A 72,089-nucleotide genomic window follows, 5' to 3' on the forward strand; every position below is an offset into this window, starting at 1 on the left:
ATAAATTTCACACTTCGTTGTATCATGACCCTTTCTATTACATTTAGTACATGTTGCTGGACAAAAAGTAGTTGGATGGTACCCTTCACATCTCAGACACTGAATTTTCTGATTTTGATTACCAGTGTTGTTATTGAGATTATTGTTGGGATTTTTGTTGTTGCGGTTGGTATTATTGTTGGGATGATTGTTGTTGTGGTTGTTATTAGAATGGTTTTTGTTGCGTTTGTTGTTGCGAAAAATGGTTCGATTGTGGTTGTGATTGTGGTGTTGATTGTTGAAATTGTGACTCTTGTCACTGGGTTCTTCCCACTTTCTCTTGACTTGTTTCATTTTGACCTCCTCGACCGCCTGCTCTTTAATCCTTCCCTCGATCTGGTTTATAAGTTTGTGAGCCATTTGGCTTACCTTTTGCATTGAAGTGGGCGGGCTTGAACTCACATCCTCCTGAATTCTCTATGATAACCCCTTTACAAATGCATCGATCTGCTCTTCTTCATCTTCGAACACTCTTGGGCACAATAAACACAACTTGGTAAATCGTTGTTCGTATGTGGTGATATCGAATCCCTTCGTTCGTAATTCTTTAAGCTCTGTCTTGAGCTTATTGACTTCGTTTCTGGGACGGTACTGCTCGTTCATCAAGTGTTTAAATGCTGACCACGGTAGTGCGTAAGCAGCATCTTGTCCCACTTGTTCGAGATAGGTATTTCACCATGTTAACGCAGTACCTGTGAAGGTATGTGTGGCGTACTTTACCTTATCTTCCTCAGCACATTTGCTTATAGAAAACACAGATTCGACCTTTTCGGTCCATCATTTCAGTCCGACTGGTCCTTCAGTTCCATCGAATTCCAGAGGTTTACAGGCAGTGAAAGCCTTGTAGGAGCATCCTACACGGTTTCCTATGGAGTTAACTCCACTGCTAGACCCTGAGTTATTGTTGTTTCGCATTGCAGCCTGTACTGCGGCTATATTTGATGCAAGGAAAGCAGGGAAGTCTTCCTCACTCATGTTCAAGTTCTGACGAGTAGTCGGTGCCATTTCCTTCAAAAATAGCCAAAAGAATTAAGTTAATCATATAGAATATTAAGAGTAGTCAATAGTATTCCGTAGCATAATATGAACTCATATATAAAAGGTTTTTCTTCATATTATCATTTTATAAGTTTTAATTCAGGTAATACCTAACCGTTAAGTTCATACTTAGTAGCTAACATACAATTCAACTACTACAATTCTATATGAAAAACTGATTATAATAATATTTCACATTCAAACTTTTATACAATATTTTGCAAACTTACAATACCGCTATTTTACATATAGCATGAAATATAGCACATAAAAACTCTGATACAAAACAGTTGCGAAGACAATTCTAGTTAATACGCAAGTCGTTCAACAAAGGCAATAAAGACACGTAATTCATACGTCCAGAAACAAGTCATGCATTCTGGTTTTACTAAGACTACTTCCCATCCTTGGTCTTGTGGAACATAACCATTGTGACCATTGATAAGACAGCATGTTGTAATGTCGTCAAAAGGACGAGGGTTTTGTAATGTCCAACAGCCCCGTAATAATCTAAAAACCTTGTTTCTCACCCCAACTACTGAATCCGTCACTTGTGGGAAGGTTTTATTTAAAAGTTGCAATCCGATGTTCTTTTTCTCACTTTGATAAGAAGCGAACATCACTAACCCGTAAGCATAACATGCTTCTTTATGTTGCATGTTAGAAGCTCTTTCTAATTCACGAAATCCTATGTTGGGATTTGTTGAGTCAAAATAGGTTCTTAACCCGTAGCGTAAAATTGCATTTGGGTTCCCCGCATTTAACGCTTTAAATAAAACACGGCGTAACTTATGGTCTCCCCAATGTGATATACCCCACCTATCAAAGGAAAGCCTTTTATAAACTAAGACATTTCTGGAAAGTCTTTCAAATGTTTGACAAGTTAATTTTGCCGTAACTAATTGTGCTGATGAATTTTGACCGACTCTAGACAAGATTTCATCAATCATATCCTCTGGTAGGTCTTCTAAAATATTCGGTTATCTACCCTTAATGTCCATTTTGTGTTTTTATACTGTAAAAATAGACGGGGGTTAGATTCATAAAAGATAATTAACAAACAATACAAACAATTTTTACATAGAACATAAAAGTACAAGCACACTACAATACATATAATACACAACATGATTACAACCCTCTAATCTGAATCACTGGTTTCTTCTTCTTCGGACTTGGTTCATTTTCCTAATTTCCTAGGAATATATGGTGTTCCTCTAATACGAGCCGTCGTTTTCCACAATGGTTTAGAAAAACTTGGTGGTTTAGAGGTTCCCGGGTCATTGTTACATTTTAGGAAATACGGATGTTGGCGATACATATAAAGTTCATCGGGGTTGGAATCGGATTTCTCTATTTTTATACCTTTTCCCTTATTATTTTCTTTCTCTTTATTCAATTGGGTCGATGTAATTTCTATAACATCATCAGAATCCTCATCAGGATCCGATTCATCGGAAAATTGGTAATCTTCCCAATATTTTGCTTCCTCGGCGGAAACACCACTGACCATTATTAACTTTGGTCCGTTGGTTGAGGATTTTCTTTTATTTAATCGATTTACTATGGGTATCAATATTTCTTCCTCCGGAACCTCTTCTTCTTCCGGTTCCTCCTCTTCCGGTTCCTCTTCTTCCGGTTCCTCTTCGGGAATTTGTGTATCTTCCTAAAATATATTCGACTCTTCATTATTATTAGGTGAATCGATGGGATTTGTACTAGTGGTAGACATCTATCACACAATATCAAACACATTATGAGGTTAATATATCACATAATATTTACATGTTAATAATATATAGTTTCCAACAAAAGTGTTAAGCAATCGTTTTTAAAGAAAACACGGTCGAAGTCCAGACTCACTAATGTATCCTAACAAACTCGATAAGATACACTAATGCAAATTTTTGGTTCTCTAAGACCAACGCTCAGATACCAACTGAAATGTCCCGTTCATATTGATTATAAACGTTCCATATTAATTGATTTCGTTGCGAGGTTTTGACCTCTATATAAGACGTTTTTCAAAGACTGCATTCGATTTTAGAACAAACCATAACCTTTAAAATATTACGATGATTATCAAATAATGATAATCTAAAATATAGCATTTTTCACACGACCATTACATAATGGTTTATAATAATATTACACATCAACATAAGTATTCGAATGCAGTTTTTAAACAATATTATACAAGCATGGACTCCAAATCTTGTCCTTAATTTAGTATGAAACAGTGGAAGCTCTTAATAATCACCTGAGAATAAACATGCTTAAAACGTCAATAAAATTGTTGGTGAGTTATAGGTTTAACCTACATATTATCAAATCATAATAATAGACCACAAGATTTCATTTTTATAACACATCTCATATCAGGCATTTCGCAAACTGCATAGAGATAAAAATCATTCATATGTTGAACACCTGGTAACCGACCTTAACAAGATGCATATAGAATATCCCCATCATTCCGGGACTCTCATCGGATATGATAAATAGAAGTACTAAAGCATCCGTAACTCGGATGAGGCTTGTTGGGCCAAATAGATCTATCTTTAAGATTCGCGTCAATTAGGGGCCATTTCCCTAATTCTTAGGCTACCAGGCTAAAAAGGGGCATATTCGGTTCGATAATCCAACATAGAAATTATTTTTGATTACTTGTGTCTATTTTGTAAAACATTTATAAAATTGCATGTATTCTCATCCAAAAAAAAATATTAGATTTTAAAAGTGGGACTATAACTTACTTTCACAAAATTTTACTTCGTCGGGAAGTAAGACTTGGCCACTGGTCGATTCACGAACCTATAATAAATATGTACATATATATATGAAAGTATGTTCAAAATATATTTACAACACTTTTAATACATTTTGATGTTTTAAGTTTATTAAGTCGGCTGTCCTCGTTAGTAACCTACAACTAGTTGTCCAAAGTTAGATGTACAGAAATAAATTGATATATATTATCTTGAATCAATCCACGACCCAGTGTATACACGTCTCAGGCTAGATCACAACTCAAATTATATATATTTTTGGAATCAACCTCAACCCTGTATAGCTAACTCCAACATTACTGCATATAGAGTGTCTATGGTTGTTCCAAATAATATATATACATGGGTGGATATGATATGTCAAAACATTTGCATATGTGTCTATGGTATCCCAAGATTACATAATATATTAGAATACATGTATAATACAATATAAGTTAGCTAGGATATGATTAATATAGATTTGTTACCAATTTTCACGTAGTTACAACAAGAAAAATTATCCAATCTTGTTTTACCCATAACTTCTTCGTTTTAAATCCGTTTTGAGTGTTTCAAGTTGCTATGGTTTCATATTGAACTTAAGTTTATGAATCTAAACAGAAAAATTATAATTTTATTGTCAGAAATATAGGTTAAAAGTAATTTTTGTAAAGGTAGTCATTTCAGTCGAAAGAACGACGTCTAGATGACCATTTTGGAAAACATACTTCTACTCTGAGTTTAACCATGATTTTTGGATATAGTTTCATGTTCATAAGAAAAATAATTTTCCCAGAAGAACAACTTTTAAATCAAAGTTTATCATAGTTATTAATTAACTAAGCCAAAACAGCCCGCGGTGTTACTACGACTGCGTATATCCGGTTTTACGGTCTTTTTTGTGTTTCCCGGTTTTAAATCATTAAGTTAGCATATCATATAGATATAGAACATGTGTTTAGTTGATTTTAAAAGTCAAGTTAGAAGGATTAAATTTTTTTTTGCGAACAAGTTTAGAATTAACCAAACTATGTTCTAGTGATTACATGTTCAAATCTTCGAATAAGATAGTTTTCTATGTATGAATCGAATGATGTTATGAACATCATTACTACCTCAAGTTTAGTAGGTAAACCTACTGGAAGTGACAAGAAATGATCTAGCTTCAAAGAATCTTGGATAGCTTGAAAGTTCTTGAAGTAGAATCATGACACAAAAACAAGTTCAAGTAAGATTATTACTCGAATTAAGATTGTTATAGTTATAGGAATTGAATCAAAGTTTGTATATGAGTATTACCTTAATTTAGAATGATATCTTACTATAAACAACAAGGATTTCTTAAGGTTGGATGATCACTTTACAAGATTGGAAGTGAGCTAGTAAACTTGGAAGTATTCTTGATTTTATGAAACTAGAACTTGTAGAATTTATGAAGAACACTTAGAACTTGAAGATAGAACTTGAGAGAGATCACTTAGATGAATAAAATTGAAGAATGAAAGTGTTTGTAGGTGTTTTTGGTCGTTGGTATATGGATTAGATATAAAGGATGTGTAATTTTGTTTACATGTAAATAAGTCATGAATGATTACTAATATTTTTGTAATTTTATGAGATATTTCATGCTTGTTGCCAAATGATGGTTCCCACATGTGTTAGGTGACTCACATGGGCTACTAAGATCTGATCATTGGAGTGTATATACTAATAGTAAATACATCTAAAAGTCGTGTATTGTACGAGTACGAATACGGGTGCATACGAGTAGAATTGTTGATGAAAATAAACGAGGATGTAATTGTAAGCATTTTTGTTAGGTAGAAGTATTTTGATAAGTGTCTTGAAGTCTTCCAAAAGTGTATGAATACATATTAAAATACTACATGTATATACATTTTAACTAAGTCGTTAAGTCATCGTTAGTCGTTACATGTAAATGTTGTTTTGAAACCTTTAGGTTAACTATCTTGTTAAATGTTGTTAACCCATTGTTTATTATATCTAAAGAGATGTTAAATTATTACATTATCATGATATTATGATATATTAATATATCTTAGTATGATATATATACAGTTAAATGTTGTTACAACGATAATCGTTACATATATGCCTCGTTTCGAAATTCTTAAGTTAGTAGTCTTGTTTTACATATGTAGTTCATTGTTAACACACTTAATGATATACTTAATTATCATTTTATCATGTTAAACATAGTGTATCAATATCTTAATATGATTCATATGTATTTAGTAAGACGCTGTTATAACGATAATCATTATACATATCGTTTCGAGTTTCTTAATTCAATAAACTCATTTTTATGTATATCACTCATTGTTAATATACTTAGTGAGATACTTACTTATCATAATCTCATGTTAACCATATATATATATATATATATATATATATATATATATATATATATATATATATATATATATATATATATATATATATATATATCATGTAGTTTTTACAAATTTTTAACGTTCATGAATCACCGGTCAACTTGGGTGGTCAATTGTCTATATGAAGCACATTTCAAATAATCAAGTCTTAACAAGTTTGATTGCTTAACATGTTGAAAATATTTAATCATGTAAATATACCAATTTCATTTAATATATATAAACATGGAAAAGTTCGGGTCACTATAGTTGTGATCAGGACTTGTCCACCTATATAAACTTAGCTACTTCATAGGATTAAGACCCCTGGTTATACTGTATCTGAAGATTTTATGAACTCGGTATGGCCGGAGTTCCCAAGAGGCATCTAATGCTCTTTTAGGACACAGAACTTAGGAATTGAGACATGAATGACCTAGTATGCCTATTGACTATTTCAAAGAGACCTCTTAGGAGCTGTTAAGATCTAGCTAGTGCCTTGACTGTATGATCCAAACCTATTGCATGTTCTTGTTTGATTGTTGCCCTAGGATTAAGTCATAACAACTGTTTAGGTATCTGCTAGGTTTCTATCTGCTTTACTTTCAGTATATCAACTGTAATGCTGTATAATGTTTAATTTGGTATGATCTCATTAGTATGATGAGTGTTCAATCAACATGGCACGTTGTTATTCAGTTTACTAAACTGATAACGAGGGCTAGGATTAGAGCTTAACTCACTAATAAACCTAGTGCTTTACTGAGGATAACCTCCGAGGTATAGATACCTTTCAATTATACAACCAAGTGACATACTTTTTACTACTCAACGAGAAGTCTAAGAGTTTGGAGATAAGTAGGTCTGTGTAATTGGCTCATCCAACCAGATCTATACCATTCTAATCATAGCTTTAACATCAACACGATTACCTTCTCCAAACCCAAACTAATATCTTGGTCAACATTTCCTTGATCTGCATAATACAGATATCTTTCCACTTTATTTACTTTTCCACATTTAGGACTATTAGCTTAAAACAAACTACTATCCTTTACTCGGGTAATTTAAACAAAGATAATTATCCACTTGATCTTCAATTCATTAAACCATTCAAAAACACGATCCTAGGTTAAATTACATATCACAACCCCAGTTAGGGCCTGGATGAATGTGACCTTAATATAAAAAATACCAACATATTATATAAATGAGAACGACACTATATGATAAAAACAAACTTTATTGAGAACGCATCGGAATGAAATAGAATGTCGTTACAATAATTGAAATTACAAGAATGTAAATGTTCATAAATGCATAAATAATAAATGTGACTCTTTCTTCAAGTCCTAGAGTCCAAGTAGCATCACATAGATAAGAGCAAGATGATCAATCTTAACATGAGACAAAACATGCTAAAGTGTCAACCAAAAAGGTTGAGTGAAGTTCATAGGTTTAACAATATAGTTGAACATTGTTTAGACCACAAGATTTTTATTTATAAAGGTAGATCTCACAGGAATCTAAAAGTAGTGCCAAGTTTGTGATATTTAGACTAAACAGTTTCAAAGTTTGCCCCGTGACAAGTTGTACTGTCCTTGTCGGTTTGAATCATTATTAAGTAATACAATGACTTGGTCAAATGTATCGAGAACGTGACTCCAGATAGGCCTACCCCCAATAACTAAACATGCGTTATGTAAAAGAAATTAAGAATATCACAGTGGGGACTTGCAGGACATAGCCAGGTATAGCGCAGTTTAGTAGTTGGTACTTGTGTCTAAGTTGTAAATATTAAAAGAAGCATGTGTCTCAAAGCAATAAGTTTAAATAAATTGCGCAATAGTAAGTGGGGCTATGAAGTTCACCTTAGTAAGTAGGAGAAGAGTTGTTATTCCTCAGAATAGAAGATTTGGATGAATGTGAGCAGAAAGTCAACCTAATGGCATTTAAGAGTAGTTAAATGTTTGCCCAAGATTAAGTTTAAGTATGCAAGTGTTTAAGTGTAGTTCATTTTACTAAGTTCCCATTTTTAGTAAGTTCCACTTTTAGTAAGTTTCCATGTTTAGTAAGTTAGTGTTGAACTGTAACGACCCGCACTTTTTCGATCGTTCTATACTTATAAGATTAATATTTACATAAATTAAACCTTACCAACATGATAAGCAATCCAAATTGTTGAGACTTATGTTTTCGAAAAGAGTTTTACACAACGTTTGACCGTCTAGTTTGACCGATGATATCACGAACTATACAATATATGATAATTATACGTTTGTGTATATATATGTATATATACATATTTAACATGATCTAAGAATGTTTTAATATCTCATTTTGTATTAATAACAATAAGTTATAAGTATATTTTGAAACTACTAACTTAAGTTTTCAAAACGATAACCATACGTAACGTTATTTGACTTAAATACTTATAACCTATAATGTTTATACATATATCGTATAAGTAATGTATTTAATCACTTTTAAAGGGCTTACATACATAAAACAATATAAGTATATTTACAAAAGATAGCTATATTTGAATCCTCGTTCCGTTTTCTTAAAGATTTCTATACGTATACCTAGGGTATATGTACCCGTATCATACGCAGCTTCTAGATGTATTTACTATTGGTATATACCAATAAAAATCTGCTCCTTAGCAGCCTTAAATGATTAAGAAACATGTGGAACCAACCATTTGTCAAGTAGCATGAATTATTTAGCAAGAAAACAAAGTTAGGTATCTTTTTTTTCCTTTATAACCTAAAAACGTTTTTATGCATGCACACCATTTCTTCACCCCATTTTCTCATACTTACACTTCCATTTCTCTCTCAAAATACTCTTAACTTCATACTTGATCATCTCCAAGCATTTTCCCCATCATTTAGCTTCAAAAACAACACTTAAACCTCATAAGAAAACCTTACAAAAATACTTCAAGAAATCCTTCCAAGAACACCAACTTACTTCCAATCTTTCATCCACTTCCATCACCCTTTTGGTTCTAGGTTCTTACTCCTCTTTTACAGCAACCTTGTCCAAGGAACTTGAGGTAGAATCTATGTTCATAACCTTATTCGATTCATATATATATAGCTATCTTATTTTGTGGTATAAAAGTTTAACAACAAGAACATAGTTTGAAAGTTTTCAAACTTGTTTGCAAACTAAATAGATCCTTCTAACTTAACTTTTAAAATACTTCAAGACCTGTAATATATCTTAAATATATGCTAATTTAACAAGGTATAACTTGGTTTTTCAAAGAACACCTTAAAAACTGAATTTACGACATCGGAGTGCAACCGGGGGCTGTTTTGGGTTGGATAATTAAAAACCATCTTAAACTTTGAATTGGAGGTTTATTTTCTGGAAAAATGATTTTTACTATAAATATGATAACACATAAAAATTTCATGATTTAACTCAAAGTATAAGTATTTTTAGAAAAATAATCATTTAAGGTTGTTTACATGATGGAAAATGATTAACTTCATAAGTTTCACTAAAGTTTGACCTATGACCTGGGATTTCGAATACAAACTAAGGTATTTACAGTTCATAGTCTTAAAGAGGGACTCGATCCAAGGAAGTGGCAAGTTGAATCAACGAAAACGGAGTTGTAACGAAGAAACTATGACCAAAACGAGATCGGATATCTAAGACTAGTTTAGCTACGAAAATAATTGGAGAAAATTTAAATAAATCACATCTTTTTAAAATAACATGATATTTTATATATATGTACTCATAAATTAATTTTATATGGTTCAGGATCACCCGTAAACAATACGAGAAGATTAATCATAAGATCCCATGATTGTACGCAACATGTCATTTGACAACACCGGTACTTTATGTACGCAACACGTCATTTGACAACACCGGTACCATGGGTCAAGATTAATCTCGACCAATACATATACGATGGGGTTTTATTTATTTCGTTGGGGGTTTTATTTATTTCATTGCGGGTATATTAAACATCTAAAAATGAACCATTAAAATTGAATTACTAACAACGAACTGCTAACTACGGACTAAGGAATTATTAAAAGTATTAAAAGTATAACAAGTATATATATGTGACGTTTATTTAAAAAGAAAAGGTATTGATATATTATATATGGATAGGTTCGTGATATCAACCGGAGACCAAGTCAAATTATATATATCTTCAAGACGAAAGTGAGTATATAGTCCCACTTTTAAACTCTAAATATTTCGGGATGAGAATACATGTATTTTATGTTTTACGTTATGGACACAAGTAACTGAAAAATATATTCTACGTTGAGTTGTACCACTGGCATACTTCCCTGTAGCTTGGTAACTGTTATTTACAGCGGTATTGTAAACGCGAATCCTGTTGATAGATCTATCGGGCCTGACAACCCCAACCGGACTGGACGACCAGTATTCAACGGTTGCACAGTACTTCATTTCGTGACTACACTTGGTACGGTGTAGTAAGATTTCATAATAAAGGGAATATGCGACGTGATTAAATGTTAAGTATGGTTACCAAGTGCTCAACCACTTAGAATATTTTTATTAAACTGTTTATATACGAAATCTTGTGGTCTATATATATATATATTGCTGCCGGCATTAAACCTATATCTCACCAACTTTATGTTGACCTTTTAAAACATGTCTATTCTCAGGTGATTACTAAAGCTTCCGCTGCATTATGTTGAATTTGAGCAGGATCTTGCGTACGCATATTTGTGTCAAAAATAAAACTGCATACCCAAGGATTTGTGTTGTAAAATATGCTCGAAATCGTGTTGTTATCATTATATGTAAAGTTTGTAAGTCGAAGATTATCGCTAAACGATAATCATCTTTTTATTGTCTAAAGCTTGTAACAAAAATAATGGTTATGGTTTGTAATGTATAATATATGCAGTTTCTCTTTTAAAAATGTCGCATATAGAGGTCAATACCTCGCAATGAAATCATACGTTATCTAACACGTTCTTATGGTTAAGGACGGGTTATGACATGTGGTATCAGAGCGGTGGTCTTAGCGAACCAGGTTTGCATTAGTGTGTCTAACCGATAAGTCGTTAGGATACATTAGTAAGTCTGGACTTTGACCGGGTCTGATTTAAAAACCATTGCTTATCATTGTTGGTTAAAATTTATATGTAAATATTATGTAGTACTAATGGGTTAGTTGTTGTATGATAGATGTCGGGCTCAAAACTTGTTATCACATTCAGCGACTCCGAACCAGAATCTTCAGATGGTGTTCCAGTCATTAACCTATCCGATGACGAAAATAATATCTTTGGGGAAGACTCACAAATTCCGGATGAACCGACAATAGAGAACCCGGAAAGTGAACCCGAGGAGGAAAGTGAACCCGAGGAGGAAAGTGAACCCGAGGAGGAAAGTGAACCCGAGGAAGAAATACAGGAAATTACAAAAGACGAGTTCGAACTAGGAAAGAAACGAAAGGCTAATGAATTAGAAAATTCAAATCCCGAGTTTAGTAAGGATGATGTGGCACCAACTCCACTAGACACTACCACCCCTATTCCCACTATTCCTATTCGTGCTGTCCCGGCATCCAGTTCTTCAGCCCCACAGCCAAAATATAGGCAGACAGCTAGGATAAGCGTTAGGCCATTCCTTGAACCTAAACGTCCTAGAAAATAGACCAAACGATGCGCTGCCGTATTAAACCATGGGATCATATAATGTTTTGTATAATATTATTAGTGTGGTTTGTTTAATGTTCGATGTAAGATAAGCATATGTAAAATAGTGAAGTGTGAAATGCAATAATTTTCCATGGTTAAGTATTATTTAGATGGTAGTAATTGATTCTGTACTAAGCTATTAAGTATGGACATTAACGGGTAGGTACTACCCTAGATATAATTATAAAACGCTAATAAGAAGAAAAGGCTTTTATAATAATACCTGGTTCATATTATTAATAAGCTATAATGTACTGTAAATATACACTACATCTATAATATTCCATGTGAATAATTATTTTCTTTTCATTCTTATAGAAGAATATGGCGCGATTGAACCGAATGACGGAACAAGAAATCCAGGAACTCATCAATCAGCGAGTGAACGACAGAATGTTATGGGTCGAGGCTGCAAGAGGTGCTGCAGTTAACCCAAATCCTCGTGTGGGGTGCACTTACAAAACTTTTCAAGCTTGCAAGCCCTCATCATTCAGTGGAACAGAAGGACCGATCGGTTTAACCCGGTGGATAGAAAAGATGGAGACTGTGTTTAAAATAAGTGGTTGTGTTGAAAAGGACATGACCAAGTATGCATCGTGCACTTTACAAGATAGTGCACTCACGTGGTGGAAAAATTATGTGAAGGCTGTAGGAGGAGATGTAGCTTATGATACTCCATGGGAAGAATTCAAAACAATGTTAATCAACGAATATTGTCCAAGGAACGAGGTTAGGAAGTTGGAAGATGAATTACGAAGTCTGAAGGTTATTGGTACTGAAATCACCAACTACAATCAGCGATTCATGGAATTAGTTTTGCTATGTCCTGAATTGGTTCCAACCGAAGAACGGAAGATTGAAATGTACAAAGATGGTTTGCCCAAAAAGGTCAAGGCAAATGTTACAGCATCGAAACCTAAGACAATTCATGAAGCTATAACCATGGCAAACGAGCTAATGGATCAGGTCATCATGGATACGAAAGTATCCAATACTGATGTGAAGGTATCAGGTAACAAAAGAAAGTGGAATGGAAATTATGATCGAGGTAACCAACAACAATCTTTTAAGAAACAAGAAAACACGCAAGGTGCGGGTAGTGGTTTAAGCTTTGGTTATAAAGGACAAAATCCTTTATGCAACCGATGCCACAAACATCACTCTGGTTACTGTAATGTGGTATGCAACAAATGTAATCGAAAGGGTCATCTTGCTGAAGATTGTAGGGCTCTCGTTACAAATGGTACCAAGACTCCTGCCACCAATGCAAATAGAACTGCTTTGGCTACCATTACTTGTTTTGGGTGTGGAAAACAAGGTCACTATAAGAGCCAGTGCCCGAATCCAGAGAAGAATATCGGACCTGCACGTGGGAGAGCATTTGTTATTAATGCTAGAGAGGCATGTGAAGACCCGGAGCTTGTTACGGGTACGTTTACCATTAATAACTTATCCGCATCTATTATATTTGATACTGGTGCTGATAGAAGTTACGTGTGTAAAGACTTTCACGCTAAATTGAATTGTTCATCATTACCTCTAGATGCTAAGTACATGATTGAGTTAGCTAATGGTAAACTAATTAAAGCCGATAAAATTTGCCGTGATTGTAAAATAAATTTAGCCGGAGAAACATTTAAAATTGACTTAATACCCGTAGAATTAGGAAGTTTTGATGTAATAGTCAGCATGGACTGGATGTCCAAAATAGGAGCTGAAGTTGTGTGCGCCAAGAAGGCAATTCACATTCCTCGTAAGGATAAAACGCCAGTAATGATTTATGGAGAGAAGGGTAACTCAAAGCTAAAACTCATTAGTTATTTGAAAGCTCAAAAGTGCTTGAAGAAAGGGTGCTATGCTATCTTAGCACATGTTAATAAAGTCGAAAAGAAAGAAAAAGAGAAGTGCATCAACGACGTGCCTGTGGCAAGAGATTTTCCTGAAGTTTTTCCGAAAGAGTTGCCGGGATTACCTCCATTTAGATCTGTAGAATTTCAAATAGATTTAGTACCAGGAGCCGCACCAGTGGCTCGTGCTCCATATAGACTTGCACCGTCCGAGTTAAAAGAACTTCAGAGTCAGTTAAAAGAATTACTGGATCATGGATTCATACGACCAAGTACTTCACCGTGGGGAGCTCCGATTCTATTTGTTAAAAAGAAAGATGGATTTTTTAGGATGTGTATAGATTATCGTGAATTAAATAAGTTAACTATCAAGAATCGGTATCCACTACCGAGAATTGACGACTTATTTGATCAACTCCAAGGATCATGTGTGTACTCAAAAATTGACTTAAGGTCGGGCTATCATCAATTACGTGTCAAAGAAGAGGACATTTCGAAAACTGCTTTTCGGACACGTTATGGTCATTACGAATTTTTGGTCATGCCGTTTGGGTTGACAAATGCGCCAGCTGTATTCATGGACCTCATGAATCGAGTTTGTAGTCCATATTTAGATAAGTTTGTTATCGTTTTCATTGATGATATTCTTATCTATTCCAAGAGTGAGCAAGAGCATGAGCAGCATTTAAGGTTGATATTAGAGTTGTTGAGAAAAGAACAGCTATATGCTAAATTTTCTAAATGTGCTTTGTGGTTGAAAGAAGTGCAATTTCTTGGCCACGTTGTTAGTAGCAAAGGAATTCAGGTTGATCCAGCAAAAATTGAAGCCATTGAAAAATGGGAGACTCCTAAGACACCAACGCAGATACGCCAATTTTTGGGTTTAGCCGGTTATTATAGAAGGTTTATTCAAGATTTTTCCCGAATAGCTAAGCCGTTGACAGCATTAATGCAAAAAGGGAAGAAATACGAATGGACCTCGGAGCAGGAGAACGCATTTCAATTACTGAAGAAGAAGTTAACTACGGCGCCTATTTTATCGTTACCTGAAGGGAACGATGATTTTGAAATATATTGTGACGCTTCGCGACAAGGTTTTGGTTGTGTTCTTATGCAACGAAAGAAAGTTATTGCATACGCATCTCGACAATTGAAGATTCACGAGCGGAATTATACGACGCATGATCTAGAACTGGGAGCAGTCGTGTTTGCGTTAAAGATATGGAGACACTACTTATATGGGGTTAGATGCACTGTGTTTACTGATCATAAAAGTCTTCAACATATTTTTGATCAGAAACAGCTGAACATGAGGCAACGTAGGTGGGTCGAGTTAATAAACGACTATGATTGTGAAATTCGTTATCATCCCGGGAAAGCGAATGTGGTGGCTGACGCACTAAGCAGAAAGGAACGAGAACCAATTCGAGTACGAGCGATGAACATAAAAATTCGCATGAATCTCAACTCACAAATCAAAGAAGTTCAACGAGAAGCACTTACTAAAGAAAATATAGGAAATGAAATAATGAAGAAGTATGAGAAGCAACTCGTTATGCGGGAAGATGGAATTCGATATTTTGCAAATCGTATTTGGGTACCGAAGTTGGGTGGATTAAGGAAGTTGATATTAAATGAGGCACATAAGACAAGATACTCGATACATCCTGGAGTTGGAAAGATGTACCAAGATCTTAAGACACATTATTGGTGGCCTAATTTAAAGACAGACGTTGCAACATATGTTGGGGAATGTTTAACTTGTTCCAAAGTCAAAGCTGAACACCAGAAGCCGTCAGGGTTACTTCAACAACCAGAAATCCCAGAATGGAAATGGGATGGTATTACCATGGATTTCATCATGAAGTTACCAAAGACTGCCTGGGGATACGACACCATTTGGGTGATTGTTGATCATCTCACCAAGTCTGCACACTTCTTGCCTATAAAGGAAACGGATAGAATGGAGAAACTATTACGATTGTATATAAAGGAAGTTGTTTCAAGGCATGGAATACCTATTTCCATTATATCCGATCGTGATAGTAGATTTACATCAAAGTTCTGGCAATCACTACAGGAGGCCCTAGGAACTCGTTTGGATATGAGTACCGCGTATCATCCGCAAACCGACGGGCAGAGTGAAAGAACGATTCAGACTCTTGAAGACATGCTCAGGGCATGTGTGATCGATTTTGGAAACGGATGGGATAAATATCTACCATTAGCAGAATTCTCGTATAATAATAGTTATCATGCGAGCATTAAAGCTGCGCCATTCGAAGCATTGTACGGAAGGAAGTGTAGATCTCCTATTTGTTGGAATGAAGTAGGAGATCGACAATTAACTGGTCCCGAGATCATACACGAAACGACTGAGAAGATAGTACAAATCAAGGAGAGATTGAAAACAGCCCGAAGTCGCCAAAAGAGCTACGCCGATGTCCGAAGGAAACCATTAGAGTTTCAGATTGGGGACATGGTTATGCTAAAGGTGTCACCTTGGAAAGGTGTAATACGTTTCGGTAAAAGAGGTAAACTGAACCCAAGATATGTAGGCCCGTTCAAGATCATCGAACGCATTGGACCGGTAGCTTATCGACTCGAGTTACCGCAACAACTCGCCGGAGTACACAATACCTTTCACGTCTCAAACCTTAAGAAGTGTCTTGCAAAGGAAGACCTCACCATTCCTCTTGAAGAAATCCATGTCGATGAGAAACTACAATTCATCGAAGAACCAATCGAAATCATGGATCGTGAAGTTAAACAGCTCAAGCAGAGCAACATACCGATAGTTAAGGTTCGTTGGAATGCTAGAAGAGGTCCCGAGTTTACGTGGGAACGAGAGGATCAGATGAAACAAAAGTATCCACACTTGTTTCTCGATGACGCAAAATAGGTACAATTTTAAAATTTCGGGACGAAATTTATTTAACGGGGAGGTAATGTAACGACCCGCACTTTTTCGATCGTTCTATACTTATAAGATTAATATTTACATAAATTAAACCTTACCAACATGATAAGCAATCCAAATTGTTGAGACTTATGTTTTCGAAAAGAGTTTTACACAACGTTTGACCGTCTAGTTTGACCGATGATATCACGAACTATACAATATATGATAATTATACGTTTGTGTATATATATGTATATATACATATTTAACATGATCTAAGAATGTTTTAATATCTCATTTTGTATTAATAACAATAAGTTATAAGTATATTTTGAAACTACTAACTTAAGTTTTCAAAACGATAACCATACGTAACGTTATTTGACTTAAATACTTATAACCTATAATGTTTATACATATATCGTATAAGTAATGTATTTAATCACTTTTAAAGGGCTTACATACATAAAACAATATAAGTATATTTACAAAAGATAGCTATATTTGAATCCTCGTTCCGTTTTCTTAAAGATTTCTATACGTATACCTAGGGTATATGTACCCGTATCATACGCAGCTTCTAGATGTATTTACTATTGGTATATACCAATAAAAATCTGCTCCTTAGCAGCCTTAAATGATTAAGAAACATGTGGAACCAACCATTTGTCAAGTAGCATGAATTATTTAGCAAGAAAACAAAGTTAGGTATCTTTTTTTTCCTTTATAACCTAAAAACGTTTTTATGCATGCACACCATTTCTTCACCCCATTTTCTCATACTTACACTTCCATTTCTCTCTCAAAATACTCTTAACTTCATACTTGATCATCTCCAAGCATTTTCCCCATCATTTAGCTTCAAAAACAACACTTAAACCTCATAAGAAAACCTTACAAAAACACTTCAAGAAATCCTTCCAAGAACACCAACTTACTTCCAATCTTTCATCCACTTCCATCACCCTTTTGGTTCTAGGTTCTTACTCCTCTTTTACAGCAACCTTGTCCAAGGAACTTGAGGTAGAATCTATGTTCATAACCTTATTCGATTCATATATATATAGCTATCTTATTTTGTGGTATAAAAGTTTAACAACAAGAACATAGTTTGAAAGTTTTCAAACTTGTTTGCAAACTAAATAGATCCTTCTAACTTAACTTTTAAAATACTTCAAGACCTGTAATATATCTTAAATATATGCTAATTTAACAAGGTATAACTTGGTTTTTCAAAGAACACCTTAAAAACTGAATTTACGACATCGGAGTGCAACCGGGGGCTGTTTTGGGTTGGATAATTAAAAACCATCTTAAACTTTGAATTGGAGGTTTATTTTCTGGAAAAATGATTTTTACTATAAATATGATAACACATAAAAATTTCATGATTTAACTCAAAGTATAAGTATTTTTAGAAAAATAATCATTTAAGGTTGTTTACATGATGGAAAATGATTAACTTCATAAGTTTCACTAAAGTTTGACCTATGACCTGTGATTTCGAATACAAACTAAGGTATTTACAGTTCATAGTCTTAAAGAGGGACTCGATCCAAGGAAGTGGCAAGTTGAATCAACGAAAACGGAGTTGTAACGAAGAAACTATGACCAAAACGAGATCGGATATCTAAGACTAGTTTAGCTACGAAAATAATTGGAGAAAATTTAAATAAATCACATCTTTTTAAAATAACATGATATTTTATATATATGTACTCATAAATTAATTTTATATGGTTCAGGATCACCCGTAAACAATACGAGAAGATTAATCATAAGATCCCATGATTGTACGCAACATGTCATTTGACAACACCGGTACTTTATGTACGCAACACGTCATTTGACAACACCGGTACCATGGGTCAAGATTAATCTCGACCAATACATATACGATGGGGTTTTATTTATTTCGTTGGGGGTTTTATTTATTTCATTGCGGGTATATTAAACATCTAAAAATGAACCATTAAAATTGAATTACTAACAACGAACTGCTAACTACGGACTAAGGAATTATTAAAAGTATTAAAAGTATAACAAGTATATATATGTGACGTTTGTTTAAAAAGAAAAGGTATTGATATATTATATATGGATAGGTTCGTGATATCAACCGGAGACCAAGTCAAATTATATATATCTTCAAGACGAAAGTGAGTATATAGTCCCACTTTTAAACTCTAAATATTTCGGGATGAGAATACATGTATTTTATGTTTTACGTTATGGACACAAGTAACTGAAAAATATATTCTACGTTGAGTTGTACCACTGGCATACTTCCCTGTAGCTTGGTAACTGTTATTTACAGCGGTATTGTAAACGCGAATCCTGTTGATAGATCTATCGGGCCTGACAACCCCAACCGGACTGGACGACCAGTATTCAACGGTTGCACAGTACTTCGTTTCGTGACTACACTTGGTACGGTGTAGTAAGATTTCATAATAAAGGGAATATGCGACGTGATTAAATGTTAAGTATGGTTACCAAGTGCTCAACCACTTAGAATATTTTTATTAAACTGTTTATATACGAAATCTTGTGGTCTATATATATATATTGCTGCCGGCATTAAACCTATATTTCACCAACTTTATGTTGACCTTTTAAAACATGTCTATTCTCAGGTGATTACTAAAGCTTCCGCTGCATTATGTTGAATTTGAGCAGGATCTTGCGTACGCATATTTGTGTCAAAAATAAAACTGCATACCCAAGGATTTGTGTTGTAAAATATGCTCGAAATCGTGTTGTTATCATTATATGTAAAGTTTGTAAGTCGAAGATTATCGCTAAACGATAATCATCTTTTTATTGTCTAAAGCTTGTAACAAAAATAATGGTTATGGTTTGTAATGTATAATATATGCAGTTTCTCTTTTAAAAATGTCGCATATAGAGGTCAATACCTCGCAATGAAATCATACGTTATCTAACACGTTCTTATGGTTAAGGACGGGTTATGACATGAACACTAGTGAGTTGTCCTTAATAAATTCCACCACTTATTAAGTGTGTAAGTGACTAAGTGTTGTTCACTTAGTGAGTGTATGATTACTATAGTAGGGTTTGATATTATGCACCATACCCAAACATCTATGTCACCATACCCAAACATCTATGGCCCAGGATCACTTGGCCAAAATCTAAGTTTGGCATTCGAGATCCACAAGCGTCCCATAATGGTACCAAGGATCACCCTAGTAGTTAAGTAGCATTGACGTTCGAGTAATCTCACATTATCGTGTATGTTATAATCTTATAATACGAGTATTATAATCTTATAATACGAGTATTATAATATAAGTAGTACATCATAAGTGTTAGTAGTAGTATAGGTGTATAAGTGTTAGGTAGTAGTATGTAGTATAAATAGTAGTATTAGGGTTTAGTAGTAAGTAGTATTAATTAGGTAGGTTTAAATTAGGGTTTTAATTAATTAGAGTAGTATTAAATATTAGGGTTTAATAATTAATTAATGATTAGGGTTTAGTAGTATTAGTTGTTTAGGGTTTAATAAAGTAATGATTAGATTTAATGATTAAATGATTAGGTAATGATTATTATATAATTAGGGTTATATATTTAATGTTTAGGGTTTATATAAATAAATGTTTATGTATATGTATATGTAGTGTATATGTATGTATGTATATATATATATATATATATATATATATATATATATATATATATATATATATATATATATTTTGTTACCATTTTAAACATTAACAAAATCTTGGTTAATCATTAGGGTTTCTAAGATCTAAACATTTTTTTTAAAACCGTATGTATGTGTATGTATATGTATATTATTTTTTTTTTTGTACATGAACAAGTATGTATATGATCAAGAATGAATATGAATCAAAACAAGAAATGAATGAACAAGTTTAGGTTTATAGTCTTATACCTTGAAGATGGATGAAGATTAACAAAAAGAAAAGAAGAACACTTGAAGATGAAGACCCAAGCACTAGAAAACTCAAGAACACTTTTGAAGATCTTGATGAACACGAAGAACACGTTGAAGATCACTTGAAGATTACCCAGAATCAAGAAGCAATTAACCAAAACTTCAAAAGGTGGTGGTGGGGTTTTGGTTTTGTTAAAAACCGAATGGTGGTGGTGTGGTGGTGAGGGTGGCCGAAATCCACAAAGGAGAGGGAGAGGAGATTGTGATTTTGAGAGAGGATTATAAGAATGTTTTGGTACAAGAAAAGATTTAGCCTAGGTCTCTATTTATAGGTGAGGTTAGAAGGATCTAGAATTAGGGTTTAGTTAGGAGTGCTTAGGGAACAATTTAGGGTTTAAGGTGGTGGTGATTATGGCCGCTTTTTAGAGGGGCAAAAATGGTCATTTCATCATCTCTTTTTTCTAAATTCGGCTAGGGCAACAAGGATGGGTTTGGAACTTTTTAGTTTTAGTCCTTGTATTTTGGTTAGTTAAAATGGCTCCTTAACTGTTCTAGTTTGATTGTTTAAATGCAACAAGTTTTTGAGTATTACATTTTGGCCACCGTGTGTTAATTAGATTATTATTTCCATCTTTTATTAACTTATAAGTTATTACACAAAGTTAATTAATATGTTTTATAATTCTTAATACTTAACAATTGTCGATTAAAATTTAATCATTAAGTTTTATTTATATTGTTTGGGCATTTAATATTGGAATAAATATAGAATAGAAAAATGAGGGTCGTTATAGTACCTCCCCGTTATTAGAAACTTCGTCCCGAAGTTTTAGGAAGACTTCTCGGATGCATCAGCGTTTGAGAAGAGATGGGGATATTTCCTTATCATTTGGTCTTTGCGTTCCCATGTATATTCGGGGCCTCTATGCGAATTTCAACGGACTTTAACGATAGGTATGTTGTTTTTACGTGTTTGTTTGACCTCTTCATTCATGATTTCTAGAGGTTCTTCAACAAAGTGCATTTGCTCATCAATGCGGATATCATCCAAAGGAATAACAAGTGTGTCATCAGCAAGACACCTTTTAAGATTTGAGACATGAAACACATCATGTACTTGGCTATGTTCAGTTGGTAGTTCTAATCGGTACGCCATGGGACCGACTCTTTGAGTGATTGTGAAAGGTCCAACATATCGTGGACTGAGTTTACTTCGTTTACCGAAATGGACGACACCTTTCCAAGGGGATACTTTCAACATGACTTTATCTCTAACTTGGAATTCTATATCCTTCCGATTCTTATCGGCATCGTTCTTTTGTCGGCTGCGGGCAGTTTCTAATCGTTGCTTAATCTGGACGATCTTTTCGGTAGTTTCATGAATAATTTTAGGACCAGTTAAATATCTGTCCTCTAATTCATCCCAGCACAATGGGTGATGGAATACCACATGTAAACAAAGTCACAAAACCCATTTTGTATGTATATAAATTCGGCCATATATATATAAAACAAGCGGAAGCATTTTCAAGTTTGCATGTGTGTTTTAACCTTTTAAAATGTATTCCATTTCATAGATCTAGTCTTGTACAATATACTAAAATGTAAATAGAGCTAGTTTAGGGTTTATACCTTCTCCTAAATGGAGGTTGAAGCAAGATGAAGATGAAGATGAAGAATGGCAAGTTTCTAACTTGAAACCTCAAGACTTTGATACCCACAAACCTTGAATCAACACCCTTCTTCTTGGTTAGGATTTTGTACACTTATTAACTAGCAAAATGAACTTGAAGAACCCTCTTCTTCAACCCAAAATTTCGGCACCCAAGAGGAAGGAGAGAAAAAATTGGCTAGTTATTTTGAAATGCAAGTATTAAGTGTGTATGTTTGATCCACCAATGCATGTAATAAAAGGAAAGAGAGATAGGTAAAAAGCAAGCATGGGGAACCCCATATGGAGTCCCCCAAAACCGTCCACCCTCATACTCCCTCTCTTTTTTTATTTTATTTTTTTGCATTCTTTTATATATAAATTGTCTTGCATCAATATTTGATACTTACACATTTTATATATATATAATTTTATAAACCTTTTATAAAATTAAAACACACATATATAAGTTTAATCATATAGATAATTAAACTCACTTATAATTATCCATATAATTATTTCTTGCATTTTATCTTTAGAAAACCAATTTCTAAAGTCTAAGTGTCAAGTATTTATTTTAAAGATCCACTCATTTAACATAAATACATAAAAGTGTTGACAGTTTGTTATTGGGTATGACCCGACTTGGATCATAACATATTGGCCACAATAATTAATTATGTCTCTCGGGCATATGAAATACCTTCAATCTCCTACTTGCACGAGAAACATAAGGAATTAATGCAAGTGATGGATACCACCTAACGACCGTCCATCACCCCCAATGTGTTATGACTTAGTGCCATTCAATAACATCATCCCTTTAGAGTTCCCATCTCGAATATGATTAGGTGAATCTTTCAATATATCCTTTCATCCTAGATGTCATGTTAGATCCAAGAGACATAGAATGATTACTCTCTTATAGATCTAACTTTATCAGGCCTTAGACATCTGACTCTCAACGAATAAGAGGGACAAATTCCATCTTGACTACATACGTCCTAGACACTACACTTCGTACCATACCTGAAGCCTCCCTTATGTACTACCATGTTTCAGAATAGCGAAGGAAAGAATCAAGGCACAATATTCGGTGAATGTCTGAACCCAATATGTGTCTCAGGTCAGAGGATATAATGATATTCTCCTTTACTCAAGATTACATGTGATCAACCACAAAGGCTCCATATAGTAAATCTTGAGAGCGGGTCTTCCAATATTTGTGTCCCACAAACATCTATGAACCTTGGTTGCAACCTTGCCCCACATTCACCATATGAATGTTAACCAATCCAAGTTCATAATAGTCTAGACCTCACACTTTGTTCCCACAAATGTGATCAACTACGAAATTTTAGAATAATAGTTTATTCATGGATAAAATATGCTAAATTGGAACATGACTCATAATTAAATTAATACCATAATTATATTAATGAGTTTGAACTAATTTGTTCCGATACAATACTTAAACTAGATCAATTCCAATCACTAGAATATCGAAGCCCTAATGCACAAACATGTCCCTCATGTTTTGGCCCATGTAAAAGCTTCGTGAGTGGATCCGCAACATTTTGATCTGTGTGAACTTTGTGAATACATATCTTTCCCTTTTCAACCTCATCCCTAATGTAGTTGAATCTCCGCTCAATGTGACGAGTCTTTTGATGAGCACGAGGTTCCTTGATTTGAGCAATCGCACCCTCGTTGTCACAAAAGATCTCAAGAGGGTCCTGAATGGAAGGGACCACTCCTAAGTCGTCGATGAATTTCTTCATCCATGCAGCTTCCTGAGCTGCCAATGAGGCGGCAATGTACTCCGACTCTGTAGTGGATAACGCAACAACTTCCTGTTTTGAGCTCTTCCAAGAGACCGCACCACCATTCAACATGAAGACATAACCGGATTGTGATCGAGAGTCATCTCGATCAGTTTGGAAACTCGCGTCCACGTAACCTTTTACAGCGAGTTCCTCCTCACCAGACCCATATATTAGAAACATATCCTTAGTCCTTCTAAGGTATTTCAATATACATTTAACTGCAGTCCAATGACTATTTCCTGGGTTATTCTGGTATCTACTTGTCAAGCTTAGAGCGCATGACACATCCGGTCTAGTACATATCATTGCATACATGATAGACCCAATAGCTGATGCGTATGGGACTTTCTTCATTCTCTCTTGCTCATCTTTTGTGGTAGGACACTGAGATGAACTGAGAATGGTTCCCTTTAGAATAGGTACCAAACCTTTCTTAGAGTTTTCCATCTTGAACCTTTTCAAGATTTTATCAATGTATGTACTTTGACTTAAACCTATCAATCTCTTGGATCTATTCCTATAGATCCCAATCCCCAATATGTATTGTGCTTCTCCAAGATCCTTAATGGAGAAGCAACTCTTTAGCCAAGTTTTGACTTCTTGCATTGTGGTTATATCATTCCCAAATAATAATATATCATCCACATATAGCACAAGGAACATTATAGAGCTCCCACTAGCCTTCTTGTACACACAAGCTTCATCACCATTTTTAATGAAGCCAAATTTCTTTGCCTCTTCATTAAAACGATGATTCCACATTCTAGATGCTTGTTTCAATCCGTAGATTGACTTCTTTAACTTGCATACCTTCTTAGGATTTTTCGGATCAACAAAACCTTCGGGCTGTACCATATAGACATCTTCCTCAAGATATCCATTTAGGAAAGCGGTTTTGACATCCATTTGCCATATTTCATAGTCATAGTGAGCAGCAATGGCAAATAATATCCTAATAGACTTTAGCATTGCCACTGGCAAGAAAGTTTCATCATAATCAACCCCTTGAGTTTGAGTGAAACCTTTTGCTACAAGTCTAGCTTTGTATGTATCCAAGTTTCCATGTATGTCGGTTTTCTTCTTGAAAAGCCATTTGCAATCAACTAGCTTAGAGCTAGGAGGTTGCTCAACAAGTTCCCATACTTGGTTTTCATACATGGATTGCATCTCGGCGTTCATGGCTTCCTGCCATTTATCTTTATCAATCCTTGATAAAGCATCTTTGTAGTTTGTCGGTTCATCCAAATCAACCGTATAGCAACCATCCACGAGGAACCCATATCTCTCGGGAGGATTACTAATCCTACTAGATCTTCGAACGTCTTATGTATCTTGATCATCCACTTGATCATTTTCAACATCCTCATGTTGAGTACTAGTGCCAACCAATTGTGTTTCATCGGCTTGATCTTGTACCTCTACAAGATCTATCTTCCTTTCACCATCACCTTCCATAAGGAATTTGGTTTCAAGGAATTTTGCTTTTCGAGCAACAAATACTGTTTGCTCGGATGGATCATAGAAGTAATATCCCATGTCATCTTTGGGATATCCTATGAAGATACACTTTGTGGATCGAGCATGTAGCTTATTTGCTATATAACGCTTAGGATAAGCTTCACATCCCCATACTTTCAAGTATGAAAGAGAAGGAGGTTTTTCAAACCACATCTCATGAGGAGTTCGTTCCACTTTCTTGGTTGGGGCCATATTTAAAATACGTGCCGCGGAGCTTAGACAATAACCCCAAAATGATAGAGGTAACGAGCTTCTTGCCATCATAGATCGAACCATATCCATTAGGGTTCGGTTCCTCCTTTCGGAAACTCCATTAAGTTGGGGTGTTCCGGGTGGAGTAAGTTGTGAGATAATCCCACAACTCCTAAGATGATCTTGGAAGGCATCGCTTTGGTATTCACCTCCTCTATCGGTACGAAGTACCTTAATTGTCCTATTGAGTTGATTTTGTACTTCGTTTTGATATTCCTTGAATACTTCAAACGTTTCGTCCTTATGTCTTAATAAGTAGACATATCCGAAACGACTAAAGTCATCAATGAAAGTTACAAAGTATCTTTCACCATTCCTAGTCATGGGTTTAAAGGGTCCACATACATCCGAATGTATTAATCCCAATAAATCCTTAGCCCTTTCATAAGTCCCTTTGAAAGGTGCTTTAGTCATCTTGCCTTGTAAACAAGATTCACATACATCAAACGAATCCATTTCATTTGATTTCAAAAGTCCATTCCTTTGAAGTGTGTGCATTCGGTTCTTGTTTATGTGACCAAGGCGACAATGCCATAAATAGGAATCACTCAAATCCCTTTTGAGTTTCTTGGTGCTTGTATGGTATATAGAGCTCGATGATGCGTCATCATGAACCAATTCATAAATTCCATTTGAAGGCGAAGCCTTGAAATAGAATACATTATCTTTAGAAACATGAATATCATCATCAATAAAATTAACAACGTAACCACATTGTTTTAAACGAGAAATAGAAATAATGTTTCTACACAAATCCGGAGCATACAAAACATTTTCTTAAATAAGCTCCAATCCACTTGGAAGCTTCAAAACAAATTCTCCTTGAGCTTTAACATGCACCTTTGCACCATTGCCCATATAGAGACTTGATGTTCCCGCCTTATGATCACTTCTTTTGAACCCCTGCAAAGAATTGCAAATATGAGTTCCACATCCCGTGTCTAATACCCATGTATTAGAAGAAGTAATACTAAGCTCTATATATACCATTTATATATTACCTGAGGTTTGCCCTGCATCCCTCTTGTCCTTCAACTCCTTAAGATAGACCGGACAGTTTCATTTCCAATGACCCATTTCACCGCAACCGAAACATGGGTCTTCCTTGGGGTTTTCCTTCTCGGCTACCTTTTGCTTCTTAGCCTTGTTGATGGTTGGGGTAACCATCTTCCCTTTCCCTTTGCCTTGATGGGCGGGTCCTTTTCTCTTAGCCACCTTTGGCTTAGAGGTGTTACCTTTGGATCCACCTTGATCGATTGCTAACACGGGTAAAGCCCTTTTACCCATGCTAGTTTCCGCCGTTCTAAGCATACCGTGAAGCTCACCTATGCTCTTATCCATCCCATTCATATTGTAATTAATTACAAATTGATCAAACCTTTTTGATAGGGAGTTAAGGATAAGATCGGTGGCTAACTCATTGGATATGTTTAGGTTAAGTCGGTTAGCACGATTGATGAGGCTTTTCATCTTGAGTACATAAGATGAAACCGATTGGGTATCGTCCATACGACAACCATGTAGCGCCCGAACCGTTTCGAAGCGCTCGACACGCGCTTGTTGGAGGAACATCTCCTTCAATTGCGTTATCATGTCGTATGCACTATGGTGCTCGAAATCCTTTTGGAGTTCGGGTATCATAGTCCCAAGCATTAAGCATGAGACTTGAAGGGAGTCGTGGCAATACTTATCGTAAGAGGCCATTGCCTCCACATCATTCTCATCCGGTTGATCGGGAATGGGGTCCTCAAGCACATACATTTTATCCTCTTGTTTGAGGACAATCCGAAGATTGCGGAACCAATCCATAAAGTTTGTATGGTTGAGTTTGTCTTTCTCTAAGAGAGACCTTAATGATAGGTTGTTCATGTTAAGTGGTGCGTTTTGCATGTTGTTGTTGTTATTAGCGGCCATCTACAAAATTCAACAAAGTCTTTTTAAGTATCGATTTTAAATTTAACAAACAATACCCTTTTAATTTATTTTATTAAATATTAGAATCCAACGGTAAATCAAATTTCGGTTAGGTGACCTTTATCCCGTCATTTGATTTAGCTAGGTAGTCATAATGACAATTGCAATCCTTTTGCAACTTCTAAGTTATGGGATCATGCAATCCTTTTGCATGGCATATTAATCCCATCAACGCCTATTTGTTCCTCATGCTTCGGTGACCCTAAGTTCATGATTCCCAAATCAAGTCGTCCTACTTGTGTAAACATGTAGACTTAACATACAAGTGGTTAGGTGACCTTTATCCCACATGTATGCGAAGTGTACCTTATTCATATTAGTTCACTCATGACGGTTAGGTGACCTTTATCCCATCAAGAGATTCCTAATATGTCTAAGTGTTTCCACAAAAGGATGGCATTTAACTTGTTTACCTTGTATTAGTTAAAGGGATTTTAAGTTTTCTACATTCTAGTTTTAGAAAACAAAAGGCTATACACCAACATGCATTTGGTGTGTAGTGTTTTATGAAAAACCTATTTTCATGTCCTTTTAGTAAACCAATTACTAGTTATAAACCATTTCATTTCCTTTTAAATAAACCATTTTATTTAAGTCTAATAACCAATTATTAGTGTCATTTTGTTATGTTTTATTATAACCATTTATAATGTATTATGCAAGTGTTAACATGTGATAATCTTGTAGCAACCAAACATACAAACATACACAAACATGCATAACAAAGTGTTCACAATCAAGAGCCATTTTGGTGGACATTTGTTTAGCCAAAAAACAAATGTCACCTAAGAGGGTTAACCAAAGTAAGAGATTTTTAAACAAAATCTCCCACTTAATCTTGTAATCTTCAAATGCTCCATCTTGTAATCTTCATCTTGAATCTTCATTTTCATTTTACAAAATTATATCCTAATACAATTTTTCTAGAAAATGAAATAACAACCTATTCTATTTTACAAACCAAATAGAATAAATTACATCAACAAATTACAAGATTACTTACAACTTATTACAAACCAAAATTACAAAATATTACAAACCATATGAATGAATATTACAACCATGAAAATAACCAAATCATCCAAACATTCAACCACACGGTCTAGGCTCGATTGTGAACAACAACATAACAAAAATCTTGGCCAAACTTGAAGTCCAAACCTACTTTTGGAACCCCAAAATTTCGGCCAACCCATCAAACCCACCAAAACTCAAGATTTTTCCATTCTACTTTCATGCATGTTAGTAGATTGTAAAATAAATGAGTTTTCTAGCCAAAAACAAGAAGCATATTAACAAGACTTTGGCTCTAGATACCATTGATGGAATACCACATGTAAACAAAGTCACAAAACCCATTTTGTATGTATATAAATTCGGCCATATATATATAGAACAAGCGGAAGCATTTTCAAGTTTGCATGTGTGTTTTAACCTTTTAAAATGTATTCCATTTCATAGATCTAGTCTTGTACAATATACTAAAATGTAAATAGAGCTAGTTTAGGGTTTATACCTTCTCCTAAATGGAGGTTGAAGCAAGATGAAGATGAAGATGAAGAATGGCAAGTTTCTAACTTGAAACCTCAAGACTTTGATACCCAAAAACCTTGAATCAACACCCTTCTTCTTGGTTAGGATTTTGTACACTTATTAACTAGCAAAATGAACTTGAAGAACCCTCTTCTTCAACCCAAAATTTCGGCACCCAAGAGGAAGGAGAGAAAATTGGCTAGTTATTTTGAAATGCAAGTATTAAGTGTGTATGTTTGATCCACCAATGCATGTAATAAAAGGAAAGAGAGTTAGGTAAAAAGCAAGCATGGGGAACCCCATATGGAGTCCCCCAAAACCGTCCACACTCATACTCCCTCTCTTTTTTTATTTTTATTTTTTTGCATTCTTTTATATATAAATTGTCTTGCATCAATATTTGATACTTACACATTTTATATATATATAATTTTATAAACCTTTTATAAAATTAAAACACACATATATAAGTTTAATCATATAGATAATTAAACTCACTTATAATTATCCATATAATTATTTCTTGCATTTTATCTTTAGAAAACCAATTTCTAAAGTCTAAGTGTCAAGTATTTATTTTAAAGATCCACTCATTTAACATAAATACATAAAAGTGTTGACGGTTTGTTATTGGGTATGACCCGACTTGGATCATAACATATTGACCACAATAATTAATTATGTCTCTCGGGCATATGAAATACCTTCAATGGGGATCTACATTTTCGTCCGTATAAGGCCTCAAAAGGTGCAGCTTTAATGCTAGAGTGATAACTGTTGTTGTAGGAAAATTCAGCTAAAGTTAGATGTCTATCCCAACCTTTACCGAAATCGATTGCACAAGCACGTAGCATGTCTTCCATGGTTTGAATAGTTCGTTCACTTTGACCATCAGTTTGCGGATGATAGGCTGTACTCATGTTGAGTTGAGTTCCAAGAGCAGATTGCAAAGTTTTACAGAATCTGGAAATGAATCGACTATCGCGATAAGAAATAATTGAGATAGGAACTCCATGATGTGAGACAATTTCTTTAATATAGAGTTGTGATAATTTCTCCATCTTGTCAGTTTCCTTGATCGGTAAGAAATGTGCAGATTTAGTAAGACGATAAACTATGACCCAAGTAGTATCATTGCCGTTTGAAGTCTCAGGAAACTTAGTAACGAAACCCATAGTGATACATTCCCACTTCCACTGCGGGATATCGGGTTGTGTCAACAGACCAGAAGGCTTTTGATGTTCAGCCTTGACTTTCAAACAAGTGAGACACTTACTAACATAAGTAGCAATGTCAGCTTTCATGTTAGGCCACCAGTAGAATTCTTTCACATCGTGGTACATCTTACTGGAACCGGGATAAATAGAGTACCTAGTCTTCTGAGCTTCGTCCAAGACTAGATCACGGAGATTACCGAAGTGAGGAACCCTAATTCGGTTACCAAAGTACCGTGTACCATTAGCTTTCACTTGGAGTTGGTTTTCGAAACTGATAGGTCCTTCACCTTCGATAAGTGTCGGTTTAATAGCTTCTAGTTGAGCTTCACAGATTCGTGATATTTGATTCGATTTAATTTTCAGGTTTAAAGCACGAACATGTCTAACATTGTCTTTTCGACTAAGGGAATCGGTAACTACATTCGCCTTGCCAGGATGGTATTTCAGCTCACAGTCATAATCGTTCATTAACTCGAGCCACCATCTTTGTCTCATGTTTAATTGCTTCTGGTCAAAGATATGTTGAAGACTTTTATGATCGGTATACACCGTGATTCTAACCCCATAGAGGTAATGTCTCCACATCTTTAGTGCAAGTACCACGGCTCCTAATTCCAGGTCATGTGTGGTATAGTTCTTCTCATGTTTCTTCAACTGTCTAGATGTATAGGCAATAACATTTTCACTTTACATTAAAACACAACCAAAGCCTGGCTTTGAGCATCGCAGTAAACAACAAAATTGTCAGAGCCTTCAGGTAAAGATAGAATCGGGGCTGTGGTCAATATATTTTTTAGAATCTTGAAAGAAGATTCCTGTTCTTCGGACCACTCAAACTTCTTCACTTTATGAGTTAACTTTATAAGGGGTTTAGCAAGGAGGGAAAAATCTTTTATGAATCTCCGATAATAACCGGCAAGTCCCAAAAATTGACGAATATGCTTCGCAGTCTTTGGTATCTCCCAGTTCTGAATAGCGGTAATCTTAGCTGGATCGACATGTATTCCGTTACTATCAACAACATGTCCGAGGAACTGTACGGTTTTGAGCCATAACTCGCACTTTGAAAACTTAGCGTAGAGTTGTTCCTTTCGTAAGAGTTCAAGAATCATACGCAAATGCTGCTCATGCTCTTTCTCACTCTTTGAGTAGATTAAGATGTCGTCAATGAATACAATGAAAAATTTATCGAGATATGATTTGCAAACATGATTCATATGATCCATGAACACGGCAGGAGCATTAGTTAAGCCAAAAGGAATGACACAAAATTCATAGTGTCCATAACGAGTATGAAAAGCAGTCTTAGGAATATCGGATTCCTTGACCCTAAGTTGGTGATAACCGGACCTCAGATCAATTTTTGAATAAACACTCGACCCTTGAAGTTGGTCAAATAGATTGTCAATGCACGGTAATGGATAGCGTTTCTTGATAGTAAGCTTGTTGAGTTCGCAGTAATCAATACACATCCTCAATGTACCATATTTCTTTTTAACAAATAGAATAGGAGCTCCCCATGGAGACGAACTTGGACGAATGAAACCTTTATCTAGTAGTTCTTAGAGTTAGTTGGAAAGTTCCTTCATTTCGGAAGGTGCTAAACGGTATGGTGCTTTAGCAACAGGAGCAGCACCAGGAGATAAATCAATCTGAAATTCGACTTGTCGAGGAGGTGGAAGACCAGGAAGATCTTCAGGAAATACCTCGGGATAATCCCTTACCACCGACACGTCATCAATAAGCTTTTCCTTCAGTTCGACTATCTTAACATGGGCTAATATCGCGGGATAACCTTTCATAAGGTATTTACGAGTTTTGATGCAAGAAATGATGTTGAGCTTGGAACCATTCTTGTCGCCTTAAATGATGAGAGTTTCTCCATTTCCCAACGGAATGTTAACGGTCTTATCAAAACACAAGATTGTAGCATGTAATGGACGTAACCAGTCCATTCCGACTACGACATCAAAACTTGCTAAATCGATCAGCAAAAGGTCAATCTTAAATTCTTGGTCGGCTAGTTTTAGATTACAGTTTTTATAGATGTGATCAACTTTCATAACTTTTCCGTTTGCTACCTCTACCAGTCGTTTAGTTTCTAGGGGTTGTGGTCTCTCGGTGAATAAGGTACAAAATTCACTAGACACGTTACTCTTATCGGCACCCGTATCGAATAAAATGTTTGCGTTGCAATTATTGACAAGAAATGTACCCGTAATAACTTCATCTTCCTCACGGGCTTCCTCAGCCGTTATGACAAACACACGGCTCTTCGCATTGGTGGTATTAGCTCCAGTAGCAGGGGTATCTTTCTTCTTCGGGCAGTGAGGACTAATATGCCCCTTCTCTCCATAGGTGTAACAAGTAGGAGGAGCTTTAGCAGGAATAACAGCTTTATCTTTCAGAGGAGTCTTACAAGTCTTAGCTACATGTCCCACCTTCTTACATAAAGAACAAGTAGCAGTGCATCGCCCTGGCTGATGTCTTTCACAACGGGCACAATAGGGCTTAGTCCCTATATAACCGGTCCTAGTGCTATCAGCAGGCTTCTTAGCAATATTCTGGTTTAAACCTTGGGACAACTTAAATTTACTTTTACCATCACTATTCTTAGTATCAACTTTCTTACTAGCGAAAGCTCTTCTTCTTTTGGCCATCATCAGATTTGGAGCCATGAGAATCATGGCATCAAGGGTAACTTTCTCAGCAGCAATAACATTTTCCTGAACATCCTCAGGAAGACCTTCAATGTACCTTTTGATCCTTCTTGGGTAGGAAACATTTCGGGACACAAGGTAGAAAGCTCAAGAAAATGATTAGTGTAGCTTTCAATGTCGGTACCCTTAACTTTGAGTTCCCAGAACTCGGCTTCAAACTTTTGGACTTGACTTCTAGGACAAAACTTATTAACCATCATGCCTTTAAGTTCATCCCGTGGGGTTGCATTAGCATTATCGATTCCCACAGACTTAGCATAAGCAGTCCACCAAGTCATAGCATTGCCAGCTAATGAACTAGTGGCATATTTAACTCGGTCATTGTCCCCGTAGTTGCAGACACGGAAGATGGACTCTAGTTTTTCGAACCATCGAACTAGTTCAACGGCCTCTTCACTTCCCTTGAAAGCGGGAGGATTGCAGTTCATAAAGTCCTTGTAAGAGCAAGGTTTTGGTTGATTGTTAGCATGATTAGGTTAGACGTTGCCTTGGCCGGCAGCAAGTAATTGTTGAAATTGCTCATTAGTCAACACAATGTTGTTAATGGTAGGTGTGCGAGCCATGATGCTTCACTACATAAAAGTGAACATAAGTTTGATAAGTTGACAAGTTATAAGTTTGAGCAATTACAAGTACGATAAAGATAAAGTATTGATATCAACATGATATAAATGAAACACTTTATATTATTAGAAACGAGGAATTAAATAAGCCTTTTTACTACATGAGTTGAATATGGAAATAGTCTTAAGCAAAGCCTTTACATAATTAGGGAATAAAAGAATGGAAACAAAACAAAACAAATGTCGGGTTCACTTCTTCTTCTCAGCCTCCTTCATAAACTTCTCTATTTTCTCATTCTTCTTTTTTTGTTTCTCATAGAGATACTCGAGGTTATCATAGAGGTTAGTAACACGGTTTTTGACTACGTTGTTGTCGCACTCCTTTAGAGCAAGCTGCTTATCAACACGATTTCTTTCCATCTTCATCTGGAAATCAACATCCTCTTTTAGATAAGCAAGTGACTGTTTTCCCCATCGGGTGTTGCGTTCTTCCTCATATCTCAGCATCATCAACTCTTTTCTTAGTTTAGCATTCTCTTCTACCAGCTTCTTAATTTCTCGGTCTTTCTCATCCATTCGAACCTCAACCCTCACCACGTGGTGAAGCAAACCTTCCAAGTTCTTTTCGGTAGTCTTTCACAAGTTCATTATCTCATACTTAGCATCATTATCACAAAGAGGAGATCGGGCTCTTTTCTTAGATGGACCATCTTCTTTAAATTTAGCAGGGAGTTTCCCTTTACTTTTCGATCTTAGAGTTGGGCTGTAGTTCAAGGGTGGTGAGTCAGGACCATAAAGAGGGCTTCGGACTGGTCTTGCAGTTGAAGAGTATTCAGTACCTACTTGGATGGTAGGTTTGAAGCGAGCCATTTCTTCAGATGGTTAGAAGAGAGTAATTTTGTTTGGTTGGTTGACGCTTGACATCCTAACATTAGGAAAGAGACTTTGATTAGAATTTTAAGCCAAGATTATTAAAGCAAAGTTGTTAAGATTATAAGGCAATCCTAAGTGCTTTAAGTCTAAGGCAGGAAAGGTTATAGTTTCCTAGATTGCTAAGGCACCCTAGCTAGTAAGTAAGGCACACATAAAGATGCAATCTTGGTTCTCTATAACAGCCTGGTTATGCTCTGATACCAATCTATCACACCCCTAGTTAGGGCCTGGGTGAATGTGACCTTACTATCAAAAATACCAACATATTATATAAATGAGAATGACACTATATGATAAAAACAAACTTAATTGAGTACGCATCGGAATGAAATAGAATGTCATTACAAGAATTGAAATTACAAGAATGTAAATGTTCATAAATGCATAAATAATAAATGTGACTCTTTCTTCAAGTCCTAGAGTCCAAGTAGCATCACATAGATAAGAGCAAGCTGATCAATCTTAACCTGAGATAAAACATGCTAAAGTGTCAACCAAAAAGGTTGAGTAAAGTTTATAGGTTTACCATTGTTTAGACCACAAGATTTTTATTTATAAAGGTAGATCTCGTAGGGATCAAAAAGTAGTGCCAAGTTTGTGATATTTAGACTAAACAGTTTCAAAGTTTGCCCCGTGACAAGTTGTACTGTCCTTGTTGGTTTGAATCAAAAATATTAAGTAATACAATGACTTGGTCAAATGTATCGGGGACGTTACTCCCGATAGGCCTACCCCCAATAACAAAGCATGCGTTATGTAAAAGCAATTAAAAATATCACAGTGGGGACTTGCAGGACATAGCCAGGTATAGCACAGTTTAGTAGTTGGTACTTGTGTCTAAGTTGTAAATATTAAAAGAAGCATGTGTCTCACCCCAATAAGTTTAAATAAATTGCGCAATAGTAAGTGGGGCTATGAAGTTCACCTCAGTAAGTAGGAGAAGAGTTGTTATTCCTCGAAATAGAAGAGTTGGATGAATGTGAGCAGAAAGCCAACCTAATGACATTTAAGAGTAGTTAAATGTTTGCCCAAGTTTAAGTTTAAGTATGCAAGTGTTTAAGTGTAGTTCGTTTTACTAAGTTCCCATTTTTAGTAAGTTTCCACTTTTAGTAAGTTTCCATGTTTAGTAAGTTAGTGTTGAACACTAGTGAGTTGTCTTTAATAAGTCTACCACTTATTAAGTATGTAAGTGACTAAGTGTAGTTCACTTAGTGAGTGTATGATTACTATAGTCGGGTTTGATATTGTACACCATACCCAAACATCTATGACACCGTCGAGTCACTTGAGTGATCAATTGTTACCGGTTGGCCCAGGATCTCTTGACCAAAATCTAAGTTTGGCATTCGAGATCCACAAGAGTCCCATAATGGTACCAATGATCACCCTAGGCCTTACGTAGCGTTAACATTCGAGTAATCTCACATTATCGTGTATGTTATAATCTTATAATACGAGTATTATAATATAAGTAGTACATCATAAGTGTTAGTAGTAGTATAGGTGTATAAATGTTAGGTAGTAGTATGTAGTATAAATAGTAGTATTAGGGTTTAGTAGTAAGTAGTACTAATTAGGTAGATTTAAATTAGGATTTTAATTAATTAAAGTAGTATTAAATATTAGGGTTTAATAATTAATTAATGATTAGGTTTAGTAGTATTAGTTGTTTAGGGTTTAGTAAAGTAACGATTACATTTAATGATTAAATGATTAGGTAATGATTATTATATAATTAGGGTTATATAATTAATGTTTAGGGTTTATATAAATAAATGTTTATGTATATGTATATGTCGTGTATATGTATATATATATATATATATCTTTATATATATATATATGTATATATATCCGTATATGTATATATATGTATATGTTTATATATATATATATATTTATTTTTATATGTATATGTATATGTGGTATATGTATATATATATATATTTTGTTACCATTTTAAACATTAACAAAATCTTGGTTAATCATTAGGGTTTCTAATATCTAAACATTTTTTTTAAAACCGTATGTATGTGTATGTATATGTATATTATTATTTTTTTTACATGAACAAGTATGTATATGATCAAGAATGAATATGAATCAAAGCATGAATAGTTTAGGTTTATAGTCTTATACCTTGAAGATGGATAAAGATTAACAAAAAGAAAAGAAGAACACTTGAAGATGAAGATCCAAGCACTAGAAAACTCAAGAACACTTTTGAAGATCTTGATGAACACGAAGAACACGTTGAAGATCACTTGAAGATTACCCGGAATCAAGAAGCAATTAACCAAAACTTTAAAAGGTGGTGGTGGGGTTTCAGTTTTGTTGAAAACCGAATGGTGGTGGTGTGGTGGTGAGGGTGGCTGAAATCCACAAAGGAGAGGGAGAGGAGATTGTGATTTTGAGAGAGGATTATAAGAATGTTTTGGTACAAGAAAAGCATTAGCCTAGGTCTCTATTTATAGGTGAGGTTAGAAGGATCTAGAATTAGGGTTTAGTTAGGAGTGCTTAGGGAACAAGTTAGGGTTTAAGGTGGTGGTGGTTATGGCCGATTTTTAGAGGGGCAAAAAGGTCATTTCATCCTCTCTTTTTATTCTAAATTCGGCTAGGGCAACAAGGATGCGTTTGGAACTTTTTCATTTTTGTCCTTGTACTTTTGGTTAGTTAAAATGGCTCCTTAACTGTTCTAGTTTAATTGTTTGAATGCAACAAGTTTTTGAGTATTACATTTTGGCCACGAAAGTTAATTAGATTATTATTTCCATCTTTTATTAACTTGTCAATTATTACACAAAGTTAATTAATATGTTTTATAATTCTTAATACTTAACAATTGTCGATTAAAATTTAATCATTAAGTTTTATTTATATTGTTTGGGCATTTAATATTGGAATAAATATAGAATGGAAAAATGAGAGTCGTTATATTACACCTTCTACCATTAGAAAGTCAAAAGTAAATTTAGGCCCCGCAAAATATAAATAATAAACCACTGTTCGCTACTCTGATCTGCTGATTCGGATGCCTTGCGACCTAACGACATCGCACTAATAAAACCGTCCATTTCGGTCATATCAAGGTAGTAACAAGTTTTTGGCACCGCTACCGGGGATCGAATATATTAATTGAAAAATATTTTAAACAGACAAAAGTATTGTTGATGGTGTCTAAGAAAGACACTTATATACAGACTTGGTTGTTGGATTTTCCGAACAGTCTCTAATTATATTGGAACCAAAAGGATCCTGCCTCTCCGTAGTCGGCCTGGCCACCAGAATACAAAGTAATCTGTGAGAAATCCTATCAATTAGAATATCCGATAAGGTTAACGACCGAATTTCAAGAATAATTGTTTTAATCAAATTATCGATCCTTTTAGTCAATTAATATTTTCTAAAAGTTACTATTAAGTCCTTTTAAACAGAAAATCCAAAAAAATGGAAAAACAAAACACCCTTGCTTCTATGCAAAAGTCATGCTTAGAAGAAAGAGGATGACCAATCACCTTAGGAACCGAAGGAATTCCTGAAATCAGTTCACATATGATCAAGCTAGTCAGTATGATCTGTAAATTTCAAGGATTACCGACTGACAATCCAAACTTTTACTTAAACAAATTTATCAGTCTGGAGGACTCTTTTAAGAAGGAAGAAAACGAGAAAAATATTTTTAAACCTCATCTTTTTCAATATTCTCTGTCTACACGCGCTTTAACATGATTTGATGAGCTTAAACCAAATTCAATACATTCATGGGAGGAATTAGCCACTAAGTTTTTAAGCAAATTTTATCCACCCTATCTACAAACCTGTTTAAGAAATGACATCACAAACTTTTCTCAAAAAGAAAACGAGTCATTGTGTCTAGCATGGAATAGAGTAAAAGTGATGCTTAAAAGATGTCTGAATCATTCGTTAAGTCGGGCAGACCTAATCTGCACACTTTACAATGGTTTCACCAAGGATGATAAGTATCTCCTAGACATGGCCTCGCAAGGCAATTTCATGTCACGAATAGCAGACGAAGCATGGAACCTTTTTGACACAATAGCTGCACAACAGGAAGATTGGAACAATGAAGCTGCTGAGAAGGATGACGTCTTCACTCATACGGTAAAAATGCTGAAAACCAGGTTACAAGATCTCACCCTCACTCTTCAAAGTTTACCAATTCCTAAAAGTCCCGATGCTACTAGAACTAATCTAAGGTATCCTTACCCTAGTTGGGCATATAAACAGCAGAACATCTCGGACTTTAATATAATCCTCCCACTACACCAACCTACTATCCTCTCTAAGGAAACTTTAGTTGAATTTATGAAAAAGCAGTACACGATAAACCTTCAAGTCATAGAATGCCAAAACAAGTTTGATACTTTGATAAAGACTTTTGAAGAATTAATAATCAATTTTCAGCTTACGCTTAAACGATTAACCACTAAAGTTGAATTAGAGTGTAGTGAGTTTGATGCCCTTGTAGTCACTAGAGGTGGGAAGGAAACAACTGTTAATATACCCATACAAGATTTTTCCGAAACGGAAACTGTGCCAATTGACCCAACTATCAATCCGCAGGAACCTATCTCTCCTAAGGCCCTGAAAATTATCCCGCGCACCCGAATACCTTTCCTAGGTAGGCTTAGGAAGGAAAAACAAGAAGCGCAATTCGCTAAGTATTGGGATATTATTAAGAATCTGCATTTGAATGTACGACTAGTAGATGCTTTAGAAGAAATGCCAAACTGCGCTAAATTTTTCAAAGAACTGCTTTCAAACAAAGAGAGATTAAGAGAGATAGTTAGCTTACCCTTAAGTGAAGAATGTTCAGTAGTGTTACAACATGGTATTCCCCCTATGTTAGTAGATACATGAAGATTTACGGTACCTTGCTACCTGCAAGAGTCCAAATTAGCAATGTGTTAACAGACTTAAGAGCCAGTGTAAACCTAATGCCCTATTCATTATTTAAAAAGCAAGGATTAAAAGACTTAAGACATATCTAAAATGACTATCCAACTCGAGGACAGATCAGTTAAGATTCCTCGAGGAATAGCTGAAGATGTCCTAGTCAGAGTGGATAGATTGGTATTCCCCGTCAATTTTGTTATTATGGATATTGAGGAAGACACGAAGGTCCCACTCATACTTGGTAGACCATTCCTAAATACTGCCAAGTCTGTAATTGATGATCATGAGAAATCGTTGAAATTAAGAGTTGGAAGTGAAGAAGTCACATTCAATGTCGACCGACTAATGAGCCACCCTCGCGAAGAAGATCTCAATCTCGCTGATTCTTTTCAAGAACTCGTCAACGAATATCTGGAGGATATAATGGCTATATGTAGTCAAGATCAAATTTCTAAGGATCTGTTCTTTACACCTCCTGAAGAAAATCTCGACATCCATTTAACCATAAATCTTGGTCAAAATAAATCTCCCCTCTCCAAAAGTAACTTTCTTGGCAAGACTATCCAAATAGCACCTCTAGGTCAAGGCATTCCCCTACCTCTGTTAAGAAAAAGACCGAATGAAGAAACAGATTTCATTCTGATATTTCTGGAACCATAGTCGAAAGAGGACTGTGTAGAGATTCTTGAACCAATCTTTGAAACTAAAGAACACATTTCTAAAGAGGAAGCATTAGGAAGGACAATTTCCAAAACCAAAGATTAGATAGCATCAGTGACTGCTATTAAGGAAGAAGAATCAGAATTCTTGGAGAGATATGACTTGTTAGACAGAACAGAAATAGCTAGAATGAAGTCATCTATCGAGGAACCTCCGGAATTGGAATTGAAGAAATTACCCGAACGTCTGGAGTATGCATTCTTAGAAGGAGAATCGCAACTCCCTGTAATCATTTCGAAAGACCTCACGCCACACGAGAAGGCGAAATTGATTCAGGTTCTGAAATCACATAAGAAAGCAATTGCTTGGAAGATTTCCAACATAAAAGGAATCAGTCCTAACTATTGCACCCACAAGATCTTCATGGAAGATGATTTTGAACCATCATTTCAGAGGCAAAGAAGGGTCGATCCAATGATTCAAGAAGTCGTCAAGAAAGAAGTGAACAAACTTCTGGACACCTATCTGATCTATCCTATTTCCTATTCACCATGGGTCAGTCCTATTCAAGTTGTACCCAAGAAGGGAGGAAGACCGTAATCCAAAATGAGAATGATAAACTTATTCCAACACGGGAGGTCACCGGTTGGAGGGTTTGCATAGATTATCGTAAACTTAACGATGCAACCCGAAAGATCATTTTCCATTACCATTCATTGATCAGATGTTGGAACGTCTATCAAGAAATGAGTTCTATTGTTTCCTTGATGGATTTTCCGGCTACTTTCAAATTCTGCTCGATCCAAAGGACCAAGAAAAAACAACCTTCACCTGTCCTTATGATACATTTGCCTATCGACGCATGCCCTTTAGGTTATGCAATGCACCAGCTACATTTCAGCTATGCATGGTAGCAATATTCCACGACATGATTGAACGTTGTATGGAAGTCTTCATTGATGACTTCTTGGTTTTTGGTAGTACCTTTGATTCGTGCCTTTCTAACCTTAACAAGATGCTCACCCGGTGTGAAGATTCGAATTTAGTTCTAAATTGGGAAAAATGTCACTTCATGGTAAAAGAAGGAATAGTTTTAGGACATAAGATTTCAAAGTCAGGAATAGAAGTCGATATGGCTAAGATTAAAACCATATCTAAACTTCCAGAACCTACCACAGTAAAAGCGATAAGGAGCTACCTTTGACACGTCAATTTCTACCAATGTTTCATCAAAGATTTTTCAAAGGTCACCCGACCTATTACTCATCTCCTCAAAAAGGAAGTTCTGTTTGTCCTTAATGAAGAATGTGTGCAAGCATTCAATTATCTGAAGAAACAGCTCACACATGAACCCATCATGATAGCTCCTGATTGGAGCCTACCATTCGAAATCATGTGTGATGCGAGTGACTTTGCAGTTGGAGCGGTACTAAGACAACGGAAAGATAAGCACTTTCATCCAATCTATTACACCAGCAAAACCTTGACCGGAGCTCAAGAGAATTACATCACCACGGAAAAGGAGCTGCTAGCAGTAGTTTTCACCTTCAAAAAATTCCGTTCCTTTCTCATCCTGTCCAAAACTACAGTTTATACAGATTATTCAGCCCTAAAATATCTATTCACTAAGCAAGATGCAAAACCGAGACTCCTACGATGGATCTTACTCCTTCAAGAATTCAATATTGAGATCAAAGATAAGAAAGGAGCAGAGAACTTCGCAGTAGATCATCTTAGTCGTTTGGAGAACCCAGCGATGGAACAACTTGCTGAACAAGATATCAGAGACAAATTTTTGGAAGAACAGCTTATCAACTTTAGACAAGATAACATAGGATCACATTTTACCGATACTCCTTGGTATGCTGACATAGCCAACTACCTAGTTGCTGGAGTAGTTCAGAAAGGAATGAGCACATCCTGAAGAAGGAAGTTCTTTAGCGACGCTAACTACTACTACTGGGAAGATCCGTGCCTATTCAGAATTTTCCCTGATCAGATAATTAGGAGGTGCGTAGATGAGAAACAAGAAACAGGGATTCTTCACCAATGTCATCACGGACCAACTGGAGGTCATCATGGAGAAAATTTAACCGCAAGAAAATTCTACGAATCAGGATTTTATTGGCCATCTATATTCTGAGATGCGCAAGAACTTGTAAAGCGTTGCGACGCATGCCAAAGGCAAGGTATTATCTCTATGAAGAACGAGATGCGTCGGACTAACATCCAAGCTTGCGAGATCTTCGATATATAGGGATTAGACTAAGTCTAATGGGAAAGAATATGTCCTCGTAGCAGTAGATTACGTCTCCAGATGGGTTGAAGCCCAAGCATTTCCAACCAATGATGTCAAGGTCGTCACCAACTTCCTGAAAAGACTCTTTTACCGATTCGGAGCTCCCCGCGCTATAATAAGTGATAGAGGCACACACTTCTGTAATACCCAGTTTATGACGGTGATCCAACAATACAGAGTTACCCACAAGATATCCACTGCCTATCATTCGCAGACTAACGAACAGGCAGAAGTCACTAACAGAGCACTCAAGAGAATTCTAGAACGCAACATCGGCCATCATGGGAATAAATGGGCCAAGAAACTAGACGATGCTTTGTGGGCATTCCAGACTGCTTACAAGAATCCTCTAGGAACTATACCCTATCGCATGATCTATGGGAAAGCCTGTCACCTTCCTCTAGAACTAGAATATAAAGCTCTCTGGGCACTGAAAACCTGTAACCTTGATCCTTCAGTAACCTCTAGACATCGGAAGATGTAGATGAATGAACTCGCTGTATTAAGATACCAAGCTTACGAGACGTCGTATATCTATAAGGAACGAACAAATCTGACACACGATGCAAAACTGATACCTATAAAGTTTGCTCCTGGAGATAAAGTTCTACTCTTTAATTCTCGATTCATGAAATTCGCTGGAAAATTCAGAGCAAGACGGAGTAGGCCATACAAAGTAATACATGCTTTTCCTCATGGAGCCATAGAATTAGAAGGACCTACTAGCAACTTCAAAGTTAACGGTCACCGGTTGAAAGCTTATCTAGAAGACCACGATAAGGAGGAGCATCTCTTCTTCTTTGATCCATTCTGAAGACATACCAGGAAAAGTCGAGCTCTAACGACTTGATAAACAAAGCGCTCTTGGGAGGCACCCCTTGCTTATCCTTTTTATTTTCTTAATTTTTATTTTTCAAAATTATTTTCACTCTACAAAATATTTTACTGTGCACTAACCCTAAGCGCCATACTTGCGCTAAGTACTTACGAGTTTGTTGAATGTATTTAGGAAAAATGCCAAGTTCAGGAGCTTGCTATTGCATTCCAGTTTGCAGGAGAAGGACTCCCAGAGTTTACCTGTCGGAGAGCAGCACAGATCAGTTTAGGCCATCTACAAGACAGTTAGGTCCAAGGCGTTTGATCCTTGAGAGTGTTGAGGAGGACATCAGTACGGCACCGCCATCTCCTCCTGTACGACACTCCAGGTGTTTAGCTTCGAGACCCGCTGAGCATCCAGAGCCACTAGAGACACGTGAGCCGCAGACTATGATTCATTATGGAGCCACCTTGAATAACCCAGATGTTACGTGGGCATTACTTAGAGACTAGCAGAGACTTTACCTAGCTCTCAGAGCATACCTTCAGCGTGAAGGAATGCCCAAGAGTAATCTAGGCCCTTCGTCATTCAGACTAGCACGTCGTGTTTTACTCTACAAAATTATTTTCACTCTACAAAATATTTTACTGTGCACTAACCCTAAGCGCCATACTTGCGCTAAGTACTTACGAGTTTGTTGAATGTATTTAGGAAAAATGCCAAGTTCAGGAGCTTGCTATTGCATTCCAGTTTGCAGGAGAAGGACTCCCAGAGTTTACCTGTCGGAGAGCAGCACAGATCAGTTTAGGCCATCTACAAGACAGTTAGGTCCAAGGCGTTTGATCCTTGAGAGTGTTGAGGAGGACATCAGTACGGCACCGCCATCTCCTCCTGTACGACACTCCAGGTGTTTAGCTTCGAGACCCGCTGAGCATCCAGAGCCACTAGAGACACGTGAGCCGCAGACTATGATTCATTATGGAGCCACCTTGAATAACCCAGATGTTACGTGGGCATTACTTAGAGACTAGCAGAGACTTTACCTAGCTCTCAGAGCATACCTTCAGCGTGAAGGAATGCCCAAGAGTAATCTAGGCCCTTCGTCATTCAGACTAGCACGTCGTGTTCTACCAACACGACAAGCTAATCACAAGCGCTTCACCCTGGTCCCAGTTCATTCAGTCGCCTCAGCCGCCGTTCCAGCTCACGCTACACCCATCACGCCGCTTGTATTAGCTATTTCGCCCACTCCAGTCAGTGAGACAGTCCCTGTTCGTGAACCACCTTAGGGCTGCTACTTAGTGACAGTGCCTATCTCAGTAGAGCCACCCATGACTCAGGTTTTTGAGATTACCGGGAGCATCCCTGATGAGGAGCCATTTCCGCGCCTATCATCCCTGGAGTTACCATCAAACCTTTGTCTAGACACGCTTTTGAGTCCCGAGTTGGATGCAGGACAGCCGCTTGAGTATTTGTCGAGACTCGAGGATGACGATGATCCTATCGGACTTAATGGATACTTCGCAGACACCACTCGACAAAATGGCCAGGAGAGTATTCCGTAGACTACTTTATTTTCTTTCAGTTTATCTTTCGAAAGCATTATATAAAAAGTTATATATCTAGTGGAAATGCTACTCTCTTCTGTTCTTCATGCAGAATTTTATCAAAGAGACTGGTCCTTTCCAGCATTAAGTGCTTGACCGTAGCAAAGCCCAGCACTAGGAAAGTAACCTGACCGTAGAAAAGTAATTTTTTCTCAAATCTCTTTCAATTATCACGCACTAAAATCTCTAAGTGTGGGGTCACCCCGCAACAAACTTAGAGATTCTAGAAGATACTATCCTTAATTTATAAAATATTAAAATATTCTATTTCAGAGAACATTAGGGACAATGTTGTTCTAAGTATGGGGTATTGGGTAAAGGTTTAAGGACAAGTATTCGTAAAATGCCAAAGTTTTAAAAAATTATTTTGTCAAAAAAGTAATCAGCAAAGAATATTTAGGTAATTTCAAAAAATTCTTACCACGTTTTACCCAAAAAAAATTCTATAAAATTGGTAGAAATCAGTTTTCGGAACATTTACTAGAACGGAACGATTAAGCTAAAACTCATGATTTATGTCAAAAGATTTCTTTCGAAAAAATATTCAAAAGGCTACGCAGGACCAAGAACGACCCCTACTCCCAAAAAGTGAGGACTCTTGGACCCAAAGTAACTGTATGACCCATCAAATCTGCAGTACTATGTCAATTCAATTGATAGCGTGCCGGTGTGCAGTTCAAATTAGGACTTGGTTTTGGCATACGTTTCGAGGCCAATGGTTAGTAAGCGTCATACGTGGTGCAGGTGCGATAGTCCTTCCGAAATCATTCTGAATAGAGAAGACAAAAAGCCACCTGCTTCCGTTTCCACTCCACGCATTTGAAACCAAGCAACTCACACAAAGAGTTGATGAGCCAGAAAATACTCACCCCAAATTCACTCCCAAAATACACTACCCATTCACCTTCATTCCTTTTCCTCTTTTCAAAAAGATCCGGATAATGATAAAGAGATAGATCGATCAAATTCTCTTCAAAAGCACTTGTTAAAAGATTCCGAACCCCTGATTGTTTTTGATAGGTCAAATACCTATTTTCGGTGAATTATCACTTCCTCTCTGGGCACCAGGAACAAAAGACAAAAATTATTTATAAAGAGTATGCCGAAAAAAAATATAAGATTATGAAAGAGCAAAGTCTCCAAATAAAAGAAAGAAAAACCCGGGAAGTTACCCAAAGAAGGACTGCCAGAAGTGCCAAGAAAAAAATTCTAGACAAAAGTCTGAAGAATCAAAATCTATCAATTCTTCTTAAAAATCAAAAGATCTGGACACCTTTTCAAAAATTCCTCAACCGACCCTACAACCCGTCTTCCTCTTGAAAGAATGCCTAGGAAGAAGATCAGTGTCGTCCTTACTTAACCAGTGGAGATATCGATGCTTTACCAAGCTTATGACGAGAACTGTTACATGACTGGCTTCTGAGCGACAATACAATTAGATTAGGGCCCCCTAAACACTTGAGTGATATGAGTGATCCGCTAGTTAGATGCCTGGTCATGTATACTCTAAATCTAAGAGTTGGAAAGTACGCCTTTTTCACCATGGATGCGATTGAAATCTAGCGACTAAAACCATCGAAGTTCGAAACTTTCTCTAATACTTTCGAAAGATGTGACAACTTCTGATGAAGGCATAATAAAAGGATCCAAGGGTGGGCGAGTAATAATCTATTAGAAAGAACCTTATATTCCCGCTTTTTTGCTTGAGGACAAGCAAAGCTAAGTGTGGGGTATTTGATATCGGTCAAAAAGTCACGTTTTTACCCCCGATATTAAGCCATAAATCCATAAAGTTCCAAACTTTATCGCAAAATTAATTACTTTGTCGGTTGATCTTGTAGATTAAGTAATTACGAAGGCGATGCAAAAAGAATCAAGTAAAATGGAGTTAAAACGAAGAATCTAGAGCGAAAATGGTGAAAATTAAGTTACGATCCAGGAAACAAGTTGATCAGGGCAGCAAACGGGCTGTCAAATGGGCTGCCAAATGGCTTCTCACTATGAAAAATAGCTTGTCACACGGCCAAGGCAAACGGGCACCAGAAATGGGCAACCAAGCTAAACGGCCTCTGCAAACAGCTTATCAAACGGCTTGCCAAACGGCCTGCCAGCCGTTTGCAGGCAAAATTCAAGTCTATTTAAAGGGATTCTTCCATCTATTTTAACACACACTCAATTTTTAATTCACTTTATATTTTCAAGCTTTTTAGTAGCTAGCTTAGCTTTTATTTTCCGGAGGATATCCCGGTGAATCCCTGCAATCTTGGACAGATTTCTTCAGCCTTTTCAGGTTTTTATCCGAAATGCTTGTCTTTTGTATTAAACATGTATTGTTACCATTTATGTTTAATAATGAGTTCCGATATTACTATGTTAGCTTAATTAATCTGTATGTTGCCATGATAGAAGTTTGGGTTAGCGTAGTTATGTTAAATTAGTACGGTTACTATTGTTATGTTGAACTTGTGAGTCTGATAGATTTGTATGCCAGCATCTTAAGGATTGACCAACCTAGGTTGTGATCAGGACTTGTCCACCTATATGAACTTATTTACTTCATAGGATTAAGACCCCTGGTTATACTGTATCTGAAGATTCTATGAACTCGGTATGGCCGGATTTCCCGAGAGGCATCTAATGCGCTTTTAGGACACGGAACTTAGGAATTGAGACATGAATGACCTAGTATGCCTATTGACTGTTTCAAAGAGACCTCTTAGGAGCAGTTAAGATCTAGCTAGTGCCTTGACTGTATGATCCAAACCTATTGCATGTTCTTGTTTGATTGTTGCATTAGGATTAAGTCATAACAACTGTTTAGGAATCTGCTAGGTTTCTATCTGATTTACTTTCAGTATATTAACTGTAATACTGTATAATGTTTGATTTGGTATGATCTCATATGATGAAATGGTTGTTAGTCTTCATTTAAGGTTTTGTCAACTTAACCCGACAGACTCCTTCCGTTTTTGATCAGTATTCAATCAACACGGCACGTTGTTATTCAATTAACTAAACTGGTAACGAGGGCTAAGATTAGAGCTTAACTCGTTAATAAACCTAGTGCTTTACTTAGGATAACCTCCGAGGTATAGATACCTTTCAATTATACAACCAAGTGACATACTTTTCACTACTCAACGAGAACTCTGAGAGTTTAGAGATAAGTAAGTCTGTGTAATTGGTTCATCCAACCAGATCTACACCATTCCAATCATAGCTTTAACATCAACATGATTACCTTCCCCTAACCCAAACTAATATCTTGGTCAACATTTCCTTGATCTGCATACTCCGGATATCCTTCCACTTTATTTACTTTTCCGCCTTTAGGAATATTACCTTAAAACAAACTACTATCCTTTACTCAGGTAATTTTAACAAAGACAATTATCCACTTGATCTTCAGTTCGTTAAACCATTCAAAAACACGACCCTAGGTTAACTTAAAACTTCTACCATTAGAAAGTCAAAAGTAAATTCAGGCCCCGCAAAATATAAATAATAAACCACTGTTCACTACTCTGATCAGTTGATTCTGACACCTTGTAACCTAACGATATCGCACGAATAAAACCGTCCGTTTCGGTCATATCACTATCCATATTAAACTCTCTCCACTCACCCAAAAAATGACGTCATCTGCGTAAAAAGCTAATTGATAAGTCACATTTGTTGGGAGCTTTACCAATACGTAAAGGATTTTATAAGGAAGCATCGATTGAATCTTTGATTTCTGCTTGAAGCCCTTCCATTCCAATAATAAAAAGGAAAGGTATAATGGGTCTCCTTGGCGTAAACCCCTACCAATCGAGAATTCCATCGAATAGCTACCGTTAAGTAGTAATGAGGCTTTGGAAGAAGTAAGGCATGCTAGAATCCAAGAAATCCATCTCGCATTAAAACCCATGTGTTACATCATAAAAAACATGTACTCCCAATGGATAGAGTCAAGTGCTTTCTCAAAATCGATTTTAAATAAAAAAAAAAGCTTTCTCTTTTCTTCTTTTGCACCAAACAATCACTTCACTAATCATCAAAGGACCATCCAGGATTTGTCTTCCTGTAATGAATGTAGTTTAATTTCGGCATATGACATCGTTAATCACCAAAGCAAGTCTGTTAGCTAGAAGCTTCAAGATCATCGATAAGACTAATGGGGCTAAAATCTTGTACATGAATCGGATTCTGTAACGACCCGACTTTTTCGACTTTTAATTGTATTTATTTCTTTCATGAAACTGCGTATTTGTGCGTACTGTGATAGATTATTTTCTAGGATCATTAATTATGTTAATTACTTTCATTAATGCCTAACTATGTGTTTTTAAGTACTAGGTTACTTAATGTGATCCTAAATTGCTTTTACGACCATTAGTGTCACTTATCGCTTTAAACGAGATACGAACTTAGTACACGATGAACTTTTGCCATGATTGGGATATTATGGCTACGAAAGCGTAATTGTTACTTACTAATGACAATTACTTAGTTTTATGGCCCCTTAATTATGCTTAGTGCCTACTAAGGCTTACTAGTTACCTTATTGGGCTTAACACCTTAATGGACTTCCATGGCCCAACTTACTCAACTTAAGTGGGCTAGTAATGGGTTAATTAGCCCATTTAAGTCCATGAAGTAATGAGACAAGTAATATGCATGCTTATGCACTAATCCTTATCCTTTGTTGCATGTCACCCAACATTCCAACATCCTTTTGTACCACTACCATGGACCACACCATGCCACCACCACATGAGGCTAAAATGGTCCCCCCTTGCCCCAAACCGTTGGCCACCATCACCACCCTCACCCTCACTTTATTTTGTTTTTAAGGCTCATTTCTCTCATTTGTATTTCATTTCAAACACACACACTTCTCTCTACTTTCTCACTCTAAAGTTTTTCTCTCAAACTTGAAGAAATTGTAAGTATTTTTGGTTTTCTTTTTCTTCTTTTTCTTCTTCCTTTTTCGTGATCCATCATCGTTATCATCAAAGATTCATGTTTTGTAATTTGAATCTTCATAACACTTGTAGATTCAAACTTTGATTTGAAAAATGCAAGAACATGGAGGATTAATACTTTTTAGCTTTTAATCTTCCTTACTTATGTTAGATCTAAGTTTAATTACTTAAGATCTCTTTATTTATGTTTTAAGAAATAAAACTCATGTTTATGATCTTCATGTAACTTGAAGATCCAAACTTTACTTTATGGGTCTTCAAGAAAGTTTGAAATTTAAGCTTACTAGCTTGATGTTTCTACAAAAAGTTGAGATAAGATCAAAGTTTGTTAGTTTATGATCTTCTTTTATTTGTTATAGTTTAGATTTGTGACTTGTGTTTCATGAAACAAAAGATGCAAGCTCACTAGCTTGAGATCTCATAAGTGTTGTTAGAAATCTAAGCTCACTAGCTTAGGGTTTCATTTTTGTGTTTGATCTAAGTTGTGTAACTTTGTTTAAGAGAAAGCTTCTTAGCTTATGATCACTTACTTTACAAGATCTAAGTTTCCTAACTTATGGTAGTGTAAAGATTGAAAGTCTAAGTGTTATAACTTAGGGTTTCATCAAGATCATGAGATCTAGACCTTTTGGTCTAAGATCTTTAACATACGTAGTTAAGATCTAACCTCTCTAGCTTAAGGTCTTGCTTATTTAGTTTGATTCAAAGATTGTAGCTTAATGGAACTTGTACTTGTGTTGAAACTAAGAAAATTGATGTAACCTTGGTTCATCACCTTTCTCAAACTCTCACATGAGTTGTGTTTTAATTATTACTTTTGATTATTGTGTGTTGATGGTAGAACCTTGGTCAAAGTGATGCAAACACATCAACGAGTTATACACTTGAAGCTACAAGCATCAAGGATGAGAACCGTGATGAGCATCAAGCACCAAGAATCCCACCGGAGCACTTTGCTTACTGTTTTCTGGATCTGATCATGCTCCTGGACTATTGGAAAAGTTGATTTCCAGATAGTTCGATGCGAGTAGATGAATTTTCGTTTAAGACTCGCCTCAATCCGAGTTACGGTTTAGGATTTATGGCCTTTTTAAAATCACTACACCTTTGTAATGTTGTGCTGAAATTTCTGACCTACTCGCACTTAAACTGACACCACAGTCAAACAAAGAGGAGTCTGGGTCTGGAAATTGGTCAGAAACTAGAAGACTCACATACGGAGCTATAGCCACTGACTACGCGTGTTTTCGGTTTACATAGAGGTCGTAGCAGCTGATCAAAATCAGCCTATTGTTTCGATCTCTATACTTGTTAATCTTACTTAGCTTTTACGATGATGAATGATGATGATGATGATGACACTTAAACTTATTTTATGCACTTTTAAGACTTATAAGGACAACATACTGACCTAGTGACCTTTGACTTAGGTTGACGACCTTTCGGACCGACATACTACTTGCACACTCTCGTATCGACTTTTACTGCTTTTTCACTGTAAGTTATAGCATCCCTTTTTACTTCAACTATTTTTGGGATTGAGAATACATGCGCTTTTTACGTTTTACTTACTAGGCACGAGTACTTAAACTTATTGTATGTGTGGGTTATATAACGGCATAAACTTTACCCTTAGCTCGGTAACGTTTAGTCATTGGTTTTTGAACCGGTGAACGCGAATCTTAGATATGGATCCATAGGGTTTGACATCCCCACTCGGGCTAGTCGCGCTAGCATTTAACGGGTGTTTAATACTTCGTAGACTTACGCACTCGCCAAGTGTACTTTTAGGTGGTGATATTACGTTAAGTTAGTTACCAAGTGCCCACGGATAAACATATACTTTTCATACTGTTTTGAAATACTGAAATCTCGTGGCCTACCTTACATTACTGTTGTAATTAAACTATAGCTCACCAACATTCGTGTTGATATTTTTAAGCATGTTTTCTCAGGTGCTTAGAGGTTTGATGCTTCCGCTGTAGTAGTCTTGCTGTGTAGACTCCCGCTGCTTTTGTTAGAGAAGTCTCTGCATGAAACTTTTACCTTGCATTCACGAACTGTGTTACTTTTAAACAATGAATTTGTAATGACCTTTGGGTCTCGTACTTATGTTAATTGCTTTCTATTTGTAGAGGCATACTATCGTTTGTAAAACATTTGATGTTGGTAAAGACGTCACCCCTTTTTATGAATGCAAACTTATTTTAAAATAGCATATAGTGTTTGACCTTGTAATAATCCTGTTGTTGATGATCCGTACACGTTAATTTTGTATGGGGCGTCACATTTGGTATCAGAGCATTGATTGTAGGGAATTAGGTTGCATTAGTGAGTCTTGATCGAGCCAAATAGGATTAACTGATAGGACTAATCTACAACTTGCTTGTTTAACTATTTTTGCGGAACTTACTGCATGCTACTGCTTACTTTTACTACTATGTGTACTTGCTGTATGCTACTGCTTATTCTCGCTAATGCATGCTACTATCTGCTTTCGATTACATGATACTTTTGTAGGATTTTGTTAATATTGCCATGATATGTACTGCTAGGATGCTGTAGTGCCTAATTACGTGCTTGCTATATGTCTTACTGACATGGAAAAAGTTATTTTTCCTTGTTCAGATGTCGGACATACCGCCCATTATCGTTGATTTAGAGACTGACTCAGATTCGTCCGCTGCATCGCCTACCATTGTTGCTGACTCACAGATCCCGTCACCGCTACCCTCCGACAACTCTGGCGATTCACCTTCAAGTGGACTCGTGCTTGACCTTATGGACGTCTCAGATAGAGAAGAGGATCCAGAGGAGATTCCAGCTCCACCTAGCCCTAGACTCCCAGGGCCACAGCACCATCCCGGTGGTACTGTGATTCCTAGGGGGAAATGGGGACGGTCCTTTCCGTAATGAGCAAGGACATTGGGTCAGACACCTTGCTGATGGACGTATCGTGTCGATCTCACCTACCAGATATCTACTTATGATCACCGGCCGGGCAGATCCACCTTCAGATGATTCAGATGATTCATCATCTGATGACTCCAGCGAAGAGGATTCCGAGGATGATTTCGAGGAGGACCCTGAGGAGGCGCCCGTGCAGCCACCCTCTACCCCGCCGAAGAAGCGGTATCGTTTCGATGGTACCGTTATTCCAGGGGTTGATGGAGGTATACCGTTCTTGGACGCACGTGGACAGTTAGTTAGGGTTACTGCCTGTAAGCGGGTTGTGCCATAACCTACTGATCCATTCGTGCGAAAGGTTGTTCATTAGGCACCATCTACTTCTGGTGTTGCACCATCTGCACCACTGGCACCATCTGCATCGCCTGCACCGCTTGCCCCACTAGCATCCCCCGTCGTCGAGGAACTGACGAGGGAAGAGCATATCCTCCGTGCTCGGGTAACTGAGTTCGAGGAACAGATGTCCCACCTGATGGACATCATGTTTTACTCATGTATTGTACGAACCTTATGCGGATGTATGCAACTTTCTTATTAATGAATAGAACTTAATGTTGTTTAAATTTTGTACGGTGGTCTACTTACGCTACTGTATGATGATTTTGTGGTATCTGTATCTGGTTGCTTTACTTAATTAATTGTGTGTTGTGTTGATTCCATATTGGGTGCCTTATTCTATAATATTATTGAATGCTGGAGTTTAACTTGAGCCAAAACTTTTGTTCAGAGGAACAATGGCAAACGGAAGAGTCCAAAGGGAAACGCCCACAGCGGCACAGATTGAGGAAATGATTACTGCTCGAGTAGCTGCAGCTATGGCGAATTCCAACCCCCAAGCTCCACCCGCTAACCAGAACAATCATAACGGGTGCACCTATAAGGAATTTTAGAGCTGCAAGCCCCACAATTTCAGTGGTACTGAGGGGCCAGTTAGACTGACAAGGTGGTTTGAGAAGTTGGAAGCTGTGTTCTGTGTGAGCAACTGCTCCGAAGTGAACAAAACTAAGTACGCTTCCTGCACAATGTCGGACGGCGCTTTAACCTGGTGGAACATGCTTGCTCAGGCTAAAGGAATTGACGAGGCTTATGCTACCCCGTGGGAGGAATTCAAAGGGGCTATGATCGAGGAGTACTGCACCAGAACGGAGATTCAAAAAATGGAAGCTGAGTTCTGGGAGCTGAAGGTTGTGGGAACAGACCTTGATGGCTATAACCGAAGGTACCTGGAACTAGACTTGATGTGCCCCATGATGGTTACCCCTGAAATTAAGCGAATGGAACGGTACTTTTGGGGACTCCCCAAAACCATTCAGGGAAATGTTACCTCTTCCAAACCAGCAGATGTCCCGGAAGCTACGCGCATGGCGCCACCCTGATGAACCAGATCACCCGCAAGGAACTAGAGAAAGCGAAATCAGAATCATGAGCTAGTTATGAGAAGTGTAAGTGGGAAGGCAACAAAGGAAAGGTCTTTGATCAAAATCCAGCTAATAGGCATGAGAGTTTCAAGGGAAACAATGACTGGAGGAACCCCAACCCGACCCCTAGCTCGAACCCTAACTACAAGGGTAGTCTCCTGCAGTGCATGAGATGCTACAAGCATCATACTGTGTATTGCAACTTGGTCTGTGAAAATGTAAGAGGACTGGGCACATTGGCAAGGACTGCAAGATCACCACCCCAGCTGTGAAGACAAACCCTACTGGACCAAGAAAGTGTTTTGAGTGCGGTCAACAGTGCCACTTCAAGAATGAGTGCCCGAACTAGAAGAAGGATGCCGAACCAGTACGTGGGAGAGTTTTCAATATGAACGCCAGGGATGCCCGTGAGGATCCTGATTTGGTCACAGGTACATTCACTGTCAATAACCTATTTGCTTCTGTATTATTTGATACCGGTGCCGATAGGAGTTACTTATGTAGACATTTTTATTCTAAGATAGACTGGTCGTTAGTGCCTTTAGACGAGAGTATTCTAGTTGAAGTAGCCAATGGGAAGCTTGAGAAAGCTGACCAAATTGGCCGAGGAGGTATAATAAACCTAGCCGGTGTGGACTTTGAGATTGATTTGATACCCATCAATTTGAGAAGCTTTGATGTGATTGTCGGTATGGACTGGTTGTCCAAAGTAAGAGCATAAGTTGTTTGTGGAGAGAAGATTATCCGTATACCTCGCGAAGACAGTGTGCCATTGATCGTACACAGAGAGAAAGGTAGCCCAAATTTAAACCTTATTAGTTGCATGAAGGCACAGAAAGTCATGAGGAAAGGGCGTTTTACTATTCTGGCACATGTGAAGAAGTTAGAAATCGAGGAGAAGAGTGTTGATGATGTGCAGATTGTGAACGAATTTCCCGACGTCTTTCCAGAAGAGTTACCTGGATTACCGCCACCGTGATCAGTGGAATTCCAGATTGATCTAGTACCAGGAGCTGCACTTGTAGCTCGCGCACCTTATAGACTTGCACCTTCCGAACTGCAAGAGTTGTAGAGTCAACTGCAGGAACTGCTAGACCGTGGATTTATCCAACTAAGCTCTTCGCCTTGGGATGCTCCTGTTTTGTTTGTGAAGAAGAAGGACGGATCTTTCCGCATGTGTATCGACTACCGCGAACTCAACAAATTGATGATTAAGAATCGGTATCCCCTTCCTAAAATTGACTATCTTTTCGATCAGCTGCAAGGATCAAGCGTTTACTCTAAGATCGATTTGTGATCCGTTTATCACCAGTTGAGGGTGAAGGAGAGCGATGTAATGAAAACTGCGTTCAGAACCCGTTATGGTCATTATGAGTTTCTCGTGATGCCATTCGGTTTAACCAACGCACCTGCTGTATTCTTGGATCTCATGAATCGAGTATGCAAACCATACCTGGACAAGTTCGTTATCATCTTCATAGATGATATCCTCATCTACTCTAAAAACAAAGAAGAACATGAACAACATCTTCGACTAGTGTTGGAACCTTTGAGACAAGAGCAAATTTATGGCAAATTCTCCAAGTGCGAGTTTTGGTTGAAGGAAGTCCAATTTCTGGGTCATATCGGGAGTGATCAGGGTATCAAAGTTGATCCCGCAAAGATCGAAGTTATCAACAAGTGGGAAACTCCCACTACTCCTACTCATATCCGCCAATTTTTAGGCCTCGCCGGTTATTACCGAAGATTCATTGACGGTTTCTCTCTGATTGCACGCCCTCTAACCGTACTGACTCACAAAGGGAAGAAGTTCATTTGGGTAACCGAGTAAGAGTTAGCATTTCAAACCTTGAAGCAGAAGTTAACCACCACACCTATCCTATCTCTTCCCGAAGGCAGTGATGATTTTGTTGTGTACTGTAATGCCTCGAAAAATGGTTTTGGTTATGTATTGATGCAAAGAACGAAGGTTATTGCTTACGCCTCTCGACAACTGAAGATTCATGAGTGAAATTACACAACGCATGATCTTGAGCTTGGAGCTGTTGTCTTTGTACTAAAATTGTGGAGACACTATCTTTATGGAACAAAGAGTACCATCTTCACCGATCACAAAAGCCTCCAACACATTTTCGATCAGAAACAACTGAATATGAGACAATGACGGTGGATCGATACATTGAACGACTATGATTGTGAACTACGTTATCATCCCGGAAAGGCAAATGTTGTAGCCGATGCCTTGAGCCGAAAAGAGAGAATGGTACCTCTCCGTGCCCGAGCCCTGAACATCACCATTCATTCGAACCTCAATAGCCAAATTCGAGTGGCCCAAGATAAGGCTCTCAAAGAGGAGAATATTTTTGAAGAACGTTTGAACATTCTCGTTTCACGATTTGAGGTCAAGGAGACTGGACTCCGGTACTTTGCCGGAAGAATTTGAGTGCCTAGTTATGGGGATTTACGAAGCCTCATTCTGGATGAAGCCCACAAGTCGAGATATTCAATTCATCTGGGAGCCAGTAAAATGTACCACGATCTCAAGGAACAGTATTGGTGGCCTAATCTCAAGAAGGATGTTGCTACTTATGTTGGGAAGTGTTTGACTTGTTCAAAAGTTAAGGCCGAACATCAAAGGCCATCTGGATTACTTCAGCAACCAGAAATCCCGCAATGGAAGTGAGAAAGGATAACGATGGACTTCATTACGAAACTACCAAAGACGGTAGGCGGATACGATACCATCTGGGTTATTATTGACCGTCTTACCAAATCTGCACACTTCTTAGCCATGAAGGAGACTGATACAATGGAAAAGCTCGCTCAGCTATACATAAAGGAGATTGTATCTCGTCATGGTGAGCCCTTATCGATTATCTCAGATCGCGACACCCGTTTTGCTTCTAGATTTTGGCGTTCTTTGCAAGAAGCCTTGGGAACTCGTCTCGACATGAGTACTGCATATCACCCGCAAACTAACAGAAAAAGCGAATGAACGATTTAGACTTTGTAGTACATGCTACTTGCTTGCGTTATTGATTTCGAAAAAGCTTTGGAAAAGCATTTGCCGCTAGCCGAATTCTCTTACAACAACAGTTATCATTCGAGCATTAATGCCGCACCTTTCGAAGCATTGTATGGCCGCAAATGCCGTTCTCCTATTTACTGGGCCGAAGTAGGTGAGAAGAAAATCGCCGGACCCGAGTTAGTCCATGAGACAACGGAGAAGATTGTCCAAATCCAAGCAAGGCTCAAGACGGCCCGTGATCGTCAAAAGAGTTATGCCGACTTTAAACGAAAAGACTTCGAATTCAACGTGGGTGACTGTGTAATGTTGAAAGTCGCACCTTGGAAGGGTGTAATTCGTTTCGGAAAGTGTGGAAAGTTAAACCCGTGATACAATGGTCCTTTCGAAATTCTGGAGCTTGTTGGACCCGTTGCTTACTGTTTGGATCTTCCGACTCAATTGATCTCCGTTCATCCTACCTTCCATGTATCGAATTTGAAGAAATGCCTTGCTGAACCAGAACTTGTCATACCATTAGAAGAACTCACAATTGATGACAAACTCCACTTCGTAGAAGAACCTGTCGAAATCATGGACCGTGAGGTTAACACTTTGAAGCACAATAAGATCCCAATTGTCCGAGTCCGTTGGAATGCCAAACAAGGACCTGAGTTTACCTGGGAACGAGAGGATCAAATGATGCAGAAGTATCCTCACCTTTTCCCGACTCCTCCATCTACCTCAGCTTAAAATTTCGAGATGAAATTTTCTTTAACAGGTGGGTAATGTAACGACCCGACTTTTTTGACTTTTAATTGTATTTATTTCTTTTACGAAACTGCGTATTTGTGCGTACTGTAATAGATTATTTTTTGGGATCATTAATTATGTTAATTACTTTCGTTAATGTCTTACTACGTGTTTTTAAGTACTAGGTTACTTAACGTGATCCTAAATTACTTTTACGACCGTTAGTGTCAGTTATCGCTTTAAACGAGATATGAACTTAGTACACGATGAACTTTTGCCATGATTGGGATATTATAGCTACGAAAGCGTAATTGTTACTTACTAATGACAATTACTTAGTTTTATGGCCCCTTAATTATGCTTAGTGCCTACTAAGGCTTACTAGTTACCTTATTGGGCTTAACACCTTAATGGACTTCCATGGCCCAACCTACTCAACTTAAGTGGGCTAGTAATGGGTTAATTAGCCCATGTAATTATAATTAAGCCCATGAAGTAATGAGACAAGTAATGTGCATGCTTATGTACTAATCCTTATCCTTTGTTCCATGCCACCCAACATTGCAACATTCTTTTGTACCACCACCATGGACCACACCATGCCACCACCACATGAGGCAAAAATGGTCCCCCCTGCCCCAAACCGTCAGCCACCATCACCACCCTCGCCCTCACTTTATTTTGTTTTTAAAGATCATTTCTCTCATTTGCATTTCATTTCAAACACACACACTTCTCTCTACTTTCTCACTCTAAAGTTTTTCTCTCAAACTTGAAGAAATTGTAAGTATTTTTGGTTTTCTTTTTCTTCTTTCTTTTTCGTGATCCATCATCATTATCATCAAAGATCATGTTTTGTAATTTGAATCTTCATAACACTTGTAGATTCAAACTTTGATTTGTAAAATGCAAGAACATGGAGAATTAATGCTTTTTAGCTTTTAATCTTCCTTACTTATGTTAGATCTAAGTTTAATTACTTAAGATCTCTTTATTTATGTTTTAAGATCAAAACTCATGTTTATAATCTTCATGTAACTTGAAGATCCAACACTTTACTTTATGGATCTTCGAGAAAGTTTGAAATACAAGCTTACTAGCTTGATGTTTCTACAAAAAGTTGAGATAAGATCAAAGTTTGTTAGTTTATGATCTTCTTTTGTTTGTTGTAGTTTAGATTTGTGACTTGTGTTTCATGAAACAAAAGATGCAAGCTCACTAGCTTGAGATCTCATAAGTGTTGTTAGAAATCCAAGTTCACTAGATTAGGGTTTCATTTTTGTGTTTAATCTAAGTTTTGTACCTTATGATCTTCTATTTTGTTTAAGAGAAAGCTTCTTAGCTTATGATCACTTACTTTACAAGATCTAAGTTTCCTAACTTATGGTAGTGTAAAGATTGAAGGTCTAAGTGTTATAACTTAGGGTTTCATCAAGATCATGAGATCTAGACCTTTTGGTCTAAAATCTTTAACATACCTAGTTAAGATCTAAGCTCTCTAGCTTAAGGTCTTGCTTATTTAATTTGATTCAAAGATTGTAGCTTAATGGAACTTGTACTTGTGTTGAAACTAAGAAAATTGATGTAACATTGGTTCATCACCTTGCTCAAACTCTCACATGAGTTCTGTTTTAATTCTTAGTTTTGATTATTATATGTTGATGGTAGAACCTTGGTAAAAGTGATGCAAAAACATCAACGAGTTGTACACTTGAAGCTACAAGCATCAAGGATGAGAACCGTGATGAGCATCAAGCACCAAGAATCTCACTGGAGCACTTTGCTTACTATTTTCTGGATCTGATCTAGCTCCTGGGCTACTGTAAAAGTTGATTTTCAGATAGTTCGGTTCGAGTAGATGACTTTTCGTTTAAGACTCACCTCAATCCGAGTTATGGCTTAGGATTTATGGCCTTTTTAAAATCACTACACATTTGTAACGTTGTGCTAAAATTTCTGACCTACTTGCACTTAAACAGTCGCCACGGTCAAAAGAAGATGTGTTTCGGTCTGGAAATTGGTCAGCAACTAGAGGACTCACATACTAGAGGACTCACATACTAGAGGACTCACATACGGAGCCATAGCCATAGCCACTGGAAATTGGTCGTAGCAGCTGATCAAAATCAGCCTATTGTTTCGATCTCTATACTTATTAATCTTACTTAGCTTTTACGATGATGAATGATGATGATGACACTTAAACTTATTTTATGCACTTTTAAGGCTTATAAGGACAACATACTGACCTAGTGACCTTTGACTTAAGTTGACGACCTTTCGGACCGACTTACTACTTGCACACTCTCGTATCGACTTTTACTGCTTTTTCACTATGAGTTATAGCATCCCTTTTTATTTCAACTATTTTTGGGACTGAGAATACATGCGCTTTTTACGTTTCACTTACTAGGCACGGGTACTTAAACTTATTGTATGTGTGGGTTATATAATGGCATAAACTTTCCCCTTAGCTCGGTAACGTTTAGTCATTGGTTTTTGAACCGGTGAACGCGAATCTTAGATATGGATCCATAGGGTTTGACATCTCCACTCGGGCTAGTCGCGCTAGCATTTAACGGGTGTTTAATACTTCGTAGACTTACGCAATTGCCAAGTGTACTTTTAGGGGGGTGATATTACGTTAAGTTAGTTACCAAGTAGCCACAGATAAACATATACTTTTCATACTGTTTTGAAACACTGAAATCTCGTTGCCTACCTTACATTACTGTTATAATTAAATTATAGCTCATCAACATTTGTGTTGACATTTTAAAGCATGTTTTCTCAGGTGCTTAGAGGTTTGATGCTTCCGCTGTAGTAGTCTTGCTGTGTAGAATCCCGCTGCTTTTGTTAGAGAAGTGTATGCATGAAACTTTTACCCTGCATTCACGAACTATGTTACTTTTAAACAATGAATTTGTAATGACCTTTGGGTCTCATACTTATGTTAATTGCTTTCTATTCGTAGAGGTATACTATTGTTTGTAAAACATTTGATGTTGGTAAAGACGTCACCCCTTTTTATGAATGCAAACTTATTTTAAAACAGCTTATAGTGTTTGACCTTGTAATAATCATGTTGTTAATGATCCGTACACGTTAATTTTGTATGGGGCGTCACAAATTCTTTTTTTAGGGATAAGAGAGAAAAATGAGCTATTATAACCTCTTGGAATGAAGGCTGTTGATAAGAAGTCTTTGATCATCTCAAAAGTTCCTGGCTTAACGAGGTACCAAAAGTGTTTCATGAATTTAAATGTAAAACCATTCAGTCCCGGAGACTTTTCGCTACCACATGACCATACTGCGTCCTTAATTTCATGCTCTGAGAAATTATAACCCGTAAGATCACCCATATCCGGAGATAAAACATTGATATGCTGACTTCGTGTGGAAATAGAAGCGTGACAGCATGCCTGAATTTGGAAATGAAATATCTTAAAAAAATACTCCTTTACTTGGGAGGGGGTTATAATCCAATTACCGTCTGACATGATACCCGCAATTTGAAGTTTCCTTCCTTTTTGATTGATTGCCGAATGAAAGAAGGAAGAGTTTTCATCTCCCAAACAGTACGCAATCTATCTAAATTTTTGTGCTTTATTTTCTGCTTCTAAAGAATCCATTTGTATCTAGGTCATTGACGCAGGATGTAAGTTTTTTCCTTTCAAAAAATAAAGGTTTGATTTGTACACTGTATGCCATGAATTTAAAGCTTCTTTGACCCTTTTAAGTTTGTTTTTGAATCGTAGCTGAGGATTTGTTGCTCTGATCGACTCATTCCAAGAAGAATTCACGACGTCTTCAAATGTGACGCCCTGTACAAAATTAACGTGTACGGATCATCAACAACAGGATCATCACAAGGTCAAACACTATATGCTGTTTTAAAATAAGTTTGAATTCATAAGAAGGGGTGACGTCATAACCAACATCGAAAGTTTTACAAACGAAAGTATGCTTCTATGAATAGAAGCAATTAACATAAGTACGAGACCCGAAGGTCATTACAAATTCATTTTTCAAAAGTAACATAGTTTGTGAATGCAAGGTAAACGTTTCATGCAGAGACATCTCTAACAAAAGCAGTGGGAGTCTACACAGCAAGACTACAACAGCGGAAGCATCAAACCTCTAAGCACCTAAGAAAACATGCTTAAAAATGTCAACACGAATGCTGATGAGCTATAGTTTAAATGTAACAGTAATGTAAGGTAGGCCACGAGATTTCGTATTTCAAAACAGTATGAAAAGTATATGTTCAACCATGGGCACTTGGTAACTAACTTAACATAATATCACCCCCTAAAAGTACACTTGGTGAGTGCATAAGTTTACGAAGTATTAAACACCCGTTAAATGCTAGCGCGACTAGCCCGAGTGGGGATGTCAAACCCAATGGATCCATATCTAAGATTCGCGTTTATCGGTTCAAAGACCAATGACTAAACGTTACCGAGCTAAGGGGAAAGTTTATGTCATTGTATAACCCACACATATATAAAGTTTAAGTACTCGTGCCTAGTATGTAAAACGTAAAAAGTGCATGTATTCTCAGTTCCCAAAATAGTTAAAGTAAAAAAGGGATGCTATAACTCACAGTGAAAAGTAGTAAAGTCGATACGAGATAAGTAAGCAAGTAGTTGGTCCGAAAGGTCCTCAACCTAAGTCAAAAGTTACTAAGTCAGTAAATCGTTCCCAAAGGTTTAAAAGTATGTAAATTAGGTCTTAAGTATCATCATCATTCATCATCAATCAAAAAGAGTAAAGTAAGTTTCAATCAAGAATAGAGATCGAAAAAAGGGCTGATTTCGTTCAGAAGCTACGACCTCTATACAAATCGAAAAGACTCGTAGTCAGTGGCTATGGCTCCGTATGTGAGTCCCCCAACGACTGACCAATTTTCAGAACCAGACTCATCTTCTTTTAACCGTGGCGATGGTTTAAGTGCAAGTAGGTCAGAAATGTTCAACACAACGTTACAAAGGTGTAGTGACTTTCGGAAGGCTATAAATCCTAAACCGTAAATCGGATTGAGACGAGTCCTAAACGAAAAGTCATCTACTCGAACCGAAAAATTTGGAAATCAACTTTTCTAGTAGCTCAGGTGACTGATCAGACCTCAAAAACAGTAAATAAATGCTCCGGTGGGCTCTTGGTGCTTGATGTTCATCACGGTTCTCATCCTTGATGCTTGTAGCTTCAAGTGTACAACTCGTTGATGTGTTTGCATCACCTTAACCAAGTTTTGACCATCATGACACTAGTGTATGTCTAAGATAAATAGCACAACTCATTTAAGGGTTGTAAGAAGGTTGATGAACCAAAGTTACATCAAGATCTTAGATCCGACACATATATGAGTTCTAATAGTAATATTAAGCTATAAACTTGAATGTAAACTAAATAAACAAGATCTTAAGTTGTAGAACTTAGATCTTAGTTAGATCTTGAAGATCCTAGACTAGAAAGTCTAGATCTAGTGTTCTTAAGTTAAATCCTAAGTTATAGAACTTGGATCTTCACTTTAATAAAACCATAAGTTATGAAACTTAGATTTTAATCTTGTAGAATGTATATATGAGCTTATAAGCTTTTGTTTTAGACAAAATTAGAAGACCATAAGATATAGAAACTTAGATCCAATATAAGTGTATAAAGTTATAACTATAAAGTTTAACTTCCATGTTCTTGAACTTACAAAGTTTAAACTTTAGTTTTAAGAAAAATGAGATCAAGTTTAACTAGTAACACTTGACCAAAATTAAATAAAGTCACGAATTGAAATGTATACAAAAAGGAAGAAATAAATTAAAGCTACAAGTAACAAGTTCATGTTTGTTTCATGCGTAAGGAGCTTCAAGTCAAAGCTTGGATCTTAAGACAATAAACCTTAAGTTTCCAAAACATGAACACAAGTAAGATCTTAAAGCTTATGAACTTTAGATCTATATAACTTTTCAAGTGTAGAACTTTAAGCTAACAAGCTTAGATCCTTATTCTTGATTCCTGATCAAACAAATGATGGAAGGAGCAAGATTCATGAAGATGCAAACTAGAAAGTTTGATCTTTAACAACAAACAACAAACAAGAAAGATGGTGATGATACTTGGCATTTTTCAAAGGGAGAAAGAAGAAAGAAAAAAAAAATATATTACTTACAAGTTAGAGAGAAAAGTTTAGAGAGAAAGTAGTGTAAGAAAGATGTGTGTGAAATGGGGTTTCAAACTAACATATATGTAACAAAAAATAAAATAAAATGGATCTCCCTCCCATGCCCAAACCGTCAGTTTTGGGGCTCCAATTCGGGTAGTCAACTTTGTTCTTTCATGTGTGGGAGAGTGGTGTATGCTAGGAAGGAGTATAAGTCAAATACATGGGAAAGTGGTGCATGCATGCTTGAAACATCTTTGTCTCCAACACTTAACTAATTAATCTTGTTTATCCTTAATAAATCACTAGCATAAAAATGAGCTCACTAGTTAGTCCATTAAGTAATATAGGGTGGGCCTTGATAGCCCAAGTCTAATAATAAAAGCCCATGTATAAGTATGCAACAAATTAGTAAAAAGCTCAAGTAATTAATTACTTACATTAGTTAATTAGAAATAATTAATAATAATTAATTATGAACGTAAATAATATTCGAGATATTATTCGTGAAAAGCACATGTCGAAAAGACGAGTCAGGACATGGACAGTCAATTACGGTGACAAGGAAAATGTATAAGAATACATTTATTAACACGCAATTATTAATAATAAATATTAATAATATAAGTTGGAAAATTCAGGGTCGTTACATTACCCACCTGTTAAAGAAAATTTCGTCCCAAAATTTTAAGCTGAGGTAGATGGAGGAGTTGGGAAAAGATGAGGATACTTCTGCATCATTTGATCCTCTCGTTCCCAAGTAAACTCGGGTCCTCGTTTGGCATTCCATTGGAATCGGACGATCAAAATCTTGTTGCATTTCAAATTTTTGACCTCACGGTCCATAATTTCAACAGGTTCTTCCACAAAGTGGAGTTTGTCATCAATCGTAAGTTCCTCCAGTGGTATGACAAGTTCCGGTTCAGCAAGACACTTCTTCAAATTTGATACATGGAAGGTAGGATGAACTGAGCTCAATTGAGTCGGAAGATCCAAACGGTAAGCAACGGGTCCAACACGCTCCAAGATTTTGAAAGGACAAATGTATCACGGGTTGAGCTTCCCACGTTTTCCAAAATGAATTACACCCTTCCAAGGTGCGACCTTCAATATTACACGGTCACCCACGTTGAATTCGAAGTCTTTACGTTTAAGGTCGGCATAACTATATTGGCAATCACGGGCCGTCTTGAGTCTCGCTTGAATTTGGACAATCTTCTCGGTTGTTTCATGGACGAGTTCGGGTCCGGTGATTTTCTTTTCGCCTACTTTGGCCCAACAAATAGAAGAATGGCATTTGCGGCCATACAACGCTTCGAAAGGTGCGGCATTAATACTCAAATGATAACTGTTGTAGTAAGAGAATTCGGCTAGCGGCAAATGCCTTTCCCAAGCTTTTCCGAAATCAATGACACAAGCACACAACATGTCCTCCAAAGTCTAAATCGTGCGTTCGCTTTGTCCATCGATCTGTGGGTGATACGCAGTACTCATGTCGAGACGAGTCCCCAAGGTTTCTTGCAAAGAACGCCAAAATCTGGAAGCAAAACGGGTATCGCGATTGTAGTGACCCTAACTTTTCCATGATTATATATTAATTGAAAACTATATTTGCATGATTAAATGTTTTCAACATGTTAAGCAATCAAACTTGTTAAGACATGATTATTTGAAATGAGTTTCATGTAGACAATTGACCACCCAAGTTGACTGGTGATTCATGAACGTTAAAACTTGTAAAAACTTTATGATGACATATATATGATTATATATATAGTTAACATGATATTATGATAAGTAAGTATCTCATTAGTTATTTTAACAATGAGTTATATACATAAAATTGAGTTTATTGAATTAAGAAACTCGAAACGATATATATAACGATTATCGTTATAACAACATCTTACTAAATACATATGAATCATATTAAGATATTGATACACTATGTTTAATCATGATAAATGATAAGTAAACATGTCATTAAGTGTATTAACAATGAACTTCATATGTAAAAACAAGACTACTAACTTAATGATTTCGAAACGAGACATATATGTAACGATTATCGTTGTAACAACATTTAACTGTATATATATCATACTAAGATATATTAATATATCATAATATAATGATAATGTAATAATTTAACATCTCTTTAGATATAATAAACAATGGGTTAACAACATTTAACAAGATCGTTAACCTAAAGGTTTCAAAACAACATTTACATGTAACGACTAACGACGATTTAATGACTCAGTTAAAATGTATATACATGTAGTTTCTTAATATGTATTGATACACTTTTGAAAAACTTCAAGACACTTATCAAAATACTTCTACTTAACAAAAATGCTTACAATTATATCCTCATTCAGTTTCATCAACAATTCTACTCGTATGTACCCGTATTCGTACTCGTACAATACACAGCTTTTAGATGTATATACTATTGATATATACACTCCAATGATCAGCTCTTAGCAGCCCATGTGTGTGACAACCCGGAAATTTCCAACCAAATTTAAACTTTAATCTTTATATGTTTCCGACACGATAAGCAATATTTGTTAAGTTAAATTTCATGAATTTTAAACTATGTTTATACATTCATTTAACCTCAACCAAGTTCCAACGATTCACGAACCATTAAACGAATATGATTATATATGTATATGTGTATATATATTATAACTTGAAACGTAAACAAAATATTAGATTAAATACTTTATACGATTGTATCTGTTTCAAAATGTTTATCAATGGAATTAGAAGATAAGATCAAATGATTGAATTATCAGATATATTGAATTATGATTACAAGTCTCTGTTGAAAGGCCCACGTTGATTTGAGAAATCTTTCCATTTTAACAATATTCGGAAAATGGTAAAGTGATTTATAAATAAGAACAAATTTTCAATCATTGAGAACTAGACAAAGGATTGTGGAAGATTGAATCTCATAAAGACTCGATTGATCTATTTAGTTTCAAACGTACAAAAACATTTTCAGTTTAAAAAGAACTTTATTATTAAAACGTATATAACTTTTATAAATATCTAGAACCACTTTTGACAACTCATTACATAACTAGTATGATAAAGATAACGATATTTATATTTTATTTTATTAAATATATAACGATTTAAATTAATATTATATATATTTATACGCGTATTATACGTACATAGTTTTATACTTTTACTATACTTAAACTTTACCTTTACTTTATTTTTACTTTACTTTAACTTTAATAATTCACTTTAATAATTCATACTTTAATAATTCACTTTAATAATTAATACTTTAATAATTTACTTTAATAATTCATACTTTAATAATTTACTTTAATAATTCATACTTTAATAATTCACTTTAATAATTCATACTTTAATAATTCACTTTAATAATTCAAAAATCTATTATAAATAGAATTCAATAGGTTTCATTATTTCATAAAAACTTGAAAATATTTTTCTCTAAACTCTCTCAGTCGATTTACATATATATATTTACTCCGTATTATTTCAAGATATTATTAGTATACATAAAATATTACGACGGAGTGCTGTCCGAGTGATTTCAAATTTTTTTTTCGAGTAGGATAGGATTATGGGTTATAGCTATGGAGGTGATTGAGTATGGTTCATGGGTATGCTCGTGAGGTCAATATAGTGTTTATCATTTCCGTTGCGTCTACGTACCTTTCCTGCAATATTAAATCTCAATATTGATACGTGAGTACTCATAATTTAACTTTTACATACTAATAGTGTATCCCTTACTAGTGCTCGAGTATTTAGGATTATGCATGCTTGTACTTTTGATATTGCCCTTAGACAGGTTAGGTTGAATCTTGAATTAGTTACACTTGCGGTTGAGATAAGGTATAAGATATGCATGTCCTTGGAAAGCTAGCGAAAAATTAAGAACTTTTCCTTTAGATATCGAATGGTTTCGATGAACGGATTAGAAGTTATAATCAATTGAATTTTCGATATTTTTATTAAAAATGATTATTATTATCGTCGTTTTTATCGTCGTTCTAGTTTTATCTTATTATTATCATTATTATTATCTTTATCAATAAAAGGGATTTATCATTAAAAATTGTTTTTTTTTTATTATTACTATCGTTATTATCGTTAAAGTTATAATTAGTATTATTATTATTATCCAATTATTATTATTATTATTATTATTATTATTATTATTATTATTAGTATTATTATTATTATCATTATTAATATATATATCATTATTTAAAAATGGTTATTGTTATTGTTAATATTATTATTACTATTACTATATTATCATTAAGATAATTATTAGTATTATCGTTAATAATATTATAGTAACTATCATTATTAATATTAATGTAATTAAAACAAATATTTGTAACACCTAATTATTTTGATTACTATTATTATCATTATTATGAACACGATATAAAAGACGATTAAAAGCTATTAAATGAAACGATTAGGAAATAATGAGTAAGAGTATCATGATGAAATTAAAATATTATAAGATATTGATTTAGATAAAATTATCGTTCTTATTATTTTTATCATTACTATTATTATTAAAAGTATCGTTAGTATTAAAACTATCATTTTAACAAAAATTATCATTTTAATAGAAATGTCATTGTTACTATAAAATATCATTATTATTATAATTATTTTAAATAGAATTATTATTTTAAAGATAATATTAAAAATTATCGTAAATATTAAAGTTATCATAATTAGAATTATCGTTTTATCATAATGTCATCTTAGTAATTATAAATATTGATATTTTTATAATAATAATTATTATTACAAAATAATACAACTTTTACTTACTATCATTATAGATATTATTTTATCAAATAAATATGTGATACAAACATATTTTACTACGTGTAATAACTTACTTTAATAATACCTATCATATTATCTTTATGATATTAAATGAACCCTATAAATTTTATTACTTAATATATATAAAAGTATATTTTATTATATAAATTTAATATAAAATTTTATTTATTAATAAATAAATTATATTATTTACTCTAATAAATCTTTTAAAAATATTTAAAAATATAAAACGACGATATTTAAACTATATATTAATCATGTATAGATTTTTGGAAATTATTTTGAGTCAAATTTACTTTTGTTGACTTTTGCATATTAGTCTCGAGCATTAGGATTATGGTACACTATGACTTGACCTAATTTGTTAGACAAATATTGACCAACATATAAATATATATATATAACTAATTTAGGTTCGTGAATCCGAGGCCAACCTTGCACTTGTTCAATGACGTTATATGTATTTTTACTATGAAATACAGTATGGTGAGTTTCATTTGCCTTTTTACCCTTTATATTTTTGGAACTGAGAATACATGCGTTTTTATAAATGTTTGACGAAATAGACACAAGTAATTGAAACTACATTCTATGGTTGAATTATCGAAATCGAATATGCCCCTTTTTATTAAAGTCTGGTAATCTAAGAATTAGGGAACAGACACCCTAATTGACGCGAATCCTAAAGATAGATCTATTGGGCCTAACAAACCCCATCCAAAGTATCGGATGCTTTAGTATTTCGAAATTTATATCATGTCCAAAGGAGGATCCCGGAATGATAGGGGATATTCTTATATGTATCTAGTTAATATCGGTTACCAGGTGTTCACCATATGAATGATTATTTTTGTCTCTATGCATGGGATGTATATTTATGAGAACTGAAAATGAAATTCTTGTGGTCTATTAAAATGATAGAAATAAATGATTATGATAAACTAATGAACTCACCAACCTTTTGGTTGACACTTTAAAGCATGTTTATTCTCAGGTGTTAAAGAAATCTTCCGATGTGCATTTGCTCATTTTAAAGATATTACTTGGAGTCTTTCATAGCATATTTTGAAGAACGTTGCATTCGAATCATTGAGTTCATCAAAGATTATTATTAAATCAATTTATAGTTGGATAGTGGATATTATGGAATGGTATGCATGCCTGTCAATTTTCGATGTAAAGAAAGTTTGTCTTTTAAAAACGAATGCAATGTTTGTAAAATGTATCATATATAGGTCAAATACCTCGCAATGTAATCAACTATTCGTGAATCGTTTATAATGTATATGAACGGGTCCTTTCAATGTGAGTCACCTAACACATGTGGGAACCATCATTTGGCAACTAGCATGAAATATCTCTTAAAATTACAAAAACATTAGTAATCATTCATGACTTATTTACATGTAAACAAAATTACACATCCTTTATATCTAATCCATATACCAACGACCAAAAATACCTACAAACACTTTCATTCTTCAATTTTCTTCATCTAATTGATATCTCTCAAGTTCTATCTTCAAGTTCTAAGTGTTCTTCATAAATTCTATAAGTTCTAGTTTCATAAAATCAAGAATACTTCCAAGTTTGCTATCTTACTTCCAATCTTGTAAAGTGATCATCCAACCTCAAGAAATATTTCTTATTTACAGTAAGATATCTTTCTAATACAAGGTAATACTCATATTCAAACTTTGATTCAATTTCTATAACTATACCAATCTTATTTCGAGTGGAAATCTTACTTGAACTTGTTTTCGTGTCATGATTCTTCTTCAAGAACTTTCAAGCCATCCAAAGATCCTTTGAAGCTCAAGTTATTTTTTCATCATTTCCAGTAGGTTTACTAAACTTGAGGTAGTAATGATGTTCATAACATCATTCGATTCATATATATAAAACTACCTTATTCGAAGGTTTAAACTTGTAATCACTAGAACATAGTTTAATTAATTCTAAACTTGTTCGCAAACAAAAGTTAATCCTTCTAACTTGACTTTTAAAATCAACTAAACACATGTTCTATATCTATATGATATGCTAACTTAATGATTTAAAATCGGGAAACACGAAAAACACCGTAAAATCGGATATACGTCGTCGTAGTAACACCGCGGGCTGTTTTGGGTTAGTTAATTAAAAACTATGATAAACTTTGATTTAAAAGTTGTTCTTCTGGGAAAATTATTTTTCTTATGAACATGAAACTATATCCAAAAATCATGGTTAAACTCAAAGTAGAAGTATGTTTTCCAAGATGGTCATCTAGACGTCGTTCTTTCGACTGAAATGACTACCTCTTACAAAAACGACTTGTAATTTATATTTCCGACTATAAACCTATACTTTTTCTGTTTAGATTCATAAAATATAGTTCAATATGAAACCATAGCAATTTGATTCACTCAAAACGGATTTAAAACGAAGAAGTTATGGGTAAAACAAGATTGGATATTTTTTGATTGTTTTAGCTACGGGAAATATTGTAACAATTCTATACAAATCATATCCTAGCTAACTTATATTGTATTATACATGTATTCTAATATATTATGTAATCTTGGGATACCATAGACACGTATGCAAATGTATATATATTATTTGGAACAACCATAGACATTCTATATACAGTAATGTTTGAGTTAGCTATACAGAGTTGAGGTTGATTCCAAAAATATATATACTTTAAGTTGTGATCTAGCCTGAGATGTGTATACACTAGGTCGTGGATTGATTCAAGATAATATATATCGATTTATTTCTGTACATCTAATTGTGGACAACTAGTTGTAGGTTACTAACGAGGACAGCTGA

This window comes from Rutidosis leptorrhynchoides, chromosome 2 (genome assembly GCF_046630445.1).
Source record: "Rutidosis leptorrhynchoides isolate AG116_Rl617_1_P2 chromosome 2, CSIRO_AGI_Rlap_v1, whole genome shotgun sequence".
Taxonomy (NCBI): Eukaryota; Viridiplantae; Streptophyta; class Magnoliopsida; order Asterales; family Asteraceae; genus Rutidosis; species Rutidosis leptorrhynchoides.